A 59,815-nucleotide genomic window follows, 5' to 3' on the forward strand; every position below is an offset into this window, starting at 1 on the left:
CCCCCGATCCGGAATCCGCAATGAAGAGCCCAATTTTGTCATTTGGAAACACTAATTATCTAATCAGGCCACGCTGCGGAGCGTACTTGTCTGCCCAATTAGCTAGGACAATTATTAAAATTCGGGGGCCTAATTATGTCTCAATTTAATGCTGGCAAACTCGCGCAGAGCGCGGTAATTAAAATCCTCCCTTCGCCTCTGCCTTTAGGGCAGCGGCTGATGGGACCTGTCAGGGGCCGCGCCGCGCCGAACCAGCCGAGCGGATTGTGCTACATGACCCTGCATTGTTAAGTGTGTCAACATATTAACCTGAATTCCCTTCAGCCCCCGTAATCACATTTGGAAGGAGGAAGAAAAAGGGGCTAAAACATGAAGCATTTTATTAAAAAAACATAAATTCTTTTTAATTAATGCTGTAAGAGATCTGACGCGACTCGAGCTACCAAATGCTGCGAGTCATATAAGACTGGTGCTTCTAATTACCAGTAAAAGAAGGTTTGCTCTTCTCTGTTAAAAAGACTTCCCTCTCCTCTCATTTAAAGCAAATGATCTTTCTTTTGGGTAGTGTATTTTTTAAAACCCAGCTAGTTGGCTTCCAGTGATAAAGTTGATTACCAGTTTTTTGTTTGATGATGGAGCGCAAGTGAATATTGACTTCTGCGAGAATCAAACAGACGACCGGAGGCGTAAATAAAACGGTCAGGATTTAACACTTGAAAGAAGTTAATAAAGTTGAAAATTAAAAATCATAATATTGGGATAATTTCTAAATATTTATTTTTGCTCCGCTCTCAAGTTTGATAGGAAGTCAGTGCTAAAACACAGACAAGAACCAGAGTTAACCCTGTCATCTGCGTTCCTGCCCAGTGTAGCACAGGCACCTGCCATGGACGAGGAGCCTCTGAGCCCAGTGTCCCTCAGTGATGGGCACTGCAGACAGAAAACTGGTCCTTTGGCCTTGCTGGCAGAAGCATTCCCCTTTAGCACATCCATTTTTGGCTGGAAAAACACAGCGCCCAGGAAGGTGATTCCTTCATCTCCAGTTAGAAAGTTCTCTGGTATTTGGGACTACAGACAAAAACCTTAATTCCTGGGCAGGGAAGGCCTGTCTGATGTGTGGGAGGGAAGGAGGAGGGGAATGGGGAGAGCCTCTTCTCCCACAGTGCGTGCCCTACATCTCAGAAATGGCCCTGCTCCCAGCCTCCTTGGATGGTAAACTGAAGTGCAAATCTGTGTTCTGGCTTGTTCCAGTGGCTGTCAGCGTGTTTTCCTCTTGTCAGCAGCAATTGACTGGTCAGGTTCACCCTTGTACAGCGATTGTAACAGCTCATTGACAGACTAGTGACCCAGCCGGACCCGATAATGGAAAACTATTGATTTCTGTGGGCTCAGCAGTTCTAAAATGAATGCCCAATATAATGTCATCAGCTGTCTTGGACTCAGATATCCCTTGGACTTGGATAAAGAGACAATTGCCTATCCTGACAATTTACTTGCAAAAAACATACCGGATACAAACAATGAAGTGGCCTCTCTGTTTCCTCCAATAAGCAATGAGCAATCAATGCCTGGGAAGATGTCAAGAAACCACAGCCCAGATGTGGTGGGGACTCCAACTGGCCCTTTAACCAAGGAGGACCATGACAGCCTCTCCAGGTGTTAAACACTTATCACTGACACATAAATGTGTACGTGAGTGACGCTAGACTCCACAGCCATCCACCAACCTTCAGAGAGTGAGTAATGCAACAGGCAGAAAGGCTGCCAGGAGGTGTAACACAACAGGGACCACAAGTTACCCCCATCTGCAGGAAAGCAAAAAAGCTTGAACAAGCCCATGATGTTTAAGCTAATCACCCCCCACTCCTGCGTCACAACAAATGCTCTGGGCTGAGGAGGATGCCAAGTAATAATGATAAATTCTGGATAGTAAAAGTCCAATAATGCAAGGCGAGATTTTAAATTTGTACAGCAGCCCTCATATAGTTGAGTTGTTTTTGGATAAAAATGTACTGCAAGTCCAATTGAAAGTTTTGGAGGGGGAGATGAATGTTTAAAGGTTTGCAGAATTGTATGGGCTGTTTGTCATAAGCAACACTGTATATAAGTTCAAACGAGAAGACACAAGTGTGGCAGACTTCTTGGAAAAACACAGCTTTGGAGGAAAAAGCAATAGTTCAAAGATTGAAAAACTCAAAGCATTTTTTGGTCTTCGGGAGACAAAGTGTGACCTGTCCTTCATTAGTAGATCATTCCACATGGATAAAGCAGCTGTCACTTCTGTGTCCCTGTGGCTGACTGATGGAGATCAAACCTCACTGACACACAGGCACATCAGGAAGTCAGTGGGATGTTTACCAGCACAAGGTCTATAGAAATTGGGATCAGACAGATACTGGCTTTCTGTGGGATACCAACAGCTTGTGAGGGAAGTTTGACTGCATCCCAAACTCCTTCTGTAGGGCTTGGAGCCTTCCAGAACTTAACTCCTTCCAGATGAACCAAGTTTCCTATAAGGGGTGGGAGGAGAAAACAAAGATACTTACCCTAGCAGATGCCAGCACACATTTAATTCAAGCGCCAGTGGAGATTAGAACAGCTCTGTGATCCTGGTGAAAAAATTCAAGTCACCTTGGGGAAACATATTTTTAATTATGAACAACTGGTCGGTTTTATCACAAAAATAACAGCCCTTCTTGAATGCATTTTCATGGTTTGTAGCTTTGTGCTCAGTGGCTGCTCCCCATGCATGCCTCATACCCCTCGCATCGTTGCTGTCCATGACATGCACGTGTGTGTGTGTATTGCCTTTGCCTTCCCCTGACAACAGGCCGAGCTCTGTGATGTGCTACATACACTCGTCAAGAGGAAATGACTGCACGGATTACGTTAACATGACTGCCACTGAATACCTTTCAGTTTCTACATACTTTCATTTTCTACACTCTTCCCACTGCGTAGCCTTGGCTCCCTCTCCTGAAGACAGCTCCTGAACCCACCTACCTCCACTCGAGCTTTTACTTCGTGTTCTATTTCCATATGTTTCTTTCAAGTATTTCTCTTCTTGGCATTCCCTGAGGGCCTGATCCTGTGAGAGTAACTGTGCTGCACCTGAGAAGTGTTAAACAAGGCTGTGTGAATTGCCAAGTACACTCTGGGGTTTGCTTTTTTAAGGATCATTTTGAATTAAATTAAATGTAAATTCTTTCAGATCTTTGTTTTGTTTATCCAAAACAACCCCCTGAACATTTTTCATTAGTTAGAGTGAGGAGCTGAAATCCCTCCTATCTACCCTCCAGAGAAGTTTTTCAGAGCACCAGAACTTCATGAGTGATGCTCAGACCCAGATATCTTGTCCCTGGAGAGGCTCAGTCCTGTTCTCAGCTCCTCTTCCTGCCCATTTCTCAGAACCCCAAATCTCATGTTAAGCCAAGTGCAGATAACATCTCCACACTACTCCATCCCGAAGTACAATGAACATGTTCAGGCCTTCAGATAGAAGCTCCTGAGGCAGGGATTATGCTCTGTAGTATTACTGTTGTCATATTTTCCCTGTTGTAATGTTCCATGTACATTTATGTCATTTATAAAATACAATTAACAGGCATAGTGGAATCCACAATGGCCCAAAGAAGGGAATAACAGAAGTAGAGTAACCATGTACATTTGCTTGCTACAGCTATGCTGGCTGTGGTGACCCACCCCCAACCAGCAGATGAGTGGAAAAATGAAACACAACTCTGAATATTTAAAAGGTATGGCAAGGCTGTCCATAGTTCCCTTTCACTTAGCAGAGACTTTGCAATGAGGTTCAGCTTCTGTCTGCCTGAAGACATTGCTCCCACTCTGTCCTCACAGCACACCTCACCTCCTTCCAGAGAGTAGTATCTCAGAACTGTTAGGACCTGCTGGCTTGTCCAGCCACAAGAAAGCATCCAAACACAGTCATCCAAAATGAGTCACTGGAAGGCTTGTACCAGATCACTATCTTTCCCCAAGAAAGGCCACTCTGACTTGGACCTGTCTGCACTTCCCAGAGACACTCACTTTGGGACCAGCTGCCCCTTGTTTTCAACGAGAGGCATTAATGGAATATAGGCTGCCAATTATTTACTCGAGTTTCTAAGTCAATGTGAATATATATTTTACAGTGTTCAATATTTCAATAGTGGGTACATATACCTATCTACTCACAGGTCCAAGCCTATCATACCACCTCGGTGAGCTCTGCTCTGCTGAGAGTTATTGCCACTGGGACGATCACAGTCTTATGAGCTGAGATTTTATAGGCAACTGTCCTGCAACAAAGCCCCAATTGTGTTTTTTTAACATTTACAAATTGGTTTGTGCAAACAATTGATTATGCTCTAATCAATCTAAGAAAAAAACTCCATACAATCAGATCATCTGAAATATTATTTTCCACTTTTCTTTACTGAAACAAAACAAATCCCATAAAATTTGCAGTGAGGAAAAGTGCTTTGTTTCATCCAAAATATTTCATTTCAGGCACTTGCAACAGAAAAAAAAAATCCTCAAAGGATATAAGAGGTTGGATTCACCACAGCTGCTGTCATTCCTTTTTTATCCACTAACCCTGTAATTAGGGCAGTGACCCAGGATGTGGGAGATCCATGTTCAATCCCTTTTCTGCCTGAAGGGATTTGAACCTCCATCTCCAAGGAGAGCGTTAGAGCCGTGGTGCTGGAGGGGCCCTTCTCTGCTGTCTCCTTTCAGCGCAGTCTCTCCTGGACAGGTGTTTTGTGTCAGCTGGGCATCATGTGTGGCTTGGGTGCCCCATTCACCTGGGCACAGCCCAACTCCCATGGTCCAGCACTACTCCCCTAGCCCTGTACCGTGGCTCACTAAGTGCAGAGATGCTGTGTGCCAGGTGAAGGAGTTTCAGTAGGTCTGACCACTCTCAGCTACACTACGCCAAGACGTTTGAGGTGCATCCACAGCCAGATCACTGAGTTGATCCCAGGCCTGGGTATCCATGCCCTAAGGCAGAATGTGAGTCTCCTCCCTAGTTCCATATCATAGTGTCAGGGCCTTCCTCCAGTAAAGGAGAAATATGCTGGGGTGTCAGGAGGGGAAAGCCAAGTTCAGATAAATATCATATTTCTCTAAGCCTAAATCTCTTCCCACTTTTCTAACCACATTTTGTTATGATTTTCAATTACTCCTCTAATCAAGTTTTTTTCCATTATTGTAAATTGCCTGTGATCTACGAAGGACTGACCTTAAGAAGAGTTTCCTAATTTGAACATATTACTTTCTTGTCATCTTTTTTGTACCTTTTAACCATAATTAGCTTCATAGCAGACTACACTCACCCAGGAATTAGTTGCATGGGATTGAGAACAGAACTGAACATGTGAAACATTCAATCTTATGCATAACTTTGCAGGGAAGATTTGCACATAGTAGTTCATATGCATCATATTCATATTCTCATATCATCAGTGAGATCATCCAAAGTTCTTTGATTAGGAAAATTTGGCACCTCAGTGTTAGTTTTGTCAATTTTTAAACTAGAATAATTTATTATTTTCTACTACATTTTCTATTGAAAAGATTATTCCCCTTTATTCAATTTTTGGCTCTATTGTTTCCAGAAGGTAAATAAATTATTTGTCACTTCTTATGAGCAGACTTTGATTACAGAGAAGTCTATAATTTCTTGCTATTTGATAACCTTTTACTAGGGCTGACCTCTGGGTACTCTCCAGAAAAGTGGCCACACTAAGTCATAGTGGGAGAAGGGGATTCACCCATTCAAGTGTTAGAAAGACTCCTTTGTAATGAACATTAAAAAAAAAACCCCTCTACTTTCATCTTGCTTTAGGAGCCTCTAGCACAGCATATTTACAGAATAATAAAACAGGGCTTCAGGCCTTTTCTTCTCATACATCAGTAACAGGATTCTCATGCTTACATGCTCTGTACACTATATAGTTTACTGTATCTCACTTCTCATAGTGAATAGGCTCAAATACACTAAATGAAATAAATCTTCTGCTATTGTTCTCACATAAGAATTAAATCATGGTCCAAAACTGGCTGAGAATATTCCTGTGACAACTTCTGTCCCCTCCTCCCACTGTGAGTTACCCAGTCCCACCCTGGCATGACACTTGCATGGCTGATTTATTGCTGCCTAGAACAAACCATTTTATGATTACTATTTATTTGTCTTATGAAGAAGAAACTTCAAATGAAATCCTTACTATCAAAAAGCTATACAGAAACAAAGCTAAGATGCTTCCCTTCTCAAAGAGCCAATGCTCTAAAGACACTGGAGGTGGGAGGAAGGAGCAGGGTGTTTTCAAGCACAGTCATCAGAGCTAACTGTGTGTGCAAATAAAGGGAAACCACTGCTCCCAGACTTAATGTTGTCTCTCTTTTGCACTGATTTCAGATGTTATAAAAAAACCGTGGAGTTACTAGAGTTAGAAATGAAACCAGTGTATGAATGGCTTGTTCTGGGGAATAACATGAATCATAATCCATCAAGGTAAACTCAGACCTTCATCACAAAAGAAGAAACATCTGGGATTTTTATACCCACTTAAGTTGGTGGGAAAATGCTACTGCAAATTATCTGCATTTCATGTGCATGTGTGAATAGGGGTGTGTGTGCTCATATATGCTCATTGTTTCTTTCAAATTTTATATCAGTCTAAAAATAGATTCAGTGGTTCAGAAAAATTCTTTCTTCTCATGGTAATTTTAATTTGAACTTGTGCAAGAGAGAAAACCCCAAAGTCTCATGCTGTTTTGAGTCATAAGGAGGGTTTCATTGTAATGAAGGTTCAGAGAAACTGTAAACACTAAAGGAAGTCACTGCAGCTCAGGTGCCCTCAGGCACAGAGATGCAGCCCCAGCCTGCAGGTGCTGAAAACCCAGCACGGGGAGGGTACAGCACCAGCACAAAACCTATGGCCACAGCATGGCTGACTTCACTGGTCTGTAACACTAAACCTGCCACAAAACTACACCTGACTCTCATGAGTCCTCTCTGGTAAGGAGAAGCACAGGCACTGAGGAGTCATGGCACAGATTTACAGGTGTCCTGCTGCCCGTGTGGCCTGTGCCCATCCTTGGCCCAGGGAACACCAGGCAGGGCTCCTGCATCAGTGCTGGCACTACATTGCAAGCTTCCCTCACAAACAGATCAAGAATGGAAGGAAAGCCCCACTCGTTCTGCTCTCTTATGTCTCCAGCTGTTAGACCAAGTACAGTTGTGACATGATTCAGGACCATGGCCCAGGAGTCCATGCACAGAATGTCAGGCAGTGTGTTACTGTGATCCTACTGGTCTCCTGCTTTGAAGTGAAGTGTAAAATGAAAACATTTTCATTGGCTAGAGATAATCTTTGCTAGGGACTCCTCTGTTCCTAACCCCATCTGGGGCACTCTGAATTTAGTCTCACTTGGAGCACCAGATGCTCTGATTACATTATCCTGGTGTTCTATAAGGTGTGTTAGACAAACAAATGCCACATCTGTAACAGTGACAAGTACTATTTTTAATCACATTCATGATGGTTTTGTTTCAAAGCTCAAGAATCCTCTCCAGCAGGCCCATTTTATGTTTTTACACAACCCAGGAGTCTCAGTAAGGAGTTCCTAAGGCACACTGGCTTGTATCTGTTTACAAAAAGTTGAAGGCACATAAGGCCATGAACATTTCTCGCCCATCTGTTCCATAAGTTTTTGGTAAGGCTTATTGCAGAGCACAGTACATGAGTTATAGGTGGTCAGCTTCAGCTGCTGCTCTCTGGTTTTGCCACAGTTGTTTCTCAGTATGCTGCACATAGAGCCCATACCTGCATCAGCCTGCCTGATACAATCTCTGTCCCAATGAAACTGTTAGGTCCAGCACCCAAATTACTGTACCTGCATTGTCTCTTAATTAGTTATCTACACCAGTTATATACAGATGCTGAAAGGACCTCGAGGTCTGTAAGTTATTTTATTAGAATATGATAGAAAACAGATGTTTTGCCCCTAATCCTGATGACATGTTTAAACGCAGCCTGGGACAATTAGAAATACAATGCCCTGGAGACTAATTATCCATCACTGACAATTTTCCAGATTATCCTTTTTTGTTCTCACAGTTGATACTTGTATCATTGCCTGCCTCCATCCTCTCGGAGGATAAAGAAAACTTCCAAAAACCAGTTCTCTACCAAACTGCTTCAACAGCAGCAGCAGTAACATCCAATGTGACAAGTGTCTGTTCAGAAATAACGGAACAATTTAATTTAAATATTTAAATTAAAACTATTTAACTCTCAGAAGCAGTTTATAAAACTCTTCTGACTATAATGTATCTAGTTGCTTGCTTACTTCATAGAATAATTTTGATGAAGAAAATTGTGTGGTCTAAATAGAGCCTTACAAATACAAGCAACATTATGCTTCTCTATTTATGGCATGCAAGGAAAAAAGGCCAGGTTTTTAAACATGGCACTATCAGAAGGAGGGAGATGTAAGGGGGCAATTTCCTTCAGAGCCAAGACAAGGGTTGACAAGAAAAGCGGAGAGAGAAGTGACTCAGACCCATTCTCAAAGAAGTTGTTTCCTGGGAGAAATGAAGAGCAGCTTGGGCTCAGACTTCAGAGATGGGAGCTGCCCTGCCTGCTGTTATAGTCTCTGTTTGAGGACCAATGAAAGGTAAACTAATCCAAGATGCATTAAAGGACTGTTGAGGACCAATGAAAGGTAAATTAATCCAAGATGCATTAAAGGACAGCAACATGCACCCACACAAGACTTGGGGAACACTTGGATGGCACGGGAAGAAGTGGAAGCAAATAAATCACCTCCCATTAGTTACACACTGATAAGAAGAAACCAGCCAACTACCAAAAATAAGAAAAGAGTTAAAATACAGGCAACAGGGAAACCAGTGCCATTTTTAAAGGACTTGAAAGCACAAGTACTCTGCCAGATGGAAGTTGTGGAGAAAGCAAGCCCAGGTCACACGTCCTTGCCACTGCTGGCCTTCTGTAACCATAGATGCATGTCACACCTTTACCACCTCTCCTGAGCAAGAGCACTGCACTTCTCCACAGCCTGCACTGCCCAGCACATACCTCACCCACTGCGCTCACGAGCAATAGGAGTACGTGAAGGAGATTTATAGGCACATGTCCAAAATACACCGTACCTGTGTCTTGAATCTCTTTTAAATGACATACTCCCACATGAGGTAAAATTAGGGCCATATTCAAGCTTTTGTTATGAGAAGATGCTCTGCCTATGTTAAAGTAAATTTGGTGTGTCCCAGCGGGTGACACGTTCCCCACTGCGCCTGCAGCTCAGCCAGATGGCCAGTGCAGAGCCCCTTGCAGGAGCACAGCTCTGCAGAGGAGGATGTTGCACTGGACTGGGTGACCAGGCTGTCACTGAATGCAACTCCGTCACGGTATTTAAATCACATTAAAGCTTTCTTTTATTACATACCCCCTTGTGATTTTCCCTGGCTACATTCTAATTACCAGCCTTGCTGCAGCGCACGCAGGTTCCACAGCTTGGTCTCCCTCCTGTTTTATGGGAAATAGCTTATCTTGCACAATCCTAATGAAAATACTGCAGTGAGATAACTCTTTCCTTTCATCTTGCATTTCCCACTCTAGAGTGTAAGCTGGTTTTTTGTGGTAGAGAGAGACCACAAAATATTAAGGTTTACATGCATTTTTAGAAACAGCAGATACATCTGTTAAGGCTCCCCAAAGTAGTTTAAACACTTTTGCTATTTTCTTATACAGTACCCAATCTTGAAGTATCAATATATTTTTAAATGTCAGATGTTACCTGCACCTGTTTTTCAAAGATATTACATTTTGCATTTCTTATGCTCTATCTTTTAACTTCTCAAACAGAGTATTTTAAAGGAGATGCATCTCACTAACCTCTAATGACTTACACAGCTTTTTTTCTGAGCAATTTTTTTAGCAGTAGGCACAAATCCTCTCTCCTATCCAATTAGCTCCTAGCACTAGTCAGGTCAGAGATCATGTGAACTTCAATGGAGAACTTAATGATGTTCAGGAAAGCTTAAGGACTGGGATGTGGTTGTGTTTGGTGTATCCACAGCTCCACCCTTGGCCATGGCTTTACAGCACTAATCATACCTAAACACCACAATGACTTCATACTGTCTTGCTGTTGAGGAAGATCAAAATAATTTTGACTGTTAACCAAGGCAAAGTATCGACACGGGGAAAGGCTACATTTATACTTGCTATTTAATCTGATTTACCATAGTCCCCAGGTACAGATCTGGAGATGGGCCTTATTAAACACGCATGCAGAGACCACCTTTGGGTAGAGAATTAATACAGATCTGCAGTGTGAAGGGGGTAAGAATCTCACCTTTGCTGGTCTTCTAGAATTAAGACAGAATTTTAACAAGAACCTTTCCAGTTAAAAACAATGCAACTAACTCTTTCCTGAGGGCAGAGGAAAGGAACTGAGAGAGAAAGTACAGGCAGGGAAAGTTCAAAAAAAAAAAGGGAAAGTGCCCAGATTTGGTCTGATGATAAATGAGCTCCCTGTGACAGCAGTGAACATCAGCTCTGGCTGTGGGCAGCACGTGCTGCTGTTTGCTGGCAGCAGGAGCATGAAGCAGTTGAAGCTCTGAATATATCTGGTTCAATTTCCTCTAACTGCTCAATTTTTATTGTGATCCCAAACCTGTCAGAGCTTTTTCTCTGTACAACAGTAATAATCAGCTTCGTTCAAAGTCTCAGAGACAGAAAGCTGAAATAAAGCACCTGTGGTGGGCTGATCCTGGCTGGACACCAGGTGCCCACCAAAGCTGCTCTGTCACTTCTCTCCTCAACTGGATGTGGGAGAGAAAATATAACAAAAGGCTTGTGGGTCAAAATGAGGACAGGGAGAGATCACTCAGCAATGGGGAAAACAGACTCAACTTGAGGAAATTGGTTTAATTTATTACCAATCAAATCAGAGTAGGATAATAAGAAATAATAATAATAATAATTAAAAAAACCTTAAAACACCTTACCTTTACCCCTCCCTTCTTCATGGGCTTAACTTCTTCCCCATGGGGACTGCAGTCAGTTCATCACGTTCTTTCTGCCTTTCCTTCCTCTGCACATGCGTCCTCTGCTCCAGCATGGGGTCCCTGTCACAGGAGACAGTCCTCCATGAACCTCTCCACTGTGAGTCCTTCCCACAGGATGCAGTTCTTCAGAAACTTCTCCAGTGTGGGTTCCTTCCGTGGGTTGCAGTCCTTCAGGAACAGACTGCTCCAGCATGGGTCCTGCATGGAGTCACAGCCTCCTTCAGACATCCACCTGGTCCAGTGTGGGGTTGTCCAAGGGCTGCAGTGGATATCAGCTGCACCATGGACCTCCATGGGCTGCAGAGGGGGCAGCCTGCCTCACTGCACCATGCAGGGGAATCTATTCTGGCACCTGGAACATGTCCTCTCCCTCCTTCTTCACAAGACCTTGGTGTCTGCACAATTGTTGTTCTCACATATTTTCTCTCCTCTCTGGCTGCAGCTGTGCAGTTTAGTTCCCCTTAAATACAATGTTCTTGCAGAGGTGCTACCACCATCACTGATGGGCTCTGCCTTTGCCAGCAGGGAGTCTGTCCTGCAGCCATCCAGCACTGGCTGTATTGGACATAGGGTAAGCTTCTAGGGGCTTCTCACCCCCTGCTACCAAAACCTTGCTGGGAAAGCCCAACACAGCACCTAAATTCAAAATCAGCCTTGACTGCTTGAGGACAGGGAGCTCTTACAGGCTATTCAGGTATCTCTCCAAGACCAGGACAACAGTCCAGTGCCTAGCACTGGATAGCCAAGATTGACATTAAGGTAGGGGGAAAGTCTGAAATCTGGAAGATGACAGCAAGATAAGCATCCTCAACTTTGAAAAAGAACAAAAAACATGTGGACTGTAAATCTGGCTGCTACAGTAGCAGGTATCATACACATCTATGTTGCACTCTCCTGTAACATACTTGCTGCATTCAGTTTCTAAAGAAACAAGAAGAAACAGTCTGGGCCATCATACAACTTCCACAGCCCAGCACAGAACACATACTGCAGGGCTTCTGTCTCCTCTCCCCACTCTTTGTGAAATGGGTGCTGGCTGCTCCCTACTGCAGGAGATTACAGAAACCTGTAGGTTGCTGATTTTGTTTGCTGCTGGCAGTGCTCACAGACCCTTGGCATGTTTCTACGTCTAAATCTGAATTCACAGTTTAACTTCCTAGGAATTTCATGCCATCTATCACATTCATCTTTTTACCAGTAAATGGGCTGAGATTCTTATCTCCAGTATGTTTTTACCATTTTTAAAAAGATATCCCTGTTTTGCTTTTCTCGAAGAACCTAACCAGCTGTGTATTCATAAAAATCATTCAAGCAAGTGCTCCATTTTCTAAACACTCCTGTGGTTTTGAAAAGGCTGCCAGGAATAAAACAACCCAGAACACAGTAATTCAGCTTTATGCAAACAAAACAGAAAGCTGGCACAAAACATTCACTTTCCCAAGTGGGCTCATGGCACATAAGGTAACTTAGGAGGCAAGAGTTCAGCTCCCAGCAGCAGCATCAACTCCAGAGTTCTGGGTTGGTACCAACTGTTTAATTTGGGATTTTTGGTCTGTGTAATCCAAAGTCATTCTGAAATCTAAACATCTCCTCCCCCCACCACTTAGGTACAGACAGCTACTGTCTCTATATAAAATAAATCATAAACCAGGCCATTAGCTATGCTTTTAAGAATACTAAGCAGTACTCGATCTGTGTTCACAGAAATATACCTTATAGGACTTTCCCAAAAAGCTTCATCACTGGTAGCCAGAGGTAAAATAAAGTCCTAAAGAACAAGAGAGATGAAAAATGAAAATGAAAAAGCAAATGTGTATATAAGCAAAAACTGAGGAAAGGGAAAACAAACGAAGCTAGGAATGAAGATAATGAAAACGGTCAGGTTAGCAGCCCAGTGAGACGCAGCTAAGTACCGTCCCCAGATGGGAACCTGGGCCTGAGGGCAGAGAAATGAGTTTGGGATCCTGGAAGAACACTCACATTCTGGGTCAGGGTCTTTAGTCATTTATTAGCACTCGTGGTCAGCTGCAGAGAACACTGGGTTTAGCAGTGGAGGTTATTTGAGTAAGAAGAGAATGTTATAAAATGATGGATATCAAATTGTAAAGGAGAAAAATTTTGGAGGCAGTGAATGGCAATCCCTGCATGAACAGAGCCTGGAAAATCAGATTTCAGTACCAAATTTGTGACTGAGGCCATATGTGGAAAAAGCAGCTCATGTTCCTTCATGACTGGACCAAGTGTCTATGGATTTATACACAACACTTAAAAAGCATTAGTAAACATACTCCAGATGGCAAAGGGAATGGGTACAATTGACTTTCAACACAAGAAATTGGATTTAAAGCCTCTTTTCCCTGTCACTGCCTATTTCTTTAACAGTTTGGGGTTAAAACTTATTCCTTGGCTGTTCTGCTAATGATAATATTTGCCCTAACCTCCTCTGTGCCAGGAACCCAAGTGCACCCCTGAAGATTTGGAGGCACAGCAAATGCAGCCATCAGCTAGATTTCAGGGACTACAAAACAAGTGTCAACCCCAGGCTTATACTGTCTTCTCCTGTTTGCAGTTTCTCTTTCAACCTATGGGGTTTTTGTTTGTTTGTTTGTTTTTAAAAGATTTTTTCCCATGCTTCTTTATCAAAATAAGGCTGTTTTCTTTCTTCTACGTTCACACAATTGTTTTTTTCAGGAAAGAGACAGATGAAAGAATTATTTCTTGTCAGCAAGACTTGTACCTGGGTGACATGCAATTCCTTATTTGGTTAAAACACAGGTTAATGGTGTTAGCTTGCATTCTTCTTTATCAGTCTCTTCTTTTCTGAAGCTGTTTCAAAGAGCACAATGGGATTCAGAGCTTCAGTGTTTGTTGCTACAGCAGCGAGGATGGATTTGAATGAGTTTCACAGAGAGCTACAAACACTATTCACAGCTGCTGCTGACTTAAAGATACATAATCAAATGTTTATATGTGAAGTCTCCAGTTTCCAATAAACAGATTTTAAAAAGTGGTGATTATATTTAGGAACGCTTACCATGAATATAATGAAAGCATATTTTATGCTGCAGGTCTCTGACACAAAAGCAGAAGGATCATCACCATCTCTTGGTGCATAAACCCCAGAGTTTGTGAGTTAAAAGTCTACTTTTAAGTGAAAATATAGGACAGAAAGTCCAACAGTGTTGCGATTTATACAACATGCATAGTACAAGCACCTTGAAAGCTGTGAGAAGGCTCCAAGGCTCCCTTCATTCCCTCACTAGGCAGTAAGAACTGTAATTTTGGGGTCTCTGGGCTCACAGTTACGGAGGATGCTATTTGCTTGGGTTTTAATTGTAGTGAAAAGAGCACGCAGAATTTGCATGAGAAAGGTCTTTCAGGACTTTTATAACAAACTTTGCCAGTACCTAGAGAAAAGCATCCCCACAGGAATGCATTTATTCCAGTTTTTATTTCTAGACACAGTAAGGAGCATGTCAGCACTCAGGCAACCTGTGTGAACCATCCTCACAGCCAGTGACACACCACTCAGACCCCTCTGCCTCCCATTTTGGCACACTGGAGGCACCTGCAGATGAGCCAGGGCAGCCAGAACCACTTCCCTGAGGGGCAAGCACTGCAGCCAGACACCACCTAGTTGGACCACAAGGGTTTTCTACATGATGCACTTGGGTATTATTAGTTTTACAAACAGGCTGTTAGCTGACTTCTGTTCAAATCTTAATTGGGGAATAGGGCACTAAAGTTTGATTTGTTTTGCTTTTTTAAAATACAACTTTATTAGCCTATAGTGCAAATAAAAATGAGAATGAGCAGAAATGAGAATGAGCAGAAATGAGAACGACCAAGTTCAACCCTAGCAAGACAGCATGGAGGGGATCTCCATTCCAGCCCTCGTTTAAAACACACCCCCAACAGTCTTTTATGCTGTATTTGATCAACCCCTGCTTTTTTCTTCTAATGTGTGAATGGCTGTGGTATGGCAATAAATCCTTTTATGCAGCAGGAGACAAGGGACTTGCTGAGTGCCAGGCAGACTGGGTTTTTCAGTGTACTCTGTGTCCAGGTGCAGGGAAAAACTGCTAGTGCTGCAGGGCAAAACTGCTTCTAACTCATAAAGGTGGCACCAGGGAAACTAGATTGCACAGAGGGAGAGGTGGGAACATAGGCACAGATAAAAGCCATTGTTATTTGTGATGCGGCTTCAGATGTTCCCTCCACCACCAATTCTTATTCTTGGTCTCCAACACTGCAATGTAAATACCTCCCTTGCCTCACCTCTGAGTTTTCAGAAGGCTACAGCTGACAAAACTACCCTCTGCCTCTCCATGTAACTGTTCTGGTTGGGGTGGAATTCCCTGGGTTAAGTGACACGTGCCGTGCAGCCCACCTCTGAACAACAGCAAGAACACCAAGAAGCCTGCAGTGTTAAAAAGGAACATTTTATTGCAAGAGATTACAAACGTGGCTCCATGGCCAAATGCTTCCATTACATCACAATTGCTACCCATGTATCAGGCAACAGCACCTACAAAGCATGGTGGATTGAAATATCTGAAATCATAATGCAGTCAGCTTTTTAAAATAAGTACCACCCTAAAGAGTTGGAATTTTAAAGCAAAGTCAAAACTATATAAAACAATTTTTTAAATATGAAACTAGTGCTTAAGTATCCAGGCCATTAACTACTGAGGTAACAAGTGGAAAAGCCTTAACCATAGTGCTCAACTAAACAGGCTTCGTTCACAGCCCATAAACATCTAGTTAAAAGCAAGTACTTGTTATTTGCTGTTAATTTTCCACATTTGTTCAGCCCAATTTGCCTTCTGCAGGTTTTCAGAATCAGGTAGATTTAATGCATAACCCACTTTAAAGCCCTGCAGAATACCAGAACCATAACTGACCCAGAAAAAGCATCAGAGTTGAAACAGCTTCGCAGGAACAGATCCCCCCATCTCAGTCCCACGACACTGACCTTTTGACACTTTGGATGGATGCTCTTCTCTGAGCCCCAGTTCATGACTCGTGTTCCTCCTGTGATCCACTTACCTCAAAGACCTTGGTGACTTCCCTGAGCGTGGCTGAGAAGGTAGGACTCTGCACAGGCACACAGCTCAAACACAAACCATCTGGCCCAGGACATGCACCCAACTGCTGCAGTCCCCATCTCTGGCACACCCGGTGCTCACCCTCCCTCCCCAACACCTATGGTCTGGCAGTGCTTCCTCTTCCCATCGAGAGGAGTCAGCAGCTCCTTTCCTGACTGCCACCTGGGTAAGGCAAGCCCTGAGGAAGCAGAAGTTGGATCTGCAGGCAAAGCTGGGCCACCTCAGCTGGAGGGAGCAGCCCACCAGAAGCAATTCACACAACCCACGTGAAGCAGTACACGGCAAACAGCAGTAAATGCCCAGAGATCTCTAAGCCCACACTTATTGTCCACTTGCCTCCATTTTCAATGCATACAGCCTAACACACTACCACTTGGCAGCAGCTACCATGGGCACTTTAAAATCACCTTTCCAAGGCTATGCAAAAGCATTCCTTTTCAAGGAATGCACACAGAGTTTTAATTTTTGATGATGATTTGGAAATATTACTGCGACTAGGGAATATAGGCAACCATCTTCCGAAAAGTGTGTGGGGGTGGTCTTCTGCAATTTCCAAGGCTTCTCTAAGCATTCTGAAAATCCCTTTATCATTTTCCTGAGGCTACTACTTAAGAGACCTTTACCAGAAACTAGGATAAGTCCAGAAACAAGTAAGACTGTGATAAAGATCCAAAATAAACCAAACAAAAATCACTGCACCACTGCAGCCTTTACCCCAAAGCAATCTAAGCCAACCTGAACAGACTAACACTCATCTTTGAATGCACAACTCTGGAAGTCCAGCTCTTCAGAAGGCTGCCAGAGCCTCTCAAGCCATGTAACATAAGATTCGTATCATAAAGTGACTGATTTAATTTACCCTCTTCTACCAGATTATATAGAATCTCTAACTCTGGAAAGGGGATTTATATTTCCTTGTAGCTAGTGACAGATCTGTTTCCAAACAACAGAAACCAAGCAAACAAATAGCCCCAGTTGAGGACTAGAGGCTAAACACCGCTAAAGGGTACTCAATTTTTTTAAAAAGAAAGATCATTCAGTCGGTATCAACCATATATGCAATTAATTTAATAATCAGAAGATTTCTAGAACTTCTGCATATACTTCAAACTATATTGCAAGGATCTGACGCCAGCAGGGCACAGCACTCAGCTCCAGTGCACCCACTCAGCCTGGCACTGAACATTGCTGCTCCTCATCAACAGAATCTCATCTTAGAAACTCATCAGCCCTAGAGCTTCCTGCTCTTCAGACACAACCTTGCATTTTAGTGTTACACAAAGCAGCTCACTATTGGGGTTTAATTAATGAACTAGAATTAACCAGGATTTTTTAAATTAATCATTATGAACCTAGTAAGAATTTTTCACTAACATGAAATTCTGCACAGTATGGCTTCACCTTACAAGCATTCTTAACAATACTAGATAAATAGCATTTGCACTTAATCGATTTTTTCATTAGTTAAACAGCCACAAAATATGGTGCTCTCACAAGCACCTTTTTTGGTGAAAAGGGTAAACAAGCACTCTATTAAAGCATTATAAACATTCAGCATGATTTGATCACTTCCCTCCGTTCTGTTTCAGCACATTGCTTTAAATCTTCCATTTTCACAGCATATAAAAATGCCACAATCATCCACAATTCAGAAATTCGTTAGTCTGCATACACATTAAGTCGTCTGAAATACACGCCAACATCCCAGTTGTCTTTTCTAAAAATCTCTAAAGCATTTTTTCCTCCAGCCTTTAATAGATGTAGAATTTCCAGTTATAAGAGAATAAATTTTGAGAAGGAAGATAAACTTAGCTGTAGAAAGTTGTGTGGTTAAACACCTGATAGGACTAATTTAATGACAGCCTTTCCAGAGCTAGGATGGCCTTGTCTGAGGTCTCTGTCCTGCACAGCTGTGCATTTCTAGCCCATCTATTTTATCAGGACATTAACAAGCCTCATGTGTTAAGTCTGAGCTCTGTGCATCCAGGAGACAGACACTTATTCATATTTTCCACCAAATGTAATGTGTCCGTGAACAATTCAGTTTATTGCAAGTAAATGTACTTTTACTTAAGATCATGAGAAGATTCTAATCTCAAGCAAGACAAATCAATTTCACAAACTTAATTCACACAATGCAAATAAATGCTTCACATTATAGACATTTAGATTTTCTTTAAACCTTTTTATTTAGAGATTTTTCTGGTAAGGAGATATACCATAGGAAAGCAATTTCACTGGCAGTGAGGTATGTATATACTCTACCAAAATACTCCTCTTGCTTTAACTGCTTTTAACTTTATTTACATATAAAGAAAATATCAATGCATATCCTTGGCTTAACTACAGTATCTGTTACCCTATATGAGTAAAATGAAATGTTACTTGCATACAAAATTGATTTGTAGAGGAATCTATTTTGATTTAAACAAAAATCATGTTCTGAAGACAGTTTAAATGAACAAACACAATCCATCATGACCAAGACACCTGCACCATATTTCCATCCTCACAGCACATTTATTTCAATAATTCTGTAAGTAGGTCCTTAGCATGAGCATAGTGTTACAGTTTTCATACATATAATCACATCCAAAACAAGCTCTAAAATTTAAGTTGTAAACATTCTCTTCATATGTAGAAACATTTCAATCTGTGTTCGAATTTTCTAAAATGATCAATCTTTTAAACAGAATTATAAATGAAAAGTCTACTCTAACCGTGTAGTGAGCAATGCTTATTAGTACATTTCTACAGTGTTAAATAAAATAGTAGAGAGGCAAACTTCTGTAAGCAAGTCAGACTTTAAGTAAATCATCATAAAGTAACAAACTTGTTAACAAAAAGATGCTTTGTAATAAAGAAAGTTGGATTGAATCTACTATGATACAAAAACATAAGGGTAAATACCATCTTTGTTGACAAGTAGGAGGTAGCATGGATGCACCACTTTATTGTCAGTGAGAAATGCAACTGAAGTAAAGAATATTTCCTTACCACAAATTTCCAGTATTATGTACATATTTCTCTTAGAAATTTGTTTAAACAAGTTTCCCTCCACTTTTTAGTACAAAAAGCCTCATGTGATTTAAAAAAAACACTTACACACCTAGATAGAATAGTACTAATTGCCCTATTTGAACAAAACAGTCTCTTGAACTATGAAGTACATGGTATTTAATGCCCTAAGTTGAGTAAATTGTATTAGCAGTTCTTGGTATTATACAAAACACTACATACATACAAACAAAATATAATAGTATCTTATTTTACTATGTAATTCTTTTTGGAATAAACAGAGCCTTGGTTTGGGTAACACTGAAGAGGATGTGGTTTCTTTGTTTTATTAAAATCTGTCTTTTAAGTACCCATGTGCAACAATTTCAAATGGCTGCCATACATATAATGGTCTTGTATTGATAGTGAACACAGTAACTGACAAAAACATAATAAACCTTAAAAACACATCTTCCACCCTATATAAAATATAAAGACTACTTACTGTAACTGTTAAGTATTCAATTAATTTTGATGTTACTGTAATCCACTTCCTCTATTTTTCTGTCTTTAGCATTTATAAACATAATTTAGTGTAGCAATTTATCTTAAAAAATGACAAAGTATTTCAAATTTACATCCAATTAAAATTTAAAATGTTTTCTTGTTCTATGACGCTGCTTCTGCCATCAGTAAAGAAAATGAAGTTTCAGTAATTGAAGCAGGCTTTTTAAGTAGTGATGTGACTTCAACCATGCCAGCTCCAGTCCGTGGAAGATTTGCGTTGACAACGTGTCGCTGCAAGTGCTTTATCCAATCTTCTTGAACGGACAAAGGGCCTCGAAAGACCAGACCGCAAAACCTAGGCAAATATTAACATTTATCCATCAAGATACAGCTAGCTCTACCGAAAAACTATAAAATAAAGACATGAAAGGGAAACTCTTAGTTTTCTTGACATTTGTTTTTACGTATTTTAGCTCAAAAGCTTAGTCATTGAGTTCATTTGTTATAACCGTGAGCATAAAACCCTGAGGTTTCTACAACTCAGGTGTTTAACACTGGTAATAACAATCTGTTGTTCTTACATAAGGTTTCTGCTGAAGGGCAAAAAATTACTCAGACATGACCAATAATATTTTAGCTAGAGAAACAACTGGAAATCTAATACCCGAGTATGACTGAACCAAACCCTCCTGCTCTAATGAATGAAAACAGGCAACTGCTTTTCCCCTCCCCTTATTACTCACTTGAATCAAAAGCACTCTTACAGGATACAATATGGAATCTTTTTATGACTAAAATTAACAAGCTCTTAAGAACGTGTTCTTTCAGTTAAAACAACACTATGTACCTGCATCTGAGTATGTAAACTTCATCAGCACTATGAGGTAACGGCAGCATTTTTTTCTTGCTTCCAGATCTTGACCTTGACTTCTTTTGCTTACAGTCTAAAGCTAGGAAGAGAAATTTCCATATGTGAAAGTAGTACTTCACTGAGTGTTAACCAGAGACATTTAGTAAGCATTCACTGCAGCAGTAGTGAAAAGACATCTACCTCCTTGTTATTCTACATTTAATTATAATGTAGATCCAAAACAATCACAGTGTGTTCTAAGAAATATACTGGCAAAACACATGAAGCTATTTTTTTTTTAGTTCAGCACAGTGCTTGCTCTTTGAAAGACTAGATAACTGACATTCAGCATTAAACTGTTGTTTTAGTATCAGCAAGCACCTACTAACCTATTGCAGAATTATACAGAAGCAAAGCACCATTGGAAATTCCCTTTCATGCACAAAACGCTGTCAAAATCTCGGAACTTGTTTTGTAGTTCAAGTACCATCATAAGACCACTCATGTTCAACCAAGTTACAACTTTACTTTACAAAGCTGTAGCTTTCAGCTACTGCAATCAAGAATTTCTAGTTTGAATAAAACAACTGCCATTTGTTTTCAACGTAAAGCAAAAATTTGTCCTTTCCTTCTAAGAATTTCAAATGAAGCTTCCCCCTCACTCCTGTCTGAATTCTAATGCAGCTTACAAAAAAGTACGTATTAATCCTTGGCAGTGGGATCTGGGATTAGGACAATCAACAGGGATGGCAAGGCCACTTTTTAAATTTAGTCTAAGCATTTGAAACTATGTATGAAAAGAACATGTGTGAACAGGGAACGCATAGCCAATGTGTTCAGTTAGTCTGTACCTCGCATAAACAGGTGTAATGGGAATCTGCAACAAAACCTGGAAATTCTAAGAAGCAGCCAAAGTGGGACATGAGGGGATTAGACTGAGTTAATATTGTTATGATGAAAACAGCTGATAAAGCTCAAGAAGGTTGTGACTGCTTGAACTGATCAGTATATCTAGCTATACTCTATTCCAAAGCACAAGACACCAACAATAAAACTCCAACACAAAACCTCTTTGCAAACAACCGGTTACACCAACCACTTCATCAAAAACTCCACAGAAACTGGAAAGAGAGAACCAAGTGGTATTCTTGACACCAAAAGGGCATAATGCTATGCTACTGAAGCATGTTAACAGTAAAATAAAAAAAAAATTGTTATACTTTTCTGAAGTTTTGACTCCTATAATAGAAAACAGAAGAATTAACCTCTTAGTATTCTGAAGCACAGGACATCATCTGGTGAAGCAAAACATGTTGTTTAAAGAACACAGTCTTGATTGCATCCTTCATTTTTCTTATGTCCTCCAAATGAGCACCACTCAAGCTTTTACCCTGTAGCCCAACTTTTAACTTGGTAGATATACCAGACATTTCCCAATTCCATCCCCAGATTTAAAGATTCCTACAGTATATAAAAATGTAGAATGAATTTTTGAGGTTTGAAGGTATGAGAGAACCAATATAACAAGTAGAATGTGGACACCAATCTAAAGAGACTTCCTTCAGACCAGCATTGGGAAATTAGGCTTAACAGCATTTTTTTTCTGACAGCAACAACAAAAGCAGTCTGGATATAAAGGCAGTAACCCAAGGTGGTGGGGGAGAGAGAGAGAAGTGGCCAAGACAACGTCTGGAAGAGGAAATAGTTAAGGGCTACTTAATACTTTATTATCTCACCAAAAGCATATTCTTCATTTAATTAGGAAGAAAAAAAGTAACTCATTCAGGCTGTAGGAACTACCAAGTTGTATAAATATTTTACATGCCACAACTTCAGTATCAACAATCAGAAATGTAAGCAGATAAAATACTGGAACCCAGACACCCACGCTCTGAAGAGAACTATTTGTATGAGGGGCGACGTATTCGAAGCAGTTGCTACAGCACAAGCTTTGCTTTGACAGTTTTGCAGAATGTCACGGGAGGAAGGGAAACAGAACTCAGTATTATCCAAATGCCCATGGTTGCACCTGGTGACAGTTATGATGCCAGTTGACATGAGTAAAAAAACCAAGAAGCAGTAGACAACAGACTCCTCCTAGAGAGGCCAACCTGCATTTGAATCAAGAACTCGTTGATTTCCTTCATGCTGGTAAAGACATTAATTCCCATCAAGAAATCTGGTTCTACTCACACACATCTGGAGCATTTGAGAGAGCATACACCTTCTTATTAGATCTGAATTGGTCTTCCGCAACAGAGCTCCTGAAACCTGATGGTGTTGTTTGTGTGTGTGTGTAATCTTCGAAGGAAAAAGACCCTCTGAACTACTGTGTAACCAAATGACAGCAACACAGACAGAAAATGCCATCATGTACCAGGAGAGGTAGTTTCTATTTCCTTGAAAGGTACCTTTTCCAGGAACAATGAGAACAAGGAAAAGAGAAGAATGGGCATTTTCTGAGCCATTTATGATGGAGGTTTTAGATAGAGAAATTATAAAACAAAGAACAGAAAATATCACAGTAAAAGACATCAGGAAAGAAGATTCAGATCACTCGATGCATTCTCAGATTATTTTAGCTAAATTAGAAAGTAGATTTGCCCAAGCAAGAAGCTGTTACAAAAGACTGAAAACACTAAGAACACTAAACCTGGGTTCTGCAGGGGTTATTGTTTGTTCCCTTTGTCTTTTGAGCTAGTGCCATATTCTTTCACATTTCAGGGAGCTCAAAGCAACACAAGTACATTTTGAAGTTACTCCAGTGAAGCAGGAAAGCAAGTGGACAAAGAGTAACATCTGGGTAAAGCCGACTGAAACCCCTAATTCCAATAGCAATTATCCGACGTACGTACCAGTAACTGTCACGTTAATTTCATTTGCCTATCCAGAGAGCAAAAAGTTTAAATGAAGTCACATGCACACACCTGAGTACTCTGTTGATACGATGCTTACAAGAGATTGCAACCATCAAGTCAGTCACCATTGCCTCACCCACTGCCTACCCATAGAGCAACCATGTTCTGACCAAAACTCACTGTTCTTCCTATGCCTTTACTGTAACAAAGAATGACCTCTTCAGAAAGTATATTTTGATCACTTCTTGGAAGTAAGCTCCATTGAAACTGCAGCAAACTGCTAGAGAGAGGCAGGAACGACCTACCATTAACACCTACTCTGTAGTTATAACAGCTCCCAAACCTATCATCCTTCATTCTCCATAAAGGCCTACTTTTTGGAAGAAGCATCTTTGTTTCAAGTTTGGCCACCTGGTGTTTTCTAGTTGCCACCCAAAAAAACTCTTGTAAACAACCAGTCACACCACTTCAACAAACCTCTGAAACAACATGACAGAGAAACAACTCATTTAAAACATATGCCAATCAAATTTTGGAGGAAATCTCAAGGCACTCAAGAAAAATGTATGCTAGGTAAAAAGGCTGCACATAAACCCATTCTTTATGTCCGTGACCATGTATCAATAAAGAGGGCAAGCAGGTGGAGACAGGAGGTTCAAATGAGCATGTCTAAGACAAAGTGAATTGGGTAATTCACAATTACAGGCCCTTCATGCCACGACATTGGGTCTGCGATTCAAAATGAAAATGCTCTGCTTTCTGATGTCCCCCAACATGGAACACTGCTCATTTCAGGAAGACTGAAGCTGAGTCCTTTACTCAGACTTCATTACTTTTGTAACAGTGTATGTAAGCTAACATAAGTGAATAATTGCATACATAAATGGAACTAATTAAGCATTTGAAAACATTGCCAATTAAAAAGTAAAAAATGAATTCTCTTTCTCGTCTATTTAGTCACTAGTTTTTCAAATTCAGTCACTTGGTATCTATCCTCATCATTACAGTAAAGTAAACCCACCAGTAATTTGCTCCCTGAAGATTTTATAGGATACTAAAAATTAGCTCATCGTGCCAGTTGATCAGTTATAACTGCAACAACACAGAACAAAGACCTCAGATTTCTGCTGTAGCTGTATTTGTTTCCACTACAAACTTCCTGAAGCTACAATTTTGACAAAGTAGTATTGGAAGATATTCAGACACATAGTGGCCTCATGAACTGCTACCTCAGTCACACTGCTGGCCTGAAGGCCAGACTCTGTGCTCTGTATTTCATTGTTCCCTCCCAAACTTCTGAGAAAGCAGTCTCCATCTACAGAAGCAAAGACCAAAGAGGAGAGTGGTGGTTCCCAGAAAATGACAGCCAGTAAGAAGAGACTGAGTTTGTGGAAAGAGTCAACAAAGAGAAGATGTAAAAAGCCAGGGTGCAAGAGAGTATCAAGAGACTTGGGGGCTGAGGAGGGGTGGCAGTGGTGAAGAGAGGCCTAGAGAGAAGACAAGGAAGGAAGTTGGATATACAACTACAACCAGGAAGAGTGAGATGCATTTCGAAGATTTTCTGTAGGTCTGTCCAACGCTCAAAAGATAATCAGAGGAAAGAAGCAAGTTTGCCACATGCTCTGAGAACCACCAATGTGTTGCTATTCACCAAAACAGATATAAAAGGAAATTAGCATCTACACAAGATGAGCAATCAAACCATTACATTGTTGAAAACTGGACTGCGCAACAAAACAAAAACAAGTTCCAGCCAGACATCTGAAGACCATCATGCAAGCACTAATATAAAAGCAACTACCCACGTGAACCTAGACAGCCACCTGCTACACAGTGGATCTATAATGCCTAACTATAGGCACAAATAAGGTTTAATAAAACTAACTTCAAACAGCCAACAGCCTAGGAACTTTCACTTCTAGGATATTTTTATTGAGTCCATACTCCAAAGCTACTCTTATGCATAACTATGTCTAATTGTCTGCTAAAACTGTCAAGCTGCATTTGAAAAAAACCCCACAAAGTGTAAGATATAACTAAATGTGATCAAATTACTGACTCTGAAGAAGCAGGGCACCTGCTAGAAAAGCAGTATGATAGTAGTCAATATCAAAACCACGTGCAAATAAACAGGAAAACTGCGAAGACTAGTAGCACTTGGAAAGGTCTCACTTTGGTGGCATGCAGAGATTACTGTATTTCTCTTGCTAAAGAGTAATGCCTAGATAGCTTCCCTAACAATTGCCAGATGCAAGAATTACAGCATTCATGTTTATACACCAATTATTTAATTACTTGAGATAAATATTCAACCAATGTGCTTTCTTTTTGGTGGCTATGTTTATTTTAGAAGACATAAAAGGCTTTATGAAAACAGAAGGAGGAATCTATGTGTTGTTTCCATACAATGGCTCAAGGCCATTGAAGCTTCAGCTGAGACCGAAGCCAAACTGAAGACATCTCAAAATTGCTCTCAACTGCAACCATTTTTTAATAAGAAAACCTGAGATGTCCCCAAGAGCAACAGCCACAGCAAAGTTTAAAATTAGTGTGTGCTAGTGAAATCTTGCCTTAAAATCATTCCCTTCGCAAAACTTACATTATGAAGTGGAATATCAAATAAAACCACTGTTAAAAAGCATATTTTCTGGTCTACAAGCCTTGCATTGAGCCTGCTCAAATGAAAAGTCAATGAGCAAAGTTTACAAAATTCACTGAGTTACAACAGTATAATGACTAAGTTAATACAAACATACATTGGTTGCATGATGTTATAGCTAGAACTTAAGCTTCTAAGTCAATGGTTTCAGCAAAAGGCCTTTTATCCATGACAGAGGCTATTTATCTGGCTCAGCTCTTGCTTCTAAGATCAAAGTTGGGTTTTTTTCAAGTTCTGTTTCTAACCTTTTATTTAAGCTTTGTTTCTAACCTCGTTTTGTTTCTAACCTAATTTTAAACCAGCTTCTAGGTCCAAGACTGGTGAGTTTTCTTTTAGTCCTCTTAAATAAAGGGGCAGCTGTTCTGATGAATATGCTACTACTTTGCTAGCAAAATACATTTCTTAAAGAAAACGAATAAAATTCTCTGAAAGCACCGTAACAAGCTACCTTCTCTTTTCCCACTTAGCAAAAGGGAAGCTGAGGTACAAGCAGCTTGTTCAGGATTCAATGTCTTTGTACTATGCTGTTTGCAACAGTATCTCTTTCATTGAATTACTGTGCAGATCTCAATGTTCAATTTAAATATACAGCTCTTGAAAAATATTTCACCAGTAGGTATACAAGGAAGGTAACTTACCACAGGGCTAATATCAAATCACAGCAGTGGTAAATGAAATCCACTACCATCACCTTTCTACTAAATAAATACGAAAACTTTCAGAATCACTAACCAAAGGCATATTCTCCTACTGCTGGATATTATTGCATCTGCTGACTTCCTTCTAAATCTGCTTTGCTATAGCATTAGCATAGTGCAACACAAGGCCTGGCAGCTACAGGCCCACTTTGTAACAGTAGTTCTTTTAGCCTTCTGCAGCCTTCTCCAAAATTTCCCTCACTGTATTGCATCTCTGCTCCCCAATTTGCTGTTGATTATGTGCAGTCCCACTAATCTCAGCAATAATGTAAGTAAACTCAGAAACTGCCTACAGCCAAGTAAGCTGCAAGTCTCTGGAAACAAGTCAAAATATGGAATATTAAAAGCATTTCAAAATGAATTGTGTTTTAATAAAAAAATTAATAGCAGTGCCAAATGCTGTACTGCACGGACTCAGTGTCAGAGCAGGTAGCTTTTGGGTTGTGAGCCAAACAAGAAATTAAACCATCTAGATACAGTATGTTGTTAGAAATATATGAAGTTTAAAATTACTTGTTCTTCCTATTTTAATACAGTATTCTTTGTGATTATATGTAGTAGACTGTAAAAATTACTTGTTTTGTTGTGAGGTTTTTTTTTTTCCCTGCTCTCATTTTTTAGATACTTTTAAACACTTCAATAGAAGGCAAACTATCTGGTTTGGAAATCGTGATATTATAGGAGAATGAATTTAAGCAACCATCTCTCAGTTTTGCTTACATACCTTAAGTGTTGGATCCAAAATAAAAGAGTAAGTATGGAAATCAGACATGAGAGTGGACAACAGCAACATACCTTTTCTTACAAGTTGCTGAAGTTTTATGGCAAACAATTTTTTTTTACCAGCAGAAGCTTCAAAATTATTTTGAATTAACATATGCTTTTGTCCAGTCTGATGAAGATAATGTATCATAGACAGACTTGCTTTTACATCTGTAACAAAACATACCTGTCCCAGTCAAAAGTCCAGCACTCTTCTTTCGTGCATAAGCGCGTAAGTGGTTGGACAGGCTAACAGCACTTGTAAACGTCGTATTGCAATGCACACACGTTCTAAGCTTCACAGGCATACCTATCATTCAAAAGAAAACTATAATCCAGTTCTCTCTTCAAAAAATGAAATTCTCAAAGCGTTGTAAAAAGTTTTCTGCAATAAAGATGGTTTAAAATATATTCACTGCATTGACTCAATTGTTTAGTATATTAGCGGATCCAAGTTAACCGTTACTAGTTTTCCACCTAGTGCTTTAAGCCAAACCATGTTATTTGAGAAAGAACAGAAAGGAGGCAACTTGAGCCCATTAGGCTACTCTGCATTTAATACCTACTATCCAGTTCCTACAGATCTCCACATTATGAAGCTCTAATTCCAAAACCACAATCCTGCAATTTGAATAGCACAATTCTGTCAAAAAATTTCAGAGCTTTCCATGTTTCCAATGAAGAGAATTTGAACAGTCAAGTTGACAGAGTAGTAATTAAAAGTGTTTTACCCATAAGACTGAAGAGCTCAATACTAAAATTAGGCTGCTGTTGAAGGCTTGGAGAAAAAGGTGGTAAAACACACCACTGAACAGCTGTCAGACAAAACATTTTGTTCAGTGCATTTTCTACTCATTACTTTAGATGCGCAATTGATAATGGAACTTAATGATTTGAAGTTTTTTGCTAAATTCTTTGTGCTAAATAAATGATCAACAAAGCAACATGCTATTTATCACAGGTAAACAGTGAAACAATACTGAACTCCTCACTTACAGACAAAGAAACCATTATAAAACTTATCCCCTGCTCAACTTCACCATAATGTTTCTCCCTTCATTTTGCCAAAGATATATTGTTTTGGTCAAGTAATATTTCAGGTTCTCTGCTAGTAAATTATCAGAAGAATAAATAAAAAAGCTAAAACTACGCAGCTAGAAAGCCTCTGTTTGCAGGAAAGAAAGAATGCTATTTTCCAGCAGCCCACAGAAGACATGCTGTTTTTTCAGGCAAGTCACGCAAGAAGAATACCTGGTTGGTAAAAACCTTTTAAATACTAAATCCAGAATTATAAATATTTGCCTGTTTTAGAAAAAAAACCAGAAGATTTTCAACTTGATGTTAAATATTTTCTTATTAACTCAACTGGCACAGTGCGTTAGTCGTCAAATTCTGTTACCTCAGTCAGAGAAAATTACAGGGCCCCATTCATAACTGTTAGTACTATGCAAGTGTCCATGTATTTTTACTTGGTTGCTCATCACAACCAAACAGATGCTACCTAATATTGAGCAGTAAACATTAAACAGAAAGCAATACACAGCGTCAGGTTTGGCAAGCTATTCCTTGAGCATTGTTTTTCAAATCATTAAGCCTGTCAAAGATACACTTCCTTTATTAAGCAATCTCCTGCCTTAAGGGACAACCACAGACGTCCAGAAGGCATAAAATGTAATTCTGGTCCACATCTAATATGCCATTTTAGAAAGCCACCTTTGTTCAGAAATTGATTGCCACGCTTTTGTAGCCCCCAAAAGAACTTCTGAGCACATCAGATTGTTGTTTTTGTTTAAAGGAAGAAAAGAATACAGGTGAAAAAGTAGTAGGCACCGCCAGTTTCACTAACCTGGGTAGTAACAAGAAAAACAGAACCAAAAAAAGTCAGGGATATAAAAATAAGATCCTGCTCATCAACCTAAAGAATTCTGCCACATTATAAGGTGGTATCCAAACAAGAAACAGGTAAATGCAAGCTCTACATACACATTAAAAAGGATGTTGTAAGAATTCCCCAAGACTAGAAATAACTTATGTGACAAGTAGGTTAATAACATCACTCTAAAAGCCTGCTCTATTAGTATACAGAGTAGCTAGGAAGTTGATTGCAGAATTGTTTCCTTAGCACAGTTCTCAGCAGAGGGACAGACTAGGTCCTTACCAGTCAGAGGCCGTGCATAAGAAACCTGCTGGCTACAACTGTATTCCAACAAAACTTGAACCAGCACAGGTCATCACTCAGGACAGACAGGCCCTAAGCAAGCATCAGTTTCTCACAGCAACCACAATTTTGCAACAAACAAGAATTAACCTATGTTGTAAGAGTCTGCCTACAACCATCAGAATTAGCTGAGTGATTCACCAATTTGCAGTGTTACGCATTTATAATGGTATCAACAGTTCTGTTAGTTTGAGCAAATGCTGCCTTGCACAAACCTCAAAGAGCTAAATGCAGCAGGTCCCAAACCAGCTGTTTTAATGCCCCAATACAGGGTTACAAGCTCAAACATTTCAGAACTGTTAGTCTACCAAATATGCATGGACACTTCAACTTGTTACTGCAGGATGTGACTTCTTCCTTACTGAGGCTCACTTCGTGTCCACTTTGAATGTGTATGCCCAGTCATGTGCAGAACAGGAACTATGTTCCATGTAAAAACCCCCTCAGTACTGCTGAGGGGCTTTTTCACTTTAGGAAAAACATGTCAGAAAATTTTTCTTTGCTACCTCTTGCAGTCAAGTGTCCTCTGGAAATGAAACAAGAATTAAATGAACAGATCCCGAATAAAATACTCTGCATTTGTACATTTTCTATGAATGATGGGATTCTTTGGAAATGTTGTCAAGAAGCACCGCCTTACCTGACTGCATAGTCAAGTCCATTTTTTGTGGCTGATACATCAATGGACTGTCTTCATTTAATGGAAGAACACATTTCTGAACAAACCTCTTTCTTGCAGTTTGATTATGAATCTTTTGAGGGGAAATATCAGGATTCCTTTCTTCCCCTAACCTCTTGTTTTTCAGGAGTTCTATCAGTGTAAGCGACTGATTTTTTTTCCCATCATGAAGTACTGCTTTTGTTTCATCACATTCATTTAGGAAACTCAGCCCTTCTTCCTCCGATGCAGACACAGATGTATCTTCAGTCTTTAGGCCATTATGGTATGCTTCAAGAGGTATAACATTCTGAGATAAAAAGTCATCATTTGATGCAAATTTCTGAGCAACAAACGGTCTGGGAATAATGCGGCGACTGTTCAAAGCCTTTAGGATTTTTTCATACTTCTCTTCATTTTGCATCATCTCATTCAGAACACAGATTGGAGACTTGTGTGCGTCCCACTTGGTTTTCCCAAGCCTCTTCAGGTGTCCTCGCACGTGATTAGACAATCCAATTTTAGTATCAAACCAGCCTCCACAGAGCTGACATGTATGCTCAGAGGAAGTTTCAGATTTCTCAATTGCTACAAAAAAGATTATAATTTTTTTTTTGTTAATTATACACAGTTAAACATGAGATCAGCAAAAAGAGAGGCTTTACGACCAGGTAAAGCAAGTCTTGTTTAGTGCCAAAAAAATCCCTTTGTCCCTTTTACTTTGTACCTCCCCTCTCCCATCCCCCTCCCCCAAGAAAATAATCTTACCTTTTCTAACACGTTTAACTGGAGTTCCTGTTCCAGCTCTTTTAAAATGCTGCATTTTGTCACTTGTTGCTATCTGTTCTGGTGAAACAACATGACGGGCTTCATAGCTCAGTCCAGCTCGGTGAAGATGTCCTCTGACATGATTGGACAAGCCAACACCTGTTTCAAAGGTTGCTGGACAGTATGGGCAGGACTTCTTTTCAAGCGACAAATCAGTCCAATGGAAAACTGAATTATGCTTTGGCAGTGCTGATCCTACATTTTCTAAATTCTGAGGATCATGCAAATCATGCAAGAAGTTACTACCCTCAGCATCTTCGTAATACTCAAAATAAAAGCCATCATTCTGCTCATAACCAAGTGAAGATTTATCACCAGCTTCATTATCTTCCATTTTACCTTTGAATATGGGGAATAGGTTTACATGCTCCTGATTAATATCACTGTAAGATTCATCCTCCACAGACTGTGTAGTGTAATCACATAGTTCAACATTATCCCATGAACTTTCATCCTCCGTTTCATAGCTGTCTTTTTTTTCAGCAGAGTTAAGTTTCTGTAAAACAACAACAGTCATTTTATGCAGAAAATCTGGACAGCAATCCAAACCATCTCCTGTAACAGAGCCTTCCCTCTTGGATTCTTTAACCACTCTTTTTACAGCTACATGCCTACGACCTCTAGAGCCTTCTGCCCTTTTGTAATCAAGGTTATTTGAATCCATGACAAAACCATTATTATGGGGACTACTTGATGAAGAAAACAAATGGAAAGAACTGACAGATTTAGACTCTCCCTTTTTTAAATGCAAAGAGTAAGAGTCACTAGATTTTTTAATCATCCTGTAGTTTTCATATTTGTGTCTATATAAATAATTACGTTTTTTGGCACTAGCTTTCTGTTTTGCTGCTTTAGGTTTTTGGTTAATGCTATTTCTAATAAAACAGGTCTTGTTTGTAGAATTTAGATTGCACACACTTACAGATGACTGTGAAACGCTTTTCCGAGCCTTCTGTATCCTGTAGGGTCTCTTATGAAGTTTTGCGAAGTTACTGGACTGTGAAGTGGAGCCAAATGATCTTTTTACATCCTGTTTTAAAGCAGAGTTCTTTGGAAAAGTAGAAGAATGTTTCATCAACTGTTTTGTCCTGCCACCGAAATCGAAAGATTCTTCTATTATGCTGCCTTTTCTTTTCTCTAGTCTAAGATGGCTACCAAAGGAATCAATGCATGATGCTGGATGCAAATATGCCATGTGTTTTTTTAAAATGCTTCTTGCTGAAGTAGCAAATGGACACATCTTACACATATATGTTGATGACTTTCTTGATGATACTAAATATGGGTCTTTCAAAGATGACTTTTTCTGCGTTTTCCTCTGGGACATGTCGCTACCAATAATTGAACATTTGACTACTCCTCCATGAGCAATCCCTCGATGGCATTCCAGTTCATTTTCTGTCACAGCCATGAAATTGCATTCCTCACAGCAGTAATATCTTTTATCTTTTTCATGGGTCTTTGCATGCTGCACGAACGTTTTGGGACAATTGGTACCGAATACACACTGCGGGCATTGTAACCGTGCACTCCTACCCTCATCCTGAAGTTCTTTCAGCTCACGGATTTCTTCCATCAGTTTCTGCCTTCTTTCCTGGTGAATTATCATATGTTTAAGAAGTGAATTACGGTCTCGAAATGTCCTTCCACATTCCCTACATGCATAGGGCCTGGGGACATTGAGATGTCGGAAATGACTGTTCCCGTCTAAATGATACATCATATGCCTATGCAGATGTTTCTTCTCTCTAAAATTCACATTGCACTTTGTACAGGGATAAAATGATGGTTCATCAGTACTGAAAGTAGATGGCGATTCAGAATCATTCTGTTCACATTTGTTTTTTAAAGTATTGGAAAGAAAAGTGCTAGTGTGAACAGGAGAAGTATCTTCTGCACAGTTACTACTGGGACTATAAATGAGCTGCTGGATAGCATCAACAGTTTCCAGCTCTTCATCTGCAGATTCAGGCTTTACTTTACTCAATGAATATTTCTGTGGTTCTATTTGCAGCTCCTCATTCTGCTCTAAGAATTCAACATTTAATAGTTTGGATTTACTAGGAATACAACTGGTATCATCAAAACAGTCTTCAGTATAGCGTGTTATTTTACTAACATCCATTTTCCTTTTTCGCTTTTTTTCTAGCCCTACCTTACAGTGAATGGGAGACTTCTCTATTGTGTCTTCATTTGTCATAAGAAACTGTATAAACTCTTCTTGTGGATCCCAGCTGGGATCACATCCTGATCTGAAACCACCTGTACCTGAGGAAATGCCTGTTAATGTATCGACACAATCATCTTTTAATAGTAAGTTTTTATCATCCTCACAAACTTCTACTTCACCTACTAAAGTGCTATCTACACTATTTCCTACTGTTTTCTGTGATTCACAACCAATTGCAGCAGAGGTAGGTAGATTTTTAATGGAATGAGTCAGGTTCTTAGCATGTGCTACATCAGGTAACAAAAATAAAACTTGGTGCTGATTTGATTTCTGTGTTGTACTCTTTGCAGGCAGCTGAAGATCATGAACCACTGTCAAAGTTGAGCAGGAATCTGTGTGATGACCTTCAGGCTGTCCAGCGGTTAATGAAACACTGCCTTTATTCATAATGGAAGTCTTCGTTGAGGTGGAGTGTGAAACTGGTCCATTAACAGCAGTTCCTCTAGACAACATAAAGTTTTCGCTAGAAACAGTAGGAGCACCAGTGTGTATAAATAGAGAAGCCTGGCCTCCACTTAAGGCTTTTTCAGATCTGTCCCTTGACAGCTCCTCAGGCAGAGTCAATGTGTTGTTCTGAAATGACGTGTCACTCTCATGTGGTTTAGGAATGCCACCTTCTTCCTCACATATGAAATTATCATCACATAGGATTTCTTCTTCTTTAGCACCAGTGACTTCAGTATTTATCTCTAAATCATCCATATTGCTGGTCTGCCCATTAAGTGTGTTTATACTAAAAAAGGAACGAGAAAAAAATCAGGCAATCACTGAAATAAGTAATGGCAATTCTAATTTATAGTTTTCTTCAGGATCACTTCTTCACACTGTAATTTAAAAAGATGTTTTGAACTTGTTAAAAATACATTTTTTTCATTTAAGATGTCCAAGACATGTAAAATTAATCAATGAAGAACTAGAAATACACTTTTTTTTGCTATGCAGTATTAGTAACCACACAGCAAACTAGTCACTGCCCAGTATCCCAGTTCAAAAAAGCCTGAAGATCTACATGTAAGCACAATAGTGAAAATTAGATTCTCAAAATACATGCAAATATATTCTACATGTAGGTAAATAAAGATTATATCTTCAGTTGTTTTTTAGAAGTAAAACAAGTAAGCAGTGAAGGCTAGTCAGACATCTACTAGTAATTTAAGCTGGGGTTTTTTTATAAAAAAATATGCTTCCTTTAGCAGCTAGGAAACTAAAATGATCTTTACATATCTTAAGATAGCACTTTTTTCAAAGTACTTGCATACAATTGACCTGATGCTCTCTGGAAGCCTGCAAAAGTGTTTACTTTGGTATTAAAGGAGAAAACACAACTAATCTGATTTTGAACAACTGGTTAGTGACAGAGACATAACAAAGGATCACACTGCAGAAATTAAATACCTTCCCATTCCCTTTGTACAAAAGGACTCTCCTTGCTCTAAAACAAATAAATCCCATTCTGCTTATAAGGCTATTTTAAATTATAAGCAAATAAAACAACATCTTCCCAAAGGTGGGACCTCCCTCTCCCATGCTGAATCCAGAGCATGAAAATAACAGTACCTACTATAGGACAGATAACTAGTGCATATTAATTCCCTATGGGAGACCTTGTCTTTCTACAAATGACTGCCATTTGTATACCAAATCATCTACCCAGTGCTTAGTGAGCAGAAAGGAGTTGCCTACACATGAAAATCAGTGTGTGATTGACAGCAGTGTAAACTTCAGTCTACCATGGCATTCAACTCTTCTATAGATCCTCAGAAGACAGTAAGCATAAGGCAATAAAACATTCATCTAGGAGCAGGAAGCCTCTACCTGTATTTTACGGAAATCACATATTTTACTCTCAAAGAGTACTACTTGCTTTGATCTTCTGGAGGATTTGATTCCTGCCATCACATAGTTACAGTTACTAATTAACATTCTGAATAGAGCTCAGTTAGAAGGAGTCCTTACCTAGACTCTTTGCATTAAGACGTTACAACTCACGACTAATCCATGGCTCCCTGCAATGGTCCTTTATCAAAATCAAGGAAAACCACTCTGGACATCCTTTTTACCTAAGGAAAGAAAAAAACCTGGTTAAACACCACCACTTTCATATGCCACACTCTAAAAATAAGTCCAGCATTTCTATTAGTTTTTCAATTCAACATTGTGATAGCTATCCACACAATTCAGTTAGCTATGGCCTCGTGGAAATTCTCTGTCATTGTGCTTCTTTTGTTTCGAATTGGCAAAAGGACAAAACAAATACTTTAGTCTCCTTTAAGTTTTTTGCAACTATTTGTCTGCAAGTGTCTGCAATTTGTCTACTTGTGTCTGCAACTGCTTTGCAGACACAAGTAATTCTATTCAGAGTAGAAATACAATGAAAAAACATGTCGTTAAAGAAAATATTTCCCTTGCTATTCAATCATTGAACTTATCAATGTAGAAATAAAGCAATGTTCATGTCGGAGGCATAATAAATGCTTAAAGTGTGTGAAATATTTCATTGCATTATTTATCTCTAACATGCCTTTACACAAATGTTCTACTAGACACCCCAATTTCTCATCTTCCAATTTCCTAAATTTTTGCATTTCTCTGCAGTTTTGAGATGGGTCATTTCCCACTATAATAATGACTTCCAGTAAGATCACATTCAAAGCTATCACCCTAAAATGGTGATAATACACCACCCAGCAGGAGTCTTTACATCACATACACAAGTTAGAAATGGGCACTGCAAACATGCACTAAGAATCAGCAATGCAAAAGTCAATTAAAAGAAGTGAAACCTCCAATGATGCACGACAGCTCCAACAATTTTACAACTGAATAGTGTAAGCTTCATACAGTACCAGGTAGCAGAGCATAAAAATGTTCACAAAAAGTTTGTAAGAAATCGAGTAAGCCAATTTTGCCTGGAAGATGTGCATTTTCCTTGTTTCATTACTGCAGAGGTAGACAAAAGCATGCTCAGTCAATCTGAGAGCCTGTATTAGCTTTTCTCAACTCTCAACAGGAAGCAACGTTGCTAACGAAGTGGTAAATTCAGTGTTAATGAGTGGCTTCACTGTTACCACCTCTGAGGTAAAACCTTCCATGTTCCAAGTTCCACCCATCTGTTCTGGTGTGAGGGGTTCAGAGAAAGAACAGACGCTTCCCATTTAAAGCAACTTCACCGGTACCCCCTGAACAGCAGGGAGGCAAACTGAGAATGTTGTGCTGCTTGAAGACTGCAATCCTCATTATCAGAATGGCTCCTGAAAACTTTTCACAGGTTTACATGATGAAGACAAAACCATGTGGCTCTACATACAAAACCATACTGATGCTAAATATCAGTGTTAAAGCTTAAGTTAAAACGGTGGCTAGGACACCCTACAGTCACCATTAAACTGAGACTTTCTTCAGAGTTACCATGAGCTAAGTTACCAGTACCTAAAGCTCTGTGCAATCTTATAAGAGACTCCTCCTTTCTGTACTGTGTATTTATGGAGATTGTGAAATATTCCATATGGATCTGATTAGAAGTCTTCTTTGGTAATACAGTTGTCCCTACAGATTTCACTCTCTGAATCAAGTCTGAAATACTTATTGTATCAATAATATCACTGTTACATTTTAATAATCTTCTGCTAATTATCACACATTTTCCAGCTATCAAGGTGGTACAATTCACTATTCTTTGTGCAGGGCAACAAGAAAGTTAATCGTTTTAACAGTGTGGTATTAGAGAACACATAGAAAATATCTTTTTAAATTACAGTAATTTAGCCCTGTGATGACATTGAGCCAAGATGCAATACTTGAGCTATATTACCTACACCACGTGTTGAAATTTATGCAGTAACAATGACAGGTATAACTAAAGACAAAATGCCATGTTTTTTAGGAAATATTATCACCTAACTCACCTCTGGGGAAAAAAAGAAAAAACAATCATTGCAAATAAGATATAACCTAAGATGTAACCAATTTTATTTGCATGCTTCCATCACAGTTTTAAAATCATCTTCTCTATGCCACATCAGGAATTCAAAACTATTAATTGTGTAAAAATAGATAGTAATTAATAATTATTTCGTCTTTGGAAAATCAAACATTGAGATAAAACTTCAAATTTGCTGAGAACAGTGATTGCCATATCCTCTCCCAGGACAAGCACTATATAGTTGAGGCAGTTTTTATTTAAGCACATTGTGCAATATACCTAGGAAAGACACAAATGTAAAAATGGTGATTCTCAGAAAGTCTATACAAGCATACCCAATCCCAGGCTCATACCTCTGAAACACACTTTATCTAAAAGCCTAGGCCAAATTCCATTAGATTATTTCAGTAAAGCCTAGAATGACTCTATTTCACTTAACTATTATTTCTGGTTTATATAATATACTATTTATTATATAGAAATTATTTCATAAGTAGAAAACCAGTTATTTATCCAACTAAGCCACACTACTCCTATTAAGTAATTTCAAATTTACATAATTTAAAATAGTGTTTTTCTTCATGAAATATCAGCTTTAAAAATCACAACATGTTCTGCAGATATGACTGCCTGTGGCCAGATAGTCTAAGCATTAAAAAAATGTAAGGTCAGATCTATGTTCAAGCTGACAGATCATAATTTAAATGCCTTAAGCTAATCTTATTGTCTTAAAAATCTTGAACATCAGTATTTTTGCAAACTATCAGCACTTGCTATAACACCCTTACTACACTACATCTTGAGGTTACTACAGAAGAAATGAGGTGATAATTGCATATTAACATAATTATTTGGTAATCCCTCCAAGCAAGCTTCCCAGGTCACTCAGTAATTCAGATTAGATGCAACCTTCCTGTCATCAGATCTATGCTGTCCACTTTCTGTTCATTAATAATTCTTTTTGATAGGAATGTACTTAATTCCATTGTTCTATGTACATTATTAATTGTATTTATTACCGGTAGGTTTATGACCTTTCTGAGTTCTTATTTCATAATGATAACCTTTACTAGGCAATTGGGTCACACACCAAATTAAAAGCATTGCCTTCACGCAGTTCTAGTTCATTAGAGCTCACACTGCAGTGCCAAGTGCACTATGCGGTTGCCTACTAGCAGTTGTAGGCAAGAGATTTGTCTGTTTCTGTTGCAACATCCATGTTATTTTATAGGGATTTAAACAGATTTGAAAGCACTTTGGAGCTGAAAAATTAAGATGGAAGAATTTGGCTGAGTTTGTGACAAGCATGAAGTGCTTTTGTGTGTTCTGATATCAAGCTTCTCACTAAATTCATAAATATGAGCCAATGAGCCAAAAGCACAGAGCAACTATCAAGTAGCACAAAAACTTAGAAGCTATCTCCTAAATGGATTGAATTTAATCAGCCTAGTTAAAGAAACTGAAGAAATATCATGTCTTTCAGCTGTGCTGTAATGAAGACAAAAATACACTTGTCCTGCACTAAGTAACTCCTCATAAGTCAAGTTCTTTAAAATGGGGTTATATGGTATGGTGAATAACCAGGACACTCAAGGGATTATTCAAATATTCAAGAGATAGGAAAGGTGTTTCAGGTTTGCACTGTTCCCATCTAGATTTTTCTTCAAGACTTCATGATGTAAATAGAGAAAACTAACAAAACCTATCATTTTGTCCACAAGCGTTCCCATAATAAAGCTTTCCCGAGGGACAGATTACATTAAAGATCATGGAACCAAAGTCACAGATTTTTAGGCAACAAACAGCAGACCAGAGAGAGCTTAAGTACATCATGGCACAAGACTAAAGAGGCATTTTGCCCCATCATACACACTATTCCTTTAGCAACTTAATCATGGCAAACATCAAGCACAAAATTTACACCAAAAGTGAAATGTTTAAGAACCTTGGGAAAATTAAGGTTGGTACAGAGTCATTGAGGAACTAGTAGTTAATCAGCACAAGCCAACCACAGCTTGAGAAAAAAAAAGGTGCAAATTAGAGGACAGCTGCACAGTATTTTTGCCTCTTCCGTACAGTAATACACACAGTTTACACCTCTGGAGCTTTGGGTGCTACCCAGCAATACGAATACCCCATGATACTTTGATCATTAGAAAGAATACCTACTACTTGTTTTCCAGGTTCTTTCTTCTTAAAAAGCTACCCCGATCCACTCTTCAGATCGAAATAGAACCACAAAGTCTGATAACTACTGGACAAGTTGGTGACTCACTTTGCCTTCCTCCAGCTTCTATTTGTGTTTGCAGATTAAGCTGTTGAAAATACATTCCCTTCTGCACAGCAGAAACACTATTTGTAGACTGCCTTACTTAGCTTTGAAACCTACAAATTCACCTGAACACTTCTGCATTTTTAAACTTTTATAGTGAAGATACAACTTGTTTAATATGCACAACACTGCGAACACTGCCCCTCCACACCTACTTTACATACAGTATACAGCTACCAATCTCACTCCAATCTGAAGAGTTCCACTGAAAACTAGTTATCTTCAATTCAGACCCACAACTGTTCTCAAAAACACAAACACTGGAAAACTCTCATAGCTAACCAGACTGCCATATTAAAAATTGTTTTTAAAGCAGTAAGAAATATTACCAACACAACACTTGTATTATGCCTATATAAATACAAAGTTACTGCCACCCAAAGTATAACCTTTGGTTATACTGTTGAATGATTCATATCTCTACAGAAGAAGCTGACCAAAGAGAAACTCTGAACTCCAGAGAAGCCATAACACAAAAGCAGCCCATCTTTTCAGTAAGATTATACTTGGGAACATCAAACCTGAAGCACACTTTTTCTGAAAGTTTATTTACCTGAAAATTAGTTTCTAATGAAGCAATGTCTTCAAAAGCTGTGCATCAGGTAGTAAGTAAAAAAAATTCCTTAAAGGTGTCAAAATTTCAGAAACCTCCAAGAGTGGTATGTTAACATTTCATGTGAAAGGAAAGTTGACAGAACTGAAGAATGACCATCTTACAACTCAGAAATCACAGAAGAGAATACCACTGCTGCCACAAATCACTCTTAATCTTACTCCTCTAATATTGATTTGCTTGGGAATATAAACCAGTTTGTCACAATGGGGGGCACCATGCTAAAATTCAATACTGAAATCAATAAAAATAACTGACAATACAATTTAAGTGTCACAAGAATCAGATGTATCACTATAGAAAAAACCCAACTCTTCTAGTTTTAAGTGCTCATGCAGCAGTTTCAGACAGTGGACACCTTTCAAAATGAATTAAGTATTACTAAAAGATGACTAGCCAGAACAAAAAACCAAGACGTTGATATCTGGTAACTTAAGAATAGTCACACATTGTCTGGCAACTCCACAGGCTTCTGTAATTCCCCCCAGGACTCCACAACCCTGTTTGCAGAGGACAGCCAAGTACTTATGTCTCCATGTTCCTGCAGCTCTGGTTTGGATTTTAGTAGTGCAATCTAGTTTGAACTGCACTGCTATTAGTTCGTACTAAAGATGAGAACTTCAAGTAAATATGGAATTGTCCTAAATACAGACATACATGGTAATGACTAGCAGCATTCCAGGAAGAGACACAAGTATGAAAAAGACAGAATTAATGCTTTGCGAAAATACACAGTTTTTCTCCAAAATTGTTCCCTCATACATGCATAGACAAATACTCTTCCTGGATGACATCTCACATGCTCATGCATTGAAAAAGTAACTAAATGTTTGAGAAAACACTTTTCATCTCTTTCATCACTATTACCTGTGTTTTTCAGTGAAATGTACTCTTAAACCTCAAGCATGGTACCAAAAATTGCTTTTATCTAGACATGACAAGATAAATAATTTTATTAACCATCTGCATTACAGAACGAGAGGTTTTTTCATTACAGCCTATAAATAAATGCCCTGCTCCCATCCTTGTTGCAAAACATCTTTATCAGACTGCCAAAAAAACTAAGGGTTGCGATCAGTGGTACAAAGTGTTCTTGGCCAGGAACTAGAATTGTACCCTGGGGTCAATACCAGGTCCCACACTGTTCAACATCTTAACTTGGATGATGGGGCAGAAGGGTCCCTCACAGTAAGGCTGGTGATAACACAAGCCTGAGCCAACCAGCTGATACACCAGTGGGTTGTGTTGCCATTGAGACAGAGAGACAGGCTGGAGAAATGGGCTGACAAACCTCATGAATTTCAGCAGAGGAAATTATGACATCCTGAACCATGAATAACCCCATGCACCAGTCCATGCAGGAAAACAGAGAAGTACTCCCAGGGCTCCTGCTGGACAGCAAGCTGTGTGAGGCAGCAACGTGCTCTTTGGGTGGCCAACAATATCCTGGTCTGCATTAAGTGCTGCCAGCACACTGAGGGAGGTGATCCTTCCCATCTACTCAGCACTGGTAAGGCCACATACAGAATAGTCTATCCAGTCTGGGCTGCCCAGTCCAAGAGAAATATAGAACTATAGAGAAAGTCCCACAAAGGGCCACTAAGACAATTAAGAGACTGGAGCATCTCATGTACAGGCATGTGAAAGGGGGGTACAAAAAAGACAGACTGACGCTCTTTCCCATGGTGTTCAGTGATGGGACAAGAAGCAATGGGTACAACCTAAAATATGTGAGTCTCCATCTGAAAACAAGAACACTGTTTTACTGTCAGAATGACCAGCACAGATTGCATAGAGAGGCTGTAGAGCCTCCATGCTTGGGAGACATTCAAAAGCTGTCCAGACATGGTCCTGGCTGCTCCAGGTGACCCTGCTTAAGGCAGAAGATTGGACAGGATAGCTATAGGTCCCTTCCAAACTCAACTATTCTGTGATTCTCTTTTAGTACACTTCACCACACAGTATGCCAATTCTTGCTTTCTTTAGTCCTCTTTAGACTGCTCCATGCACTCAAACTATCCACAATTTTAGGCACAAGAGTATTTTACTTAACTTTTTCCCCCAAGAACTAACTTTGAATTTATCATTTTGACACCTTAAAAAAACTACACAAAAATTATTAGGTATAAGTAATAGTGCATTCTCTCTATTCCAAGTTATGTAAACCTATTGACAGCAAAACTATCATTTGTTGCCCCTCCTCTCTCTTCCAGTGTTCCTGTCTTACAGAGTCCTCTCAGTAAACAAAATATTATCAACTAAGCAATATTATCACATTCAAATTTATAAACATGCATTTCTCAAGTCCCACCTCATTTTCTATTAGCATTTCTACAACTTTAGACTTCACACAGGATGAGTCCCTCTTCTAATGTCACCAAATACTCAGATGCCTTCTCGATGTGTCACACCTCAGAGAGGCCTAAGGATGGTGGTTTCTCAGTGTCAGCTTTTCAGGTAATACAGTAAAAATATCTCCTCCTCATAGAACCCACTTCCACCAGTAACACTGCCAATATCTCCAGTCATAGTGAGTGAGACATTCCATAAAGAGTCCATGTTTAGGAAAGTATCTGCACCCTTCCAGACTTTCAGTCTCACCTCTACAGACCTTACATGGGGCATAATACTAAAATCAAAGACTTGCTGTCCACTGCTGAAGATTTTGGCTTGCAGAGAAGAGGAAACAGTTTCAACATGGAATGTACTGTCAGTTACTGTTATACATTAGAACTATGCCTTTCTTTGCAGCAAAGCCAATTTAAATAACTGCTGCCTTCCTCCACTCCCCCAGGTTCCTCCTTTCACACTTTATCAACAATTTCATTATCCAGTCTAAAAGGCTGGGACCCAAACACTGCAGAATCAGCACAACTGAGAGGCAACAACTATGAGTAACGGCAAAAACTTTTACTAGCTTCATTGACAGAAAAATCTACTGGGGAGTCTTTTCCTAAAATGTATATAAATAAATAGAAAAGTAGAAATGAAAGGAATATTTCAGAAGGCAAAAAAGCAGCTTTGGCAGTCCTCCGTTTAACTGCTGAATGCAACATTATAAAGAACACTATCATGAAGCAAATTTTATGTTCTAAAATTACTTGAACTAAACTACTCAATCGAAGCAAAACGCTAGCAGTAAATGCTAAAATAATTCAACTGGGGAACATTAAATACATCTTCTGAGAATACTATTACACCAGCAATACTCTTAAATTACATATTAGACACGATAGCTAGATTTTCCATAGAGACATACAAATGCAAATCCTTACAGTAGGTTAAATAAAAAGTATTTTCATTTATAAAACACATAACTAACTTTTAGAAATTTTAAAACAAATCCACTCCCCTTTAACCTATAGTTACTGATTCTGTAAATCAGTCACCTTATCTGCTCAGAAACAAGTCCTTTTGAAGCCAGGTACTGCCACCAAGTGGCAGTGAAATTCTGTATGCAAATCTAATTATTCCCCATGTGTAGAGCACACAGACCTGAAAAATGTTCCCACAGCTGCTAAATATGAGCAATGCTGTGCTAACACAAAAGCGTTCAAAATTAATCACAGCAGAACCCACAGATTATTCATATCCAAATCTAAAACTGATTTTCAATTTAAAACAAAGGGTTTTCCTACAATTCAGTCTTTTTGTTCAGACAGCTTTTGTGAGCAGCTGGGTAAGCAATCCCTTCTTCTAATATAAATACAATATGTATATCTACAAACGGACTAATAATTAGGTGTTTCACGTAACTCTATGCAAATCCCCAATGATTATGACTACATGACCAGAGAGGTCTAATTTTCACCATAATCCCAAATTTCAGGTAAAAGTGCATTCAGTAATGGACGTGAAAGATCTCTTAAAGGATAAACATCCAGCTTGTTATCTGGATAAGGTACTCAACAGACTTTCACTAGTATGTAAAGATCACAGACTGGGAAGGATTTTTAGAAGTCAGGTATGTTTCAGTATTTTTACAGGAATATTTATATAGTTTATTAAACTATATTGTTAGTTACCTGCATGAACTAGTTGTGAAGTGCCAATCCTATAAATCACAGGTGAAAACTTGCATGACAAGAACACAACACTGCATAACAGATTTACAGTGCAGCTTTCTTAAAGATGACATTAAGAACATTTTAACCCAATTTTATTGGAACAGATCTTTAAACATAACACATCTTTCAATTTTGGAACAATTGTGACTTTATTTCCTATTACATTAAATAAAAGTTATAATGCTTTTTATCCAGTATGACCTGAAATACATCTAGCAGTTCCTCATTTTTGCTTTTCTGGATGGTAACTATTTGCTGTACAAATTTCAGTGTTATCTCAAATTCTATGACTGCATCTCCTGGTAACGTAGAGAAAATTTTTAACTCCTAAAGCATGCTATCTTTCCCAATTATAAAAAGACTACCTGAAACAAACACTCCACTTTAACTAATTTAATTTAGAACCTTAGAGTAATGAATTACATGAGTGATACTCATTTATCCTTACCAGCTAACTGACTCTCATCAATCTCTGTTATTTCAGTGACCAAAGATTAAAAAGCTAATAAGATTCTAAGTAACAGTTCCAGGTAAGGCAAAACCCCCACCTTGTACCTTTTTAGATTAAAACCAGAAAAATTCTGTTGACTTGGAGAAAGTTATAATGCTTGCTGATGAATATATGAAATCAGCGTTTTTAAAAGAGCCAAACCTATATAACTCTGTATATGACCAGAAAAACATGAGAAGTTCAGGCCACTTTGCTAATAACTGTGGTGGGTTGGGATTTTTTTATATTAAGAAAAGTCATCACCATAAGTGATTTAATGGCAGAAAACTCAACTTCATATTGCCTGGATAATATGAACAAGATTAAAATTACATGAGATTCCTGTCTGAGCCAAAGAAACACAAATTCCATATACTAAAATTTGTCCTGTGCAGGATTCTGTATATAACCTATCCTTCTTCAGTATCTGTGGTGCTATTATTCACTGACCAGATCTTTCTACTTTTAGGTAAAGCAATACTACGTACATTCAAAGCAGTTTCTGGAAGAAAGTTTGCTTTTACCCATTATCAACCGCTTACAGGGTTACAGGGAAATTCAGCACCAGCATCTACCTTCTGTAACCTTTCCCACCACACACAAGTGTGACCCATTATACTGTTAACACATTGAGACCAAGCTTATTTTTTCCTAACTTTCCCCCGTATTTAAAACAAGATGTGTCCTTCTGTGGAGTTCAGAAGACACAGTCTGTAAATCAGAACATTTAAGAACAAATACTACAGCTATCCCAATAAACTACATTCACTGTTTGTTAACACTATCTTATACCTGTGTGCTTTTTAACTTGCAACAGATTTTTTTATTTATTTCCAAAAATCAGGATATTATACATTTTATATTTGCATTAGGAAAGTGAATGATTTGAAATCATAAAGAACAAAACCCCAAATCCTTTAACTAATAAACCCCCTACCTGCTAAGCACACTGCAGAGTCATTAGGAAATGCATTCTGGTCAAGTGTACGAGAAACATGTTTGAACAAATCACTAAATCACATTTTCAGCTGCTGCTTTTAAAGACCTAAGTTCACACTAAAGGACAAGTCTGCATGAGTGAGCTGTGGGACTCCAGTTTATTGTTTAGAAGTCTACAAGATGCTGCAGCCACTACACTCATGAGTGGAGACAGACGACAGGCAGTTTAGAAATGCAGACTGTTCTTGAAAATGAACTTTTCCAGGCATCCCTGCTGCCCTTCTCTGAACCTTCTTCTGCTCTGCTGTATCATTTTCCAGTCACAGGACCAGACTAGTACTCAAGAAGCAATACACATTGTAATGCAACGCAACTATGGTACACCACAAATTTGTATAACCAAATCTGGTTTTTGTTTTGTTCCCTGATGAACTATATTTCCATTGATTTACTGACTATTCAGTTGTCCTTTTTACAGAACTGTCAGAACCTCAAAATCTCCTCCAAGCAATAACATTACCAACCAAACATCATTACAGTTTCCATGTATTCTTTTACACATTTTTCTGTCCTCCTGTTATGTATGCAAGAGTACAAGGGTTTCTCCTTGGAGAGCAGCTTTTTTCTACTACACACAGCTAACCACTACTGAGGTGAAAGATCTTTGGAGTTTCATTCAGAAGACTTCATGCTTAAAGAATACATTCAGTTATTTATATATTAGACATCTCAACTAATTTTATGTATTTAAATCTGTAATTAGGTAACACATAAATTAAGAAGTGGCAGAACATAAACTGTAAGTATTAAGTATGGAAAGGCAGAGGGAACAGTGAATCTTACTGTCAATTCAAGTCCCCTTCCTAGCCACGATTCTTGTTTTACACTCATCCTCAGATAAAGTATTTCATTTTGCAGTTGTATTTCTTTCTTTTCTCAAAGCAGCACAATCTACAAACCAGCAAAGTCAGGCCAAGGCAGCAAACATCCCCTCCACCTAAGCATATGCATAATACAGCAGTAGAGCTTATTTTTAATTGTTCATAGTTCAGAAGACATTTCATAATCAAGTCCTGAATCAGCTATATATTATACAAAGGATCAACACTCAACAGAAGGATTATTTTAAATTTCCCACAAAGCACTCTGCTATAATCAGAGTATATTTGCTATAATCAAAGTATTTTAAAGTTGATAGCAGTAGCTCTAAAAAAGTCTCAGCAGAACAGAAGATACAAAGCATCTCATGTCTATTTTAAAATGTTCATACTACAATTTTAAAGCAATACATATTAATCAGAGATCAGATATGAGCAACAAGCTCATCTAAGCAAACAGGATCTCCTGTCTTCAAAACATCAAGTCATCACAAGCACACACATTCTGAGATGGCATATCAATCAAACAGCAAGCAGGAAACTTGAGCAGCCAACTTCTTTTTGTTAAGGAAGCCTCTGTGCCCAAGTCCCTCACATTCTGTCTCCAAAGCAGAGAATTTAGCAAACTGTGGGGCCTTACCTAAAGATAGTCTTGAACGACTCAAGTTAAAACAGATTAAAGCAAACTGCTCTTTGTTAAATGTTTCATGTAACTATATGGAGAAGAGATTAACTTTATAGTTCAAATTATTCCTGAAGTAGAATATCAAGTAAAGGAAGACAAAATCTGGGCTTATCTAAATTCTTTTTCTCAAAATAATGAGGGGGGAGGGGGTTGGAGGGTGAAGGGAAGGAGGAGAAATGATGCCTAAGTTACAGAAAATTTTTCCTGGATGGACACTTTGCAATTGCAAATGGACACTTAAGTTCTACAGCTCATGAGTACCAGCAATAAATCTCCATATACTTTGTCTTTCAAGTAGATCCCAAAAGGGTTCCTAAGGACAGAAAGGGGCAAAAATATTCCAACAGACTTCCATTATTAAAAATTGGAAATGCTATTCTGATAGCTGGTCAAATTTCCCAGTTATTTATTAATACAGTAAGTGCAAGTTTTAACACTCTGCTTTGACAATGCAAAGTATATTTTCAGCACTTTGAAACCATGTGGATAATATGCAGAAGATTAAATTAATTTAAAATACTTATAATCTTGGCTCTCAACAGCTAGCAAGATGCCTTGATAGCTTTTTTACTATAATAATTTATGGAAGAAAAGCATAATTATCACCATAATCTTAAATAATGGGTGGTGGTGTATGTTTTGCTCTTATTTTGGTCTCATAGAAGTAACACTACATCCATAAATTACAGTATTCAAGATAATTTTCACTGACCACTTTTCTGCATGTTTAGCAGCATATGCTAACGACATTTTGTGGGGAAGAAAAAACCAACACAAAAACTTCTACTCACCTTTGCTTGTTTGATTTACATTATGCTGTAAGATTCACTTCCACATTAAAACAAATCTGCAAAACAAAACAAGAACTTACTGTACAGGTGTCATTGTTTTCTGCTTGTGTCCTAGATTATCAGACAGGCAAAATAGAGATAAGAAATCCACAGCCACAGAAGTACTTTATCGGTTTTGTCTCAGGGTAAAAGTACCAGAGTTCCAGTGGTCTTCTCTCAAATATACATGTAGTTTTCAAATAACATAGATGTTGGTATTTTAATTTTAAAAAGTCTACCAAGAAATCATATCAACTATACACACACTACTAAACTAAGTGGGGAGAACAGGGGACAAAAGTTGCAGGGCAAGAAAAGCTCTGCTGCATTTTCTGCTACTGCCTTCAAAGTCAGCTATCTTAAATTCCCTGAATGAGGAATATTGCACAGAAAGGAAATGATTACAAATGAAAGCTTTTAAAAAATCTTTTCAGCAAAAATGATCAACATATCCGAGACTAAGTGTTGGAGGGCTTTAAGCCCGGACCTTGCTAATTCCTTACCTTTTCTAGGGCACAGTTGTGTTTATTATTCTAAGACTAGCTGGCCCAATTTAAAATCATAACTTATTTGCCTTCATGAATGCTGATTAGTGTCAGATGAAATGCTCTAATTTCAGGTTGCTCACAGATCTTTGGAACAAATGATACAAGGAAATTTTTCACTTCTTCCTATTTGGAGATACCAGACTATATAATGGAAAAGACTCTCAAAGTCACCGCTGCTGCACAAAACCAAGAAAGGATTTGGGTACACTATCTCTACAGAACTGGGTCTACTTCTAATGACAAAACAACTAGCATACAGCTTTACTGAGCAGGCTGGTTATTCGTATCGAGAGTAAACTAATGCATCCATCACCAGAAATAACTCTGAATGAGATATCTATCCTCAGATACTGCCCGAGATGCTTTCCCTCAATTTGTTCCCACACAACATTTTTGACTGAGTTCCCCAGACAGCCTATAACTGCCTCTAAGCACTTGCCTAAATTACAAAGACAGAGAGTAAGGGAAGGCACACCTTTCAAAAAAGTCTGGCTGGGCAATATAAAGTAACAGCAGGTAAGTTTGAGCTCCTTTCCCTAGCCCCAGGATTTTTTCTTAAGTATCACATTAAACTGTAGCCTTATGCACTAATGTTTTTCAAAATACATGCTCATTTCTCAAATAAGACTTATTACAGAAAAAACCCAATTCTTTAGTCGGGTTTTGGAGAAATATTCATTTGCCTAGAGAACCAAAAGTGTTATTTCCAAACAGCAGTGGAGCTCTACAGTATGTTACAGAAGGCCAACTTAAAGTTACAGTTAAAAATGGGCACACTTAACAGCCTGTGCGTATGAAGAGCCAAAACACCTTCCAAAAAATGAGAAAAAAGAGGTCTATGCAGGCTTTACATTATCAAACACTACAATCAGCACTAAACTAGACATCTCAGTAAGCCTTTGCACTTTGGTTGGGCAGAGACAATCCCAGACTAATGCTTCTCTCACTGAAGAACCAGACCAATGACTCTGCCCCCATGCAAAATGACCTCAACACCCACATCTTCCAAACACTGTGATTAGCTAATCATTACCAATAGCTGTTTCTCAACACAGATTTTCATGGCTTGTGACTCAAGCACAGACAGAAACTTTGCATCAAAGGACTGAGCCCAGACAACTGCAGATCACTGTGGTAGTACAGCAGCATGCTGTCATACAACCCACTGCTCACTGTTAACTGCTCTTCCACAGAAACACATTACTTCAGACCAATCAATTTACTCTGTTGACATAAAATAGGAAGTCTTACTGTACACTGTTTTTCTAGAGGGCACATAACTCTTGTACACATTACAGAAAACCTAAATGCAAGTATTCTTGAATGCAAATACTTAGACCACAAGGAGTTCACAGACAGCTTAGGGGTTACTCTACATCTGGCACAGAGGGGAAGACATGGGAAAAGAGAAGATCCATCAGAAGCCATCCTAATGTGGATATTGTCCAGCTGAAGGAAAGGTGACAGAAGGTTCGCAAAGAGATCATCAGCAAGTAAACTGCTGAAGGACCAAAGGGTTGGCCACTCAGCCCTGTGTCACAAACTTCAAAGGGCCCTGCAGAATTAACTCTGCTTTTGGGGATTTCAAACCCTCTGGTGTTCAAAGCTCCACCCAATGGGAGACAGCAATTGCACTGTCATGCAAACATCTTTAGGAAAGTAATGCAATCTGTATCAAGACACCAGGTTTCAGCCCAAACTACTGATAGCATTGAGACTCTCCTTAATGCAACCTGACCTATAGTACTTAACCAGCACTCACCTCTCAAAGGGCTTTCTGCTGTCAAAGAAGATTCCTCTCACTCCAGTACAATCAAACTCTAACACCTACTATTCATTTCAAGGGTGTTGACATTTGAAATAACTGAGTGCCTGACATTCTTTACCAGCAGATTGAGAAGTAGTTCTCCAAAAACTCCTTAGGGAAAGGCAAAGATTTCAAAATCACAAATGCTTTGGTTCCAATTTTCCTGTCTTAATTCTCATTATCAGGAAAGGAAGTGAGAATAAAAGTCACTCTCCCTCACCAGGTAATAAAGACAGCATCAAAAGCTGTCTTGACACAGAATCAAGTAAGAAATGTAGTTACAGAGCATTTACCTGGGGGCCTCGATATTCAAAGAGTGAAAAGGGGCCCACAGCAGGTACAAGGACTACTGTAAAATGGTCAGGCTTCTGATCAGAGATAAGCAGCTGCCTGTTCTGCTAAGGGCAGAGAACAAGTGGAAGAAAACTGCAATGGTGGAGATGGATGTGATCTCAAGTGCACCTGCAGTGATACTAAAGAAAAATGGACTGAAAGCTCTTTTTGCTATAATGAAGTATCTCCTAATAACCTGCCCCTTCTGTGGGGAAAAAAGTCTGAGGAACAGTAGAATGCAAAGGTGTACAATGACTAAATAAAATCTGCTGTAATAATGGCATGAGTTTTGATGTGTTTGTCTACTATCCAGCCCTTATTTCCTAACAGATCTGCAATAACTGACATTTGCTCATCTGTCTGAGAAAAGACACTTAACTATCTTTAATGACCACCTTCTCCTGGAACGGTTGCAGCCAGGAAATGGAACTCATAGGGAAGTTTTTAGGTGGTTCATTTGAAGTTTTTTGTTTTGTTGTGTTTTCCTGGGTTTTTTAAGAGAGTCATAACATAACACAAAACTAGCTTTTGCCCCTACAGCTGATTATGCTTGTGTGGGAAGGAAGGAAGAAGAAGAAACAAAGGTGAGAATGACTATACTATACAAACTACTTTTGTTGGTAGAAGCTGTGGCTAAACAGTCCATTCCACCAGCCTAACATAAAAAACACAGCAAAAGGTTTGCAACTGCAGTTTTGACCTTGAGACTTAGAAAATTTGATTAGTTAGTTGAGAGTGGCACCTACATTTAATAGGATATGGCCATTCCAGCATTAAAATCTGCTAAATCCAAAAGCCGGGTGTGAGGTGTGGAAGAAATTTCATTCAAATACCTGATGCAGCTCTGGAAAACGTCTATAACCTTACAGAAATCCAATAATCCTAAATATCGACACAGGAAAAAACAGCCAGCAGAAAGCAGAGATTAAGAAAAAACTGTTACAAGAAATCAAGAAGAAATTCCAGCCAAAACTGTACACACAAGTATCAGGGATAAAGTAATTTCAGAAGAAGACTGAGAAAGCAAAAACTTAGCTGACAGGAGTCTCCTAAATCAGCTAATACAGATGAAAAGCTCTTTAAATACAAGCTTTAGTGCCATTTTCCTAACAAGTAGTCAGCAATGACCTTGTCTGTACAAAATGTAGTTTCCTGCTTTCTGTTTGCAGAAGGAGCTTTGATTGTCTTTGATATCTGTTTAAAAAGTATAAAAATAACTTAATCTACATTCAGCACCCACAAAAAGCCTAGGACTAACACTCAGCCTAGATTAATTTAAATAATCACTTGAATTTAAACATGAGGGTTTCTAAAATCACAAATTTAACTCCCTTTGAGAATTTGTAAAATTTCTCGATCTAAGCTATTCCAACCATAGTTTAAGCAACGGGATTATAAATGCCACAATCAAATTTATCACAATTAAATTTGAGAAGGAAAAATAATAATCATTCTTCTTACAACAGCTAATGAAAAGTAGTATTTAAGAGCAGGTACTCTACTAAAGCCTGAATTATCCATAAGTCAAATTAAGCAAAAACTTAACACTTTGTAACATGAAGAGACAAAATTTAAGTCTTTTTACTGGAAATGCTTTTGACTTCAAAGAATCTGCAGTGAGTGAACAAAAGCGAGCAAGCAAGGGACTGCAAGTGAGCAGACTGCCTCCTGCATTCTGAATCTCCTGCTACATTTTGAGACTTATCTGAAAAATAGTTCAAAGAAGTTACAGTTCTTCCTTTGTCTATTCATCACAGTAAAAGCAACACGCACAGTTCCCAAAGCTGTGGTAGGGCTTTCACGTGGAAGTGTTGAAATCTCTCATTTTTCTACTCTGAGAAAGTTTTGCTTTTTGACAACACCCCGTATGGGACAGTGAAGCACTTCAAGGAAACGCGTGACAGCACAGGAAATGAACACAACTGATCATACCTCAGACTGGGAAGCTGTTTCAGTCCAAACAAGATTACAAGTAGTTGAATGCAACATTAATAGGAGTATCACAGTAGGGGGAAAAAAGCAGTCAGAGAATAGCTTGAATGGGGAAAAAAAGAACATGTATTTTTACCACCGATTAAGTCAAATAACAGATTTTATTATTATTTCAAAAACCTGCATTATGTGAATAAAAATTGAAAAGCCATCGGAGGAGAAAGTATTGTAGGTAGACAGGGGTTTGGACTAACAAAACATATTGGTCAAAAAGTTAACTTTTGCTCTCCATCACTAAAGAGATGAGAAGCATTTGACCATGTACACAACAGGCACACAATAAAGATGCAAGGATGTCTGCAGAGAAGCAAGGGGAAATGAACATAATTTAAGAGCTGTTTATTTTGAGCATACATTTCATTCACAGAAAGGGTGATTAGACACTGGAATGGACTGCCCAGGGAGGTGGTGGATATGTGTAAGGAAAGACTGGATGTGGCACTTAGTGCCATGGTCTAGTTGACAAGGTGGTGTTAGGTCACAGGTTGGACTCAATGATTTCAGAGGTCTTTTCCAATCTGTGATTCTCCAATAAGCAAATATGTAACAATCAACATACAAACGAAAGAATCATAAAAGTACCAAACTGAAATGTCATTTCAAAGATGGAAGTTCTGAAAAGATTTAGCATTTCAAGGCCTTAAGACAACTAATATATTGTTTCTGAAGGTTTCCCACCTCAGCTAAGATTAGATGTAACATTCTAAGTATCACTGATATTTAATAAATAAGTTTATAGTCCATTAACATCCAACTAAGCTGAATGGCATTCTTCACAATGAGATTTACCATAAGTAATAAGATGCAGAAAAATAATTCACCTTCTCTGTAATTTCTCTACCTGTTTAAGCTACAGACCAACATATCACTCAGATAATAAACACCCACACATTCTCAGTCACCCTTCAGCCTATATATCTCAACCATGTGAACTAGCTCTTCATTTGCTGCATTTTTATACCTTAAATATAACAGCTCTTCTCAAAGAGAAAAAGCTTAAAGCACAAAATGACATCACTGCTGCATTCCACTCCAAACTACTAATGGCACTGTGCATATCCTTGGCATCATCCTTGACACTGAACACTTCTCCTTTCATTATGCTGTCAGCAAAATCTCGTCAGTGTACTACCTGTGCAGGAACTGCCTCTACCCTTCAGTTACAGAACCACTCTCTCCTCCAGTATGAATTAATATATATATACATATATATATTCCATCACTGTATCATCATACAAGCTTTACACAGAGCACCCCAAAATACAGTGACATATCCTCTGACTGTAAGCACTGCACAAAAGCACTCCAGAGAACAGTCAGTTACAGAAGATCTTGCCTCCCTCATAAAATAATTGGTTATGGTTCTGTACTTATTTTTAGTCCAAGTTTGCACACCCAGTTTCTCACCTGAAAGTAAATAATTGGAAATTCAAAACAGGAAAGCTTCTTCACTGAAGTGCTTTTCTAAGGAACCAATAGTCTTAATTCAAAAACATGCATTTTGTGTCTTAAAAAAAACCCAAGGAAGCTTTTAGAAACATCTGAAGCAGCTTGTTTTAAGAAAATGGCCCTTTACATTTATTTCAAGGCTTGGTTTTAAAACACCAAACTGTACACTAGCATTACACATTTGTAGTGTCACCCTCTCCCTTCTCCAAACTACAAAATGTTATTAAAACATGAAGCAGGCAAAGCTAAGCAAAAGAATAAAACAAGTTTAACTTAAGGTTGTATAAATCACATTAGTGCATCCTCTTTTGTGTACCACCAAGCAGTAACATACCATGGTTCAAACATCTGTCTTTATATACTGTGCATTTTTCTAAAACTTCAAAGTCTCATCTTCTATGTATTTGGTGCATATGCCTGTAAATAGTTTATCAGCTCCTCCCCTACTGAATGAATCCAGTGCCTTTTTAGTCAGGAAGTCTGACACTGAACTTCACCAAAACCCCTCAAAAGCCAATAAACATGCAGAAAAATGGGATCTTCTTTAGGTATGGGACACATCACACATATGGGGCTTTGATGAAGAGCAGCCACGGTTTATTGCCAGTTCATACCTGCCATCAATCTGCCACCTGTGGAATCCTAACAGAGACAGAAACACAGCAAATTCATCTTCACACATTCACTGTACTCGACATATCCCTTTCCTGATGTACTGCATTACTCAAATTCCTCAACACAAATGCACTCCATTAATAAAAAACCTGCAAGAACTTTGCTACACAGGGCACGCACTTACATCCTTATGAAATAAAACACAACGCAGATCCCTAAGTAGATTCCACTCTACAATATGATCCTTATTTATAAATCTTCAAACAGAATTTAGGTTGGGCATATTCAATTTTGCACTCATAATAACTTTAAAAGAATTATGTTGTCAGATAATACATACTTTGTGAAATAATATCAGGTTTCTTTAAAAAAAGTTACTAAAAGAGATCAATACTCTGTGCTGGTTTTTTTTCCTGCAGGGCATTATGCTTATTATCAAAATTTACAACCACTAAGCAATTTTTTTGGTGTAGAAAAAGCAGTAAGGAGGTTTTAAAAAAATATTTACTAGAAATTAGTTTTTCCAATAAACAGATTGGCATTCATTGGTTATCCATTAATGTCCAAATGGATTAAAATATCTGTTCCCATTAAGGACACTTGTACTTAAAAGCAGTATCTGACACACCATTTCTAACAGTAGTTAAAGCAGCACATTAATAATCAAGCCATGTTGTTACTGTAGCAACAATGATTTCTGGTAGCCATCTTCTTTTCAGCTTTAACTCTGCTCCAAAGCCAACAGTCCTTACTGCAACCTCTGTACAAACCCAGAGAAATCAAACCGCTCAGCAGTTTTCGCTGGCAACATTCTTCACATACCTCCCTCCACACCATCTTCAGCCCAGTGCACTTACCTAACAGGATTCTCTAGCACTGGACTTGACACGACTTCGGTTTACACTAATGGAAATATAACTGTGGCAGTTTGCTTTTTAACAAAACCCAAACAACAAAACCTACATGGTAGGAGACCAAACGGTTCACAGGATCCTTGCAAGAGAGGAGCAGCACGGCAGTTCATTATTTTAACCTGCAGGCACTAAGAACTCAGCCCCACATCAGATCACCAGGCAGCAGGCTCACAGCCTTGGTCATCACTCTGACAGCAGCCACTGAGAACCACTTCTCAGATCACAGACTACAAAATCAAAGTAAGTGCTGCAGCCAAAACCAATTTCTTAGTAAGCTGACATATCTCTGAATTTTCTACATTTAGGAAACTGCTTTAAGACAAACTAGTGTACACATTCCAACTCCTCCTCTACATTTCTGCAGTCTTAAAAATGACAACACTTGAATCACTTTGTTAAGACTGCAATGCAGTTTCTAAACAAGATTGAGCCTAAAATCCTACAGCTCAAAATTAATGATAAATGACACTATTTTCTTCTTTCTTTAAAAGAATCTCCCTTTCTTGTATCATGACTGTTTGAAAGAAAGCAATGCTGGCAGAGCACTAACAGAAACTGAAATGTAAACATTTGTAACAGCAATGGGACAAATAGTGAACTGGTATTAGTGTGTAAGTGGCCCCTACAAAACAGGATCCTAAGTCCAAATTCAGCTCCTCAGAAGTTTGTTCCAGCTGAAAGGGTAGCTATGCTGGGATCACGAGCTCTAATGCCTGCTGTTGTCTGTCTAGACAGCGTTTCTGACACTTCCTGTAGACCGTGGCAGGAAAGGGAATCTCCTGTTCCTAGCCTTAGAGGAAATGTATTTTCTGTGCCTGTGAAAATGTAAAATCTAACAACAATTTTCTAAGTATTTCATGCACACTTAGATTTTTCCTAAGTATTCATAAACCTTTGCTCATGAACTACTAATATATATCTCATATATAAGGACTTATGCTTAAAAGGAAGGTAGGTTTATGTTGAATTCCAAACTGGTGTGGCTGAGATTTTACTCTGATATCCCTATGACAGTATCTTCCAGCAGAGGACAGAGCAGACACTCTGGACTATCTTTAAACAGCACTACTAACTCCCAGCCTTATCAGAGGACTAAGCTGTGACTCCAGTGAATGTTCTAGTATGAAGAAAATAACCATATATAACAATCTCCTAAAAAAACAAATTCCTGTATTGCCATTCTTCAAGCAATAGCTTTTCCCAAATAAAATATACACATATTTTATACAATGGGATTTAGCTACTGCTTATCAGATTGGGTTGATATACAAACCAGTACTTATAATCTATGAAAGATCACTGTGGGGAGTCACATATACTTAAGCAGTAACATAAAGCCTTTCCTTCACTTTCAGGAGCCTCATTGTTGATGACAGAGGATTGGTTTTGGTAAAGAAGACATAATATGCTGTCAACACTATCACCTTCATGGCTATTGAAAATGGTTTGGTTTTGAAAACAGGTAAAAATCCATTCCTCACTGAGCTGCTCAGCGTACACTTTTGGTTTGGTGGCACTGCACGTTTCCAACATTGTCCATCAACTACAGAAAGAGGTAAAAACTACTTTCTACTTTAGATACTCCGTAGCAATGCAACAAAATTAAACTAATTGTGTTTTATTTTTACATCTTCATGCTAGGCAACTGCTTTAGGGTTATTTTTTTAAACAGCAGCAACACACATCTTACAACCCAGGTTATACTACAAGACCTGGGAAACAAAGTGGGGCAAATGCCTCCATGTATCTCTTCCAAAAGTAGTTTGCTACCACCAGTTACTGTTTCAAACACTTAATCGAACCAGCCACACATTCACCAGCACCACAACCACAGATCAGCTTTGACACAACATCCACATCTCATTAGTAAACTCCTATCCATGGTCCCTGTGTTCAGTTGAACAGTGCCTACAAGGTCTATTACTAAAACAATCACCATACAGGACTGTTTTCTACAGCATAATTTCCAAGTGTTTTGTAAAGCTGCTAAGCCTTTGCTCCAGAATTATTCTATGGAAAGCATTTTGCTATGAAGCATACATTTTCAAGAGCTACCCCCAAGGTTTCTCTACTCAAGATACTCATTACCTTGAGGTCTACTTCAATAAACATCTATGGAGTCTCCATGTCAGTTGCAAGAAGGTACAGCAGTCAGAGGTTGACTTCGCTTCAGGTTAATGCCACTGTTCACTTCCTTTTCCTTAGCTATCCATCAGGCAACACCTTTCAATCTTTGATTCTTCTGCTATTTGAATTAATTCTTCCAAACACATGAAGGCCAATGGAAAACCTCAGTATTTCAAGCATGCCACATCAGTTATCCCCACCTGTGCATATCCAGCCCATTGGCTGTCCCTGAGCACCTCATATGGTTGGTGCTATAAAACCCATATATACTTGATTTGCCAGTTTTCCTGACCAAAACAGATTCCTCAACCAAACTTCCAAAAGTAGCTCAAGAAACATGAGACAGGAGTCTGTTTCATATGCTTTACACTAGGTTACCAGGACAGCAAAAAAGAACTGGATCTGCATAGGCTAAGTTTGCATAAAATCAAGAGTATAAATATAAATACACAGTTGGCACAAGCCACTCACATAATCTGCTAGAGAATATAGACACAATTTACAGGGTTTTTTTTAACTGAAGCAAAGAAACCTATATGTTTCCTGCACTAAAAAGCACATCCCCCTCAGACAGAAATATTTTCTTCTAGCAAGTAAACAGCTTATGCTATTTGCACAAATAACAAAGCTTCTTAAAATGAAAGCCAGCACAAAGATAAAGGAAACTTTACCACTGTCTCGGACACCCACAGTTAACACAAAATGACCACCTGAGTATCTTGAGCAAAGACTTCATAAATTCACAATGACATTGACTAATATGTCCCAAAAGCTTAGTGATCTACATCAAGAGGTTCTGTGACTATTTTTAGGCCCATAAATAGACTTGACTATTTGCCTAGTGCCTGGCCCCAGAGCTACTACCTGAGCTCATTACTGGGAATTTTGTAAGCATACAAGTTAAGATTTTCAAGGTTAGCCCCAGTTACTTCATGTTTGTTTTCGGTTGGAACACTGAAGACACTATAATCAACATTAAATGCTTAAAGAAGATATATGAATTGGTTTAAATAAGGGAAAGTTCCTCTCCTTTTATCCAAGTTCATGGACAATGTATAGAAGCACACTAAATTAAAGCAATTCTGATAAAAATGCTCAGAACTTCCTCAATTCCTACTAAATCAACTTTAAACACTTTCAGAGAAAAGAGCCATGAATTACTTTCCAGAACTCTGTTAAAAGTACAGAAATACATAAGGTATGACTACAAAATTAAGAAATAACCTGTCTTTATCCTCAGATTCGTAAAATTAAATAAAACACAAGACGCTAAAGCACAAAACAGATCAACTTCTACAAAATCAGACTTCAGAATATCCTAACCAAAGCTCTTCCTTGACTATATTTAAGCCTATCAGAAAATGGTTGGGAATTTACAGTATTTCAAAGAAAACAGTAATATTTGTGTCTTTGATTTTTTTATGAGGTACAGGGAGCCATAAACCACTCAGATGTGTAGTGAAGGCAAGACTAGAGAAAAGGGAAGGAGTTTGGGGATTGGGTTTTTTGGATTTTTTCGGGTCAGGTTTTTTTTCTGGAGTGTGTGTGGCTTTTTACACTAACAGGATTGTCCTATTAAAAACAAAGTGTGACCTTTGAATGGAAAAGTATAGGTAACTGTAATACTTTTGCATTCTTTCAAATAAGATGCCAATTAACATCATACAGGTTTTGATTTTAATTTCTGAATGCTAAAATCTCCTCTCTAAGGACAGGAAGAAATGCTGATCAATGTACAGTGACAGAAAGCACGAAGAAAAAGGACAAGCTCAAGAATGTAAAGAGCAGCACACTTTT

At 38.7% G+C, this 59,815-nt stretch overlaps 1 protein-coding gene across 2 annotated transcripts; it reads right to left on the minus strand.

Moving 5' to 3' along the window:
* Positions 1 to 18,367: 18,367 nt before the first annotated feature.
* Positions 18,368 to 48,249, minus strand: ZNF644 (zinc finger protein 644). Of its 2 annotated transcripts, XM_009080810.1 has the most exons (8): positions 48,195 to 48,249; positions 35,434 to 35,537; positions 32,170 to 34,210; positions 31,188 to 31,743; positions 30,402 to 31,007; positions 27,731 to 27,853; positions 20,564 to 20,666; positions 18,368 to 20,071 (listed from the first exon to the last, which is right to left on the minus strand). In XM_009080810.1, the coding sequence occupies exons 3-8, from the start codon at positions 34,177 to 34,179 to the stop codon at positions 19,879 to 19,881; spliced, it is 3,591 nt and encodes a 1,196-aa protein (XP_009079058.1). In that variant the 5' UTR covers positions 34,180 to 34,210; positions 35,434 to 35,537; positions 48,195 to 48,249; the 3' UTR covers positions 18,368 to 19,878. The 2 variants fall into 2 exon arrangements, with proteins under 2 accessions (XP_009079058.1, XP_009079059.1); XM_009080811.1 differs by lacking the exons at positions 27,731 to 27,853; positions 30,402 to 31,007.
* Between the last annotated feature and the right edge of the window lie 11,566 nt (positions 48,250 to 59,815).

Source organism: Acanthisitta chloris, unplaced genomic scaffold (assembly GCF_000695815.1).
Source record: "Acanthisitta chloris isolate BGI_N310 unplaced genomic scaffold, ASM69581v1 scaffold23808, whole genome shotgun sequence".
Taxonomy (NCBI): domain Eukaryota; kingdom Metazoa; phylum Chordata; class Aves; order Passeriformes; family Acanthisittidae; genus Acanthisitta; species Acanthisitta chloris.

Coding starts and splice junctions, on each gene's coding strand:
- ZNF644 (XM_009080810.1), bottom strand. CDS start 34,179: ATGGATGATTTAGAGATAAATACTGAAGTCACTGGTGCTAAAGAAGAA. Junction 27,854..30,401: donor GGACTTGACTATGCAGTCAG/GTAAGGCGGTGC, acceptor TTTGAATGATAG/GTATGCCTGTGAAGCTTAGA. Junction 20,072..20,563: donor GTTTACATACTCAGATGCAG/GTACATAGTGTT, acceptor ATATTTGCCTAG/GTTTTGCGGTCTGGTCTTTC.